Here is a 72,089-nt window from a genome sequence, read left to right as displayed (position 1 = left end):
TGGGACAGTGTGTGCTTAGACTTCATTGGTCCTATGTGTAGTCTCGTACACGGCAAAGGATTTGCAGTGGGTATGGTTCTAGGTTGTTGGTGGTTAAATATTAGTAAGAGATCACCACACGTACAACCATAGGATCACCACATGAGGTGTTTGCAGAAGATGGCTTTCCGGTCTTATTCATTACTGATAATGGGACTCAACATACCTCACCTGAAACGACAGACTTTTTGTAGCCATGTGGTGTGAGACATTCACATACTGCTTTGTAAAATCCCTGTGCCAAGGGAATGGTGGAGAAGGTGACCCATATGATAAAGGGAACTCTGCAAATCTCAGTGTCAAATTGTTTAGATGTGGACAGTATGATCTATGATTTGGTGTGGTTATACCGGACATTGAAAATTCTGCCACTGGTAAAGTTCCTTTCTGTGTAATGAGAAGGAGGAAACCGGTTCGAAGATTTTTCCTCTTTGAATGCGTGATTTGATTATGGGAAAGAGCCCAGGCATTAGTGGTTTCTGTCCGGGTAGCAGTGCTTGACCTGAAATGGGGTCCAGTGGGTTAGTATTCAACCAAGTCTGTCAAGTTAGCATTGGAAACCCGAGGATTGCGTCTGGTGATTGGGTAAAAATAAAATCTGGAAGAAGCATTAAGGGGTTCAACAGTTTCTTAAGACCCTTCAAAGTCAAAGAAGTACAAATGTGGCATGTTGTGTTGTTGAACTGTGAACGTTAAAACTTGAGAAGAGAAGCCAAGTATAAGGGTCAAGAGTGTCATAAAGAAGAGGAAGACACTGAAGGATGCAGTGGCTTCATGTTCATAAAGGATGAAGATGCTCAACAAGTGGACATTGGAGGTTTGTTATGTTATATGTTAGGACATTTTTAAAGCGCGCGATTACTAGAGGTGTCTTCGCACTGTCGGATGAGGTCAGAAAGTGAAGACTTAGATGTTAAATCGCCAAGTTTTTATCTCCTTTCTGAATGATGTCAGTGAGGAGATAGCTCTGAGGTGGTGTGAGAGGCAGTTCCAGAGTTTGGTAGTATTGAGGTCTATACTTCTGCCGCCCCAGTGCATCTTTTCGCAAATGTCGGCACCACTAGCAGGTTGGCCTTGGTGGACCTGAGATCTCTATTAGGCTGATATCTCTTAAAAGCCAACCTGAGGAGATCAGGGCCTGCATTGTGCGGGCCTTTGTCGGCCAGGCATAAGGCCATAAACGTAGCCCGGCTGGGCATGGGAAGCCAGTGCAGCTTGCGAAGACCCTGCTTAATGGAATGCTATTTAAGGAGATTAAGAACAAGTCTAGCAGCAGCATTTTGGACTAGTTGTAGTCGATTCATATATCTTTCTACAACAGTTAGATAAAGAGTATTACTATAGTCAAACCTAGGAAGTACAAGCAAGGTAATTAAAGTTTTTCTGTGCCTGTCTGGGGCATGATTGTTCTTTGGAGATTGGTGCTGATGAAGATGGAGGTGTGGCTGTGAAAGTGGAGAGTCTGATGCATGCAGTAGACGTTGGAGTGGAGTCGGAAGTATTCCTAGACCAAGAAGACAACCTTCCTATCTATCGAATTATATCCAGTGACTTATTGATGTGTTTATGAGTGATTTATTGTGTGTAGTTTCGTTTTAGCAGTGCACACGTTTTGAGTGTCAAACTTAGTATTTCCCTAAGAAGCTAATTTTGTGTTTTACACTGCTTTCTCCTTGCAATTTTACATATCACTTACATTGTTTTTTTCTTTTGCAATCCTATGTCTCTTTTATAATTGTTAATGGAAGGGGATGTGTTGTAATATAAATGTGGGTCTCAAGGGGCATTTGCCTTGTGGGTGTTCTGAGAGATCTAAGGGCAATTGGGACAGCATCTGCATGGCATTCACCGGCCAGCAGTTGCTTGCTGCTTGAGAGAGAGAGCGCCACATTGAGAGTTGGTCTCCCGTCATCGTTGCGGTATTTGGGAATGCCTGCCAGTACCACCACACATATTACGATGTGCCCGTCAGTATTATGTCAAACGACAATGTCTCAATGTGGGTTTCATTTTAAGGAACAAATATAGTAAGCAAAAATAGAGTTTGTTAAGGAGTAAATCAACGTAGGGAGAGACACAGGGAGACAAAAATATGTTGAATTTTTTTGTATTTGAAATACTTAAAGCATGTTGGACATATTAAACATCATATGTGCAAAACACATTGACAGAAAGCACTGCGTTACATAACTGGAAATGTAACCGATAGAATACTGTGCACAAGTGCTCGTGAGAATTGTGACAGCGCAAGTGACACGTGAAGTGGTATATACAGCGGTGGAATAGGGCGCAACAAGGAAAAAAGTGATACAATAAGTTTTGCAAAATTAGGGCATCCAAACAATCAATGGTGAAAGATTATGAAGAACAATGAATTGGATGTCCATAGCATGAGGGCGCCAAAAGTAACGCTGTTGGAGTCGACGGCGTTTCGGCCTGTAGAAATCTAGGCCATCATGAGGATTGGTTACATCCCTCCGTTGCACGATTCATTCGTCTCTCAATCGTAAGTACCTCCGCCTTGTGAACCCAGCCTTGTCCACTAGCCGTCTTATCCCCGACCCAGGACCACGGTCCTAATCCCTTCTTTCCTTTTTTCCCCCAGAGTACCCATTCACTGGGCTCCGAGCCGCCGTTCTCATAAAGTAAGTTCCTTCTCCTCCATCTTGGCTTCCGATCACTCCCCTTCCTCCCTCACTTCCCACCTTTGCCTTTCCAGCCTCCCGACTGAACACACGGAACTCGCCATACTTTTGATGTTGTGTCCATCTGGTTGTTACTCAACCACAGTGTTACACCGTAGTAAGTTCTACTCTCTATCTGCCGGCATCTCACGCTCCCGCTGCGCCTCCCCTGTCACCTGACTCCGTTATCACTCTCTGATGTCCTCTCGTCTCCCTTCCCACCCCCACACGCCACGCCGCCCTACCCGCTCATGGGGTCCACTCTTCCTTCGACACTTCTGTACCCAATCGAGCCACTAACCAGTCTTTCTCAAATTTCACCATTCTTTCCCTATCTCCCCGTTTGTGCTACTTCCTTTGCCCATGTCTCCCGTACCCTGCTTGATTTCACCCTTACGCAAGTTGTCATTACACCACACGACTCCCCAGCCATTTTCTTCTGCTTCTCTCCCGTTTTCGCCCCACTCTTGCCTGTCACTGCCTTCTCTCGCAGACTACCCACAATTAATCGGGGATCTTGCCACTGGTCGTTCTATTTCATTCACTGCCCTCCGTTTTTAACCACCGTTAGCGACCGCAGCTATAAGCGTCTCCCTATCTATCTGTTTTCTCTCTCGTTCCTCTATGGTACACAGCATCTTGAGATACGTTTCTCTCTTATCCTTAGCACTGCCTTAAATTGTATGTCACCAGTCCTGATGATGGCCTAGATTTCTACAGGCCGAAACGCCGTCGCCTCCAACAGCGTTACTTTTGGCGCCCTCATGCTATGGACATCCAATTCATTGTTCTTCATAATCTTTCACCATTGATTGTTTGGATACCCTAATTTTGCAAAACTTATTGTATCACTTCATTCCTTGTTGCGCCCTATACCACCGCTGTATATACCACTTCACGTGTCCCTTGCGCCGTCACAATTCTCACGAGCACTTGTGCACAGTATTCTATCGGTTACATTTCCAGTAATGTAACGCAGTGCTTTCTGTCCATGTGTTTTGCACATATGATGTTTAATATGTCCAACATGCTTTAAGTATTTCAAATACAAAAAATGTCAACATATTTTTGTCTCCCTGTGTCTCTCCCTACGTTGATTTACTCCTTAACAAACTCTATTTTGGCTTACTATATTTGTTTCTTAAAATGAAACCCACATTGAGACATTGTTGTTTGATATAATGCACTGCCCCAGTCTCACTGTGGTTTATGGGCTACCTCCTGTGGTCTGAAATTTTGCCTGTCAGTATGGCAGAAGCATTCCGGCCTTTAACATCGCCGACGGTGCTGCTGGCTGCAGCACCAGTCACAATGTTAACATGGCATGCACTGCATTTTCCTGCACTGGGTGGCAGGCTGGTGTCTGCCATGCAGTGCAGGGAAATGGTACCCCCAAGTGCAGCAGCACCTCCCCCCAGAACAAGCTGGGCCTTTTCTCCACAACATCCTAATTTGGTGGAAGGTGCCTGCTGGACACCACCACCATTTTAGGCACCCTGCACCATCTGCCAGGCAATCGGTACGATTGCTTTTGCTGGTGTATTGGCGGACGTATTTTGCGCTTGCCGCAGTACCCACCGCCATCCTAATTGGACGGTGGGTAAATTGTTTAGGGGCCGATTCCGATCCGGGTCGGAAGGGCACTGAACGCGACCCAGCTGGAAAAACTACGCGCCGTCCGCATGTTTTCTGCCCGACTTGTACAGCTGTACGAGCGAGCAAGTACAATGCGAGCTACATGAAATTCACCGACCGACTCGTTTCCGGGTCCAAACTGGTCCGTACGTCTCGGTCGTAAGGTAACCGTGGCGTGGAATGGATGCCATTCACGACTGAGTGGTTGCCTTTGGGGGTCCCGTCGGACCCCCTGTCACACGCAGCCCTACGACTCGGACACAGGGGGAGACCCATGGGTCTCCCCAACACAGGCATGTACGGTGCGGAGGGCACCGATGCGTACTCACTGTAGGGGGCGCACTTGTCCGTGATATACCCATTCAGTCAATGGGAGCCCATGTACGCGTCGTACGACCGGCTCCCATTGACTTCTATGGGAGTCCGTCCGACCGAACAGAGTCCAACAGCATACGGCCGCATCGTACTCGCTCGATCAGACTGCAGGACTCCGGCTCGGTCGGAAAACATTCCGTATCCGGCTTGGTCGGAGTGCTGTCCGACCCGGATCGGAATCGGCCCCTTAGTGATGGCGGAAGGACCGCCACCGCCGGGCCGGCAGTGGTGGGCCTTTCACCGTCCTAATTGACCCCAATGTTCTCTGCTTGAGGTTCACCCTGCGTGTGGAGACGATTACTATAGTAATTATTTCAAGTCTTGAAATTCTCAAGAAACAGGACATGCACACTCCCGCTATGCACAACCTAGACTAGTCAGCCTATAAAAGCACAAGTGAGGACATGCTGTAGAAAAAACGTCAACCAAACTGCTGCATTTCATAATCAGACATCCACAGTACATGTGGGGCCAGATGTACGACGCCCAAAATAGCGCCTCGCAAATTGCGAGTTTTTTCTGACTCACAATTTGCGAGGCGCTCTTTTAGATGTACAACAGTGTGTAACACACTGTTATCAATTCCCAATGGGGTTGCAAATGGAGTGGCCATGAATATTAATGACCCTCTCGCAATTTACGACCCCATTGGGAATGGCAGGCCCTCCTAGGTATGGTGGCCTGCTGGGCTCAACAGACCACTATGTCTGGGACTGCTTTTAAATAAAGCCGTTTTCTAAACAAATGCAACCCGTTTTGTTTAAAGGAAAATGGGATGCATCTAAAAAGAAAAAAATTAAACGTTTTTGTTTAATTTTTTAAGGGCAGATAGTGGCCCTTAAAAAATATTTTCCCATGCATTTGCAAAGGGGAAGGGGTCGCCTGGGGACCCCTTCCCTTTTGCGAGTGCATTACCACCCTCTTGAAGAGGGTGGTATTTTGCGAGTGTTTTACACCTGCAATTGTGGATGCAAAACATCCATACATGGGCTTGCGCACGCTATTCGGAAGGGAACGCCCCTTCCTAATAGCGAGTCACAAAACCTATTTAGCGAGTCGCAAATAAATTGTGACTCACTAAATAGGCTTTGTACATGGCCCATGCTGTTTATGCATGCGCAAACGGGTTCGCAAACCTGTTTGCACATGCAAAAACGGTCATACATCTGGCATGTGAACCCTTACCATAGTTCGGGAACGTAAGGTGTGAGATGGAAAAAGAGGGAACATGCCCCTGTAGTCACACAATATCTTCATACACACAGCAGTGATTTGTTTGCAAAATTCACCTGGACCCTCTATAGAGGAAAGGAATGCCAGAAGCAAAAGAAAGCGATATGTTATAGGAGACTTCCCCATAGAATTTACATTTAAACGTACATTTCCTGTCCGAGGAACTAGTCATATACTCATGTCACCAAGGGTCTGATGTCACCTCAGGAACATACTTGTGGTACTATCTCCTTCCAACTCCTCATGTTACCCTATAACGGGATCCCATGTAAGAAGATGAGCAGTGTGGCCCGAGGTTGTTTAGCGGCAACCAGCCTAGATGATCTCATCCACGCATGCCAGTAGGCAGTGCGGTCATGGGAAATGGAGTCCCTTGTTTCAAATGGGCTCCTGGGGTGAATGAAAGTGTTTCTTTGCAGCAATGAGGTTCCGGGAGTTGGAGTTTCCCACATGCTGTTCCCATGGCTGAAGAAGATTCACCTGGAAGAGGCATTTCTTGCACTCTGTTCAACAAAGAACAGAAGGCATCATCAGTCACTGTTTTATTTAGGCACTCTGTAATTCTGTATATATATGTGCTGAAATCCCTTATGCAAATCCTGTTTTAATAGTGGTATATGGCTTGTGTGAAATTGCTAGGACTAGAGGACCAGCCAAATAATGCTCTGCTTCTGAGAGTCTAAGAAAGTGCTTCACAGTTTACTAATACAATACAAACAAGCAGGGTGGCAGGGAGATTGCATTCCTTATCCTTGCAAGCTTATCTCTCCCTTTTGCAAAAAGTGGTTTGTGAGGCACTCACTCAGGTTTTTGTGTCTGGCAGTATATGAGCTGCTCACAGCAGTACGGGCTAAAAAAACACAATACACACCATTGCCAGTACTATAGAAGAAAACAAATTGATTAGCTCAGAGAAAAAAGCCAAGCAGGTTAGATCCGGGGCGAGATGGCGGCTGCGTGAACGCTGCTGAAAGCCACTCATCTTTGCTCCATGGCTTAAACGTGGTTTAATTATGTAAAAAAAACCTTGGTTATACAGATGATCAACCCCCTGATAGCAGACGGCAGGCGACGATTTCAAGGAAGGAGGTTATCAGGAGTAGCAGCCCGACGTACTTATCTGCTGGTTCGAGCGCTTCTCCGTTGGTACGGCGGGGGACTCCGGACCTGGTCTCTTCTAAGCAGAATGCCTCCTAAGCAGCCGAAGGTCCCGCGGGACCGCGCGGAGACTGGCGCGATGACTTGGAATACTGCTGGGAGTCTTAGGGGCCCGCCGGCTTCGCGGGAAACTCAGATCGTGAGGAAAGCTGGAGACGCTGCACCCTTGGAAGGAAGTAAGGAGGCGGAGGCAGGGAAAGCCAAAAACAAGGAGCAGCATCTAGGAGAAGAGGCGGAACCTGCCAGACAACACCGGGTGATTCCTGGGATGTTCTCTGAACAATTGAAACTGAAGGAGAAAACGAGTAACGTGGAGAAAGAGGAGTCTTCCACTTTGAATGGAGGGACTCTGACAGTGCTGACAGAGGAGAACACTGACCCCCCTGTGGACAATGTGGATGATGTGCGTACCAATTTAGCTGCTATGGAGGTTCATGATCCTGTGCAGGGGAGTGCAGGGGTACTAGTAGCTATAACAGTTGATGGTCATTATAGCATTGAGAAGGCTGTGGAGGACAGTTCAATAAAATACCCTAAGTCCAGTGCTATTCTGGGCAAGGTTGGGGGGACCCCAGAATGTGGAGAAAAATTGTTTTCCTTAAACGAAGATTCTGAGCTATCCAATCCCAGTGAAGGTGAGATCTTAGAAATGGGTTATTCAGGTACCAATTCAGATAGCTCCCTCTCTAACCCTAGCACTCAGAAACGCCTGCCTTCTCTCACCAAAAGAAGAAGGAGAACTCAAAGTGGGATAAAACGTGGAGCAGGACAATCAGGGTCAGATAACAGCCGCTCCAGCCAACTAAAATGGGACTACTTGACTACTCCGTTTTTAACAGAAGATGGTGGATATGACGATGCAGACCTTGCAGAAGGCCTTAAAAATCAGCCTGACCACCCTAAGAAGGAGGTAGCATCTTCCCCCTCGATGAGTTTGATTTATTTAACCCTCAAACAGATGCAGGGGGAAGCCAGACAAGAGCATAAACGGGCCCACCTTGCAATGAAGAAGCTTCAAGGCGCCATTAGGAAAGTGAATAAATCTTGTGCTGAGATCGCAGAGAGAACTATGGATCTTGAAGAACGGGTGGTTGTATTAGAAGCTGAAATGGAGAAATCAGCCCGAAAAGTTATGTCAAATGAATCATGGTTCATGGACGTGATGTGGAAGTTAGAAGATTTCAATAATCGCCAACGGCGTAACAATCTAAGACTTCTTGGTATTCCGGAAAATGCAGAAGGAGGGGACATTATGGGATTGTGCTGCGCTTGATGAAGGGTGGTATTCCCGAACTCTGGCAGTGGGACTGGGACACTGAGGTGCAGCGTGTACATTGCTTTCCACTTATGCTCAAGAAAATGCAGGGGCAGAATGTGGTGAATTAAAAACCCAGAGCTATACTGATATTTTTCGAAAATTTCCTCCTTCGGCAGTCAGTGTTTGACAAAGCGCGACCAGAATCAAGACGCACGGCTGAAGGCCACAACTTCTTTGTAAGGCCAGATGTCTGCCACATTACGGTAGAAAGAAGGTGGAGGCTCCGCCAGCTAATTTTACCATTTCAAAAGTTGGAATGCGAGGTTTATCTACTCAGCCCGGCACGACTAAAAATCATTTATAAGGGAACTAACAGAGTATTCTCTTCAGAGATACAGGCTCAAGACTTTCTGAGGGAAATCTCCAAGACTAGGGGCATGACCGGACTTGAGGGGTAATCAAGGGATGTTATTGAGATGAATCTGGTTAAACGTGTGTGTGTTTTCTAATTCCTATAATCACTTGGTGTTTTTTTTTTTTAGTTTTATTTGGGGTGGAGCAAGATGAGTGGTGATGGGGCGCAGCTTTATGCAGGAGACATCACAAGGGTCCAGGAACCTTTTTTGCCTAGGGAAAGAGGACGGGGGGATGAGGGAGGAGGGGGATGGAGGGGTGAAGGGGTGGTGTGGGGGGGTGCTGATCTGGCAGATTAAATTCGATGAGTTAGTATCAGTAGGCAGTAGGAATAGGAACAGAGTGGGCTTGCTGGGTACTATAAATGGTACTGGGTAAATTAAGGATTGCCACAGTTAATATATGTGGCCTTAATAATCCCTTGAAAAAATGTAGGATTAATGAAGACATGTAGTATCTAAAGGTGGACATAGTTTGTCTCCAAGAGACTCAAATCGAAGCCGGCAGACAAAAGATAGCTGAGTTGGCAGAATACCAATTGATCTCCGCCACAACCCAGGGAACACGCACAAGAGGGGTTGCTCTTTTGGCTCGCATTCAAAATCGGATCAATGTGGTAGATGGGTTATCACTCACTGTTGTTAGGACAATTATTCTTTCACACTATGCTCTGTCTATGGATCAGTGTTTGATGAGCCTACCTTATTTGACTGGTTAGATGTGGAGCAGGTTGGATGGCCGCTGCCTATAATTATGTGTGGGGATTTTAATGTAAATTTAAACAATGAGAATATGAAATTAGGTGAGCAGTTATATCAGGGTCGTAAGCCTAAAGTTTTTAGAGCATTGATTAATCTTTGTAATACACATGGACTTTTTGATGCATGGGCTACATTAGAACCCCAAGATGTGGGATATACATTTTTTTTGGCCCCTCACCAAACTCATGCTAGGTGGGATTATTTTTTTGTTTCCCAGGAGGTGTTAACTAGGTCAAGCATCATTAAATTCCCCCCAGTGATGTTGGATCACAATCCGCTAGTATTAGAGATCTCACTCCATACATCAAATCCCTCCATATCTCATTGGACCTTTAATAGAGCGCTTTTATATGAGGAAGATTATGTCCAACACATGACGGAGTGGATCCCAAGATTTATAGAGGAGAATAGAGGCAGCTCCCAGATAGGGATAATATGGGATACACTTAAAGTGGGGATAAAGGGGGATACACTGAGGTATGGCTGGGCATCGCAGGCAAAAGAAAAAAGGTACCTCCAAGAACTATATTGGGCATTGAGTGAAGCAGAAACACAATTAATACAGGCACTCACAAATAAGGGAGAGGTAGAGCAGGTACAAATTATGGTGGCTTTAGTCAAATGTAAAATTATGGATCTCTCGGCTAACAAGGCGGCGGGTAAAAACTGTGCATGGCGATCCAAAATATACGAATGCAATGAGATAGTTGGTCACCTCTTGGCGGTTCGGACAAGACAGCGAATAACACAGGGTGGGATATTGGATATAGATGATCCTGGGCTAGGGTTAGTCACTCAGTCTCTAGAAATACGTGCTGCTTTTCAACGGTTTTATCAGAAGCTTTATACAGATGATATTAGTAATGAAGAGGAAGCAATACAGAACTATTTAGCAGGAATTCCTTGTGATAGTTTGTCAACAGAAGAGAGGGAGGCGCTAGAAGTACCTATAACAGCAGACGAAATCCAGGACGCTATTAGGTCACTGGCAAATGGCAAGGCGGTGGGGACGGACGCCATTCCTGGTGAATTTTATAAAATCTTCACCTCCCCTATACAGGAGCTAATGAATGAGGTGTTTTTGGAAGCTCAGGCGGGGGGAGGATTCCCTGAGTCTTGGGGATCAGCTAATATTGTTATATTCCCTAAGAAAGGCAAACTGGCGAGAGAGATGGAGTCTTACCACCCTATCACTTTAATAAATAGCGACGTCAAAGTATATGCTAAAAGTCTGGCTAAACGACTGACGATGATCATTAAGAAATTGGTTTATCCAACTCAGCATGGATTTGTACCGGGACGGAGTACAATAGATCATATCCAGAGGGTTATTACTCTTTTTGATGAGGCAGGAATTACCAGGGACCCTATCGGGCTTATCTTGCTTGATGCGGAGCAGGCCTTTAATAGGGTTTCCTGGCCGTTTCTATGGGCATCTTTAAGGAGCAGAGGATTTGGGGCAGGTTTTATCACTGCTATTAAAATAATGTATAAAGACCCTGTGGCAAGAATATCAATAATGGGAGAGATGTTGGACCCTGTTTTGATCAGCAGGGGAACCCGTCACAGATGCCCATGCTCCCCCTAATTGTTTGCACTATATATAGATCCACTAGTCAGGAAGATCGAATACAATAACCGGATTTCAGGAGTGCAGAGCAATTGGGGAAGCACCAAGATACTGGCATACGCCGACGATATGGCAATTATTAACTCAAATCCCATGATTACACTGAGGGGGATTGAAAAAGAAGCCAATATTTTTGGGAAGCTTTCCGGCTACAGTCTTAATTCAAGCAAAACTCAAGTTCTGGTTGGCACAGGAATTCAGATGAATGACTCTCGTGTGGTACAGAGTGCAATGTATTTGGGCATCAGAGTTACGGCTGACGTTGCGAAGATTTCAGGAAATAATTTGAACCCCTTACTTTCCAAATTTAAAATGGAATTAAATCGATTAGAGAACCTTAAACTTATGATGGTGGTGAGCTGCAATACTATCAAAATGCTCTTTCTATCAAAGATTTTATAATTTTTTAGGGCTATTCATCGGAATGTTTGCCGCCCTTGGTTTGTCGCTATGAATCATCTATTTTCTAGGTTCATTTGGGCTAACTGCCGCCCTCAGAGAGCGCTTACATTTTTAACATTACCAAGAGAGAGAAGGGTGTGGGCAGTACCAAATCTTCAGCTTTATAAATGGGCCTCAGTTTTACATAAAGTGGAGATATTGCTTAATGAGAAGGAAGAGCCAATGGGGATAGGGTCGCCTGTATCTGTTTTTGAGTTGCTACTGGGAAATGAGGCTCGGGGGTGTCTTTTACGCCACGTAGAATTGAATTACTATAAAAGGGTTACGTTCAAAACCCTATTCTGTGCATTTAAGGTTTAGACTGCGGTCCGAAAAAAACGAGGCCTTGGGCGCATTAATGCCTATACCCCAATATTTAGGAACAGCTTTCTCCCAAATATTTTTAATGATGGGCATATGAGGTATTGGTATGATAAAGGAGTTAGGGTTGTCGGTGATGTCACAAATGGGACAGAGGTGTTTATATTCAAGACTATAAGAGACAGATTTGAGCTTGATAATCGGCTCAACCATACTAGGGGGGGGATATATACAATTTTGAAGGAGCTGGCACCGGATGATTTGAATAAACACTTAGAGCGATGGCAGGGACTCTTACAGGCAGGATCAGGAGCAATTGAAGACTCACTACACCTGGCCCAGACGTCATTTATTGCGGCTAATCTTCAGCTTCAGTGTTTTAAACATGTTTTAACCTCTATATCACACCAGCTAAGATTGCTAAATGGTGTAGGATGGTAGGATCAACATGTCCACGGTGCGGCTTTCAAGCGGCGGATAGCATTCATATGTTCGATGACTGCCCCGTGCTAGATACCATGAAGCAGGATGTGAGCAATATTCTAGGAACTATGCTGGGCAGGGAATTGTTTTATCATCTCAATTGATTGGACTGGGGGTTGGTCATCCTATATCTTCAAATCCAAACCAGTCCTTTCTTTTCATTGCCATGAGAGTCTTTAGACTCTGCTTAGCCACTCATTGGTTGGACCCAGCTCCTCCATCTGGCCAACAGTGGCTAGGAAGATTTCTTGCGGTACATAGGCTGGAGAGAGCAGTCTACTCTAGAAGAGGCTGCAGGGCAAAAGGCAAAGGGTTAGCAATTTGGGCTCCCCTTATGAATTGGCCCCATGTGAATAATGAATAGAAATGTTGAAGGGAAGCTACTGTAGGGGAAGAGGAGTAAAACTAACCATTATATAACATACCAAGGACATGGCCAAGATATATACTTTTCCTGCTTTGTAATCTATGCTAAATGTTTATGGATGCTCTCAGGGCTGGATCAGCAGATGGTAGGGTGGGGGGGAGGGGATGTGAGGGAATGGTCAAGACTATGGGGTCTACTATGATAGCGGGCGGTTCCCAACCGCCCGTATGGCTGTGGCGATCCGCCCGCCAAAAGTCACCGCCCGCATGACTTTTCCACCCTGCCACATTATAATGGCGGGGGGGACCCCTGTGGATGAGAATACCGTCCACCTGTTGTCCGCCAATAGGCAATCCGCCCTATTGCCTACCGGGCGGAAAAGCCCAGCAATATGGTGGCAGTGCCTTGCAGGAACCACCATCCATATTAGTATCAAGGCGGGAAATTGCCTTTCCATGGCAGAGATTCTGCCATTGAAAGGCATGCTGTTTTTTTTGGGGGGGGGGGGGCCTTGCGGGCCCCCAATGTGTTTGGGGGATGGGGGGCGCGGTTCCTGTCACGTTGTGCTTGCAAATGCACAACATACCTTTTTTGCATTGCGGCGCGTGCCGCAATGTAAAAAATGTGGGATGCGCCGACCAGTGTGGAGGGCGCATCCTAATACCAATCGCGGGACCGCCGCACATATGGCGGGCAGTCCCTTCTTCCGTTACGATGGTCGTAATAGACCCCTATATGTTTTTTTTTCTTGCTTTGTTGTACGAAAGAAAATTTGAATAAAGACCTATTTAAAAAGAAAAAAAGAAAATGGCTGAGCATCTAGGCCTTTCATTTACGAGCAAAGTGGTGTCCATGGTTCTGCCAGTACTAACAATGATCAATAAGACAACATAGCTCAAGCACCAGGACAGTTAGAGGGCTGGGAGGCTCTAACAGAACTTAAGAGGAATAAAGTCAAAACTCTTTTTTATGGAGCCATAATGACTAGGTAGTTGAGGGCCAGTAAAGCCCCAGCAGGCCTAATTGTTAACAGTGAACCCAAATTGTTAACAATGAACAGCTATGTCTAGATATGCCCAGACATGGGTCCTGTACACACTGTGCCACTGGAACCAAGCCATACCTGGCTGATGACCCCTAACTAGGGTGAAACCTGTCCTGTATTGATTGTGTTCCGGTTCAGGGAGTACCTGGACTAGCAGTTTGGGTTGGACTTTACCCACAGGGTAAAGACTGATTTGCATATGACTAGGTCAAACTAAGGTGGCGTGTTGTGCAAAATAATGATAGACTGGGATGCAGCCAAGTGATTACTAGTGGCTGATATTATTTCAAGCATTCCATCCATCACTATTTGTATACTTCAATATGTCACCCTAAGCGGGACGGGTATGCCCTGACGTGGCTCCTGTGCACACTACATCTCTGGAACCAAGCTAAACTTGCTGATGAGCCCTAACTAGGGTTGAAATTGGTCCTGGGTTGCTTTTGTTCTGGTTCAGATAGGACCTAGCGGTAGTTCAGGCTGGACGGTTCCCATTGGAGCAGGGTCAATGACTGGGTCCAAACTGATTTGGCATGGTGTGCAAAATAACGATGGACTGGGATGCAGCCCGAGTGATTAACAGTGGCTGAGATTAATTGAAGCATTCCATCCATCACTTTTCTGTATTCTTTAATGCGGCCCCATAAGTTGCACGGGTAAGCCCATATGTGTGATTTCATCCATTACTTTTCTGCATACTATATTAATCTGGGCCACGCAGAGTGTTTACATGACCACAGTGTTGCCTTCTTAGTTCACTAATAGTTCATGTTTAAAAATGATTACTATTTAATAAGTACTTCTCAATGCAGTGCTATATTGTAATGTTTTCAGGTCAAAGCTACACCATGTTAAAAACATACATTGTGTTTTTTTTAATTTTAATGAGACTTTATAAAAAATGTTTTAATGTTTGGTGTGTGATTTACATAGCCAACTTTTTCAGGGTTCATCTTCTGCATGGCCTATAAGTGGGACGTCATATGCTTGTGTACACTCTGACTTGGTGCTTCCTGTTAATTAGTGGCTACATCACCTCTAGAGCACATTAGGTTATCCTGTCTGTCTTTGGTCTACATCTGCAAAAAGAACAGATGATGGATGGAATGCTGAACAAATCAAACATTCACCCCCAGTCACAGTTCTGGGTTCCATACATCATTTTTTATTTGCCTGCCATGCCATTCCATATGCAAGTCAGTCTTGACCCTGCTCCCCATGGGATCAGTACAGCCCAAACTGCCAGGCCTGGTCCTCCCTGGACCAGAAACAAACATCCTGGGACCAGTTTTTGGGTATCATCTAGGCTAGTTTCAATCTGGTGGGGTAGCAAGCACAGGACCCACGTCTAGGTATTCCCTTCCCACTTAGAGTCACAAATGCAAAAAGAACAAATGATGGACGGAATGCTGAACAAATCAAACATTCACCCCCAGATACAGATCTGGGTTAAATCCATCTCTTTTTGTGTTTCACGCCATTCCAGTTTAGACCCAGAAATATGCAAATCAGTCTTGGCCCTGCTCCCCATGGGATCAATCCAGCCTGAACTGCCAGTCCATGTCCTCTCTGGACCAGAAACAAATATCCTGGGACCAGTTTTTGGGTATCACCCCTCATCAGCCAGACTATCTTGAATCTGGTGGCGTAGCAAGCACAGGACCAATGTCTGGGCATACACACCCCACTTAGAGCGACAAATGGAAAAAAGACAGATAATGGACGGAATGCTGAACAAATCAAGCATTCACCCCTAGTCACAGATCTGGGTTAAATTCATAATTTTTGCAATCACTCCATTCCAGTTTAGACCTAGCTATACGCAAATCAGTCTTGACTAGCTCCCCATGGGAACAGTCAACCCAAACTGCCAGGCCATGTCCTTTGTGGACCAGAAACAAGCATCCTGTGACCAGTTTCGGGGTATCACCCCTCATCAGACAGTGTAGCTTGAATCTGGTGGTGTAGCGAGCACGGGACCCATGTCTAGGAATACACTTCCCACTGAGGGTGAAATATGCAAAAAAGAACAGATGATGGATAGAATGCTGAATAAATCAAACATTCACCCCCAGTCACAGATCTGGGCCTAAATCCATCGTTTTTTTGCACACCACAACAGTCCAATTAAGACCTAGCAATATGCAAGTCAGTCTTGACTCTGATCCCCATGAGAAGAGTCCAGCCCGAACTGCCAGGTCAGGTCCTCCCTGGACCAGAAACAAGCATCCTGAGACTGGTTTCAGGGTATTAAACCTCAAGTGCCAAGCTAGCATGAATAGGGTGGCATAGCGGGCACAGGACCCACATGTGGGCACATCCTTCCGACTTATGGTGACTAATGTAAAACGAACAGATGATGGACGGAATGCAGAACAAATCAAACATTTACATCACAGATATATATTAAATCCATAATTTTTTTGCACACCACACCATTCCAGTTTAGACGCAGCCATATGTAAATCAGTTTTGACCCTGCACCCCATGGGAACAATCCATCCTGAACTGCCAGGCCAGATCCTCCCTGTTCCAGAAACAAGCATTCTGGGACCAGGTTTGGGATATCACCTGTTCTCAGACAGGCTAGCTTGAATCTGGTGGCATAGCAAGCATGGGACCCACGTGTGGTCATACCCTTCCCTCTTAGGGCGACAAATGCAAAAAGAACAGATGACGGATGGAATGCTGAACAAATCAAACATTCACCCCTCAGTCACAGATCTGGGTTAAATCCATTTTTTTTGCACACCACGCAATTCCAGTTTAGACTTAGCCATATTTAAAGAGTCTTGAAACTGCCCCCCATAGGGACAGTCCAGTATGAACTGCCAGGCCAGGTCCAACTTGGACCAGAAACAAGCATCCTGGGACCGGTTTTGGGGGTTTCATCCCTCATCAGCCAGGCTAGCTTGAATCTGGTAGCAGGACCCATGTCTGTGCATACCTTTGCAACTCAGGGCTACAAATGCAAAAAGAACAGATGATGGATGGAATACTGAACAAATCATACATTTACCCCCAGTTACAAATCTGGTTTAAATCCACTGTTTGTTTGCACACATCATTTGTGTGTCTTTTGCTTTTGATCTACATCCAGCAGGCCATTACCTTTTACAGAACTTTTGAAAGTAGAATTCATCTTAACAGTGACTTTGCTAGCACATTAATTACTGCCTGTTATGCCGACTAGCATGTAATGCAGCAACAAAGGACCTCCACTTCTGTCTTTTTTAGCACGTATCTGTATGGTGCATCAGCTGTGGTCAGGGCTTTCATTTCTGTTTCCACAGTTCGCCTCCAGGTATTCTTTGGCCTCCCTCTCTCTCGTTTTCCATCTGGGGGTCCAGTGGAGATCTGTTCTTGTGGTGGAATCTTGCTCTCTTCTCAAGGTATCGCCTATCCAGCTCCATCTTTTTCTCCTAATGATGGTGTCCATGCTCTCTTGCTTGCACCTAGTCAACAGTTTCTGGTTGGAGATGGTTTGTGGCCTGAAAAGGCATAAGGTTCTTCTCAGGTAACTGGCAGGGAAGGCTTACAATGTGGTAATGTCTGTTTTTATTACATTCCCCTGCATTCTGATCAACATAAGAGTTTAGACAAAACATAGCTCTGGTAAAGCCTCAGCTTGGTGTTGGTGCTGTATTGGGACGGCCCCCACACATTGTTCAGCATCCTGAAGGCATTTCTGGCCTTGTTCAGTCTGCTCTTAATGTCACTGCCGGCCCCTCCATCATGTCTGATAGTACTGCCCAGGTAGGTGAACTCTTCAGTCATGGCTAGGTCCTCCCCACCCACCATGATTGAGGAAGGGTTTGGGATGTTGACTGGCATGACATTTGATTTCTTCTTGTTGAGCTTCAAGTGTACTTGCTATGAATATATGTTGAGGCAAGATGTCTTTTCCCGCATATGTTGATGTGTGTGAGAGAGCAAGGCTAGGTCATCCGCATAGTCAAGGTCCTTCAGTGTAGAGAATAAGGTCCACCTGATACATCTGGCTTGGTCTTCAGTTGTGCGTTGCATCACCCAGTCCATGACTAGGTTGAAGAGCAATGTTGACATCATGCATCTCTGTCCCACATCTGTCTTGACTTTAAAGCTATACTCACTATCTCCTACTTAGCAGGTAAAATGATCATAGAAGCTCTGGATGAGAAAAACTATCCACTGTGGTATGCCATAGACTCTCAGAATCCTCCAGAGCATGTCATGATGGATAATGACAAAGGTTTTTTGAAAATCAATGAAGTTTATGTATATTAGTCTCTGCCACTCCATCAATTTCTTTTGGTATCTTTCAGCAATCCGATATTAAAGTGAAGGGTTTTAGTGAAACACTATTTCGAAAATTTGTGTGCTCTTTTTATACTCTTTTTTAATTGCTAAGGCACTGTGATATGTTAACTGTTTGAAGGTTTAATAATATTAGCTTGTTTCTTTGCTTTTATGATTTTTTTAACTTTATTTGGTGAATGCTAATTTTTGTTTGTTTGGTTGTTCTCTCTCTGTGTTTCATTTTAAGATGATAAATGCATGTATTTTATATTCTGCTGAATAAATATTTATGTTATAGATAGATAGATAGATAGATAGATAGATAATTGTTTTTATATTTAACTGTAGTGTTATTAATCTTTTTGATGGTTTATTGTTTCTGGTATTTATTTGAGTAGTGATTTATTAAAATATCTATCTCTACAATTTGTATACAAATTGCATTGTATTTTTTTTGTATTGGAATTAATTTGTGACAATTTTATATTTTTAGGGCCAGATGACGACCGTTTTTTGCAGTCACAAACAGGAAATCGGCCCTTTTGCGACCGCAAAAAAGGGTCCTGGCATGTAGAAACGCTATTTTGAGAGTCGGCGACTCGCAAAATAGCGTTTGCGACTCTCGCCATTAGGAAGGGGCATCCCTTCCTAATAGCGAGTCACAATGGAATGTACCATTGTTTTGCAATGCATTTGCGGCTGCAAAACACTTGCAGTTCGCCACCAACTCTAAGTAGGTGGTAAACCACTCGCAAACAGGAAGGAGTCCCCAGGGGACCCCTTCCCCTTTGTGAGTGTGTGCAAAAATATATTTTAAGAGCAGGCAATCGTCCCAGGGACCACTGCCTGCTCTTAAAATATGAAACAGAACCGTTTCATTTTTCTTTTTTCAATGCATTCCGTTTTCCTTTAAGGAAAACGGGCTGCATTAACATTTTTTTTAAAAACTGCTTTATCAAAAAAGCAGTCACAGACATGGTGGTCTGCTGACTCCAGCAGGCCACCATCCCTGTGAGTGCTGGTCATTCCTAATGGGGTTGCAAATAACACCTGACTCATGAATATTAATGAGGCAGGCAATTTGTGGCCCCATTAGGAATCACGAACAGTGTCTGAGACACTGTTGTAAATTGCATTTTACAAGTCGCACAGTGATGCAATTTGTGAGTCGCAAAATGTAAGGGTCGCACATCTGGCCCTTACAGAAGTTTATAGACTTAGTTTTATTTATTTTTTGTTAGAATAACCATATTTTCGTTTGGGGTATTTTAGTAATGTTTATTTTGTAATTCCATCCATGGTTCTCCATCAACATATCCTGAAAATGTCTGCAATACGATCCCTCAAGTCAATAATGTCATAATAAAGGTTTTCTAAAACTGAAACCTCCTTTAACCCAATCTTTTTCTGCTGCCTATGCCTCACAGGACACCACTGGCACGTTCTGTTGAGATTAGCCGATTAGACTATCGAAAAAGAATATATGAGGGCCTCAAGGTCATGTTGTGTATCAGAATATTGTTTGCAAAAATATTGTGTGACAAAAATGTTATGTTCTAAATAGTGATTACAAAAATACACTCCAATGGATGTAGATTTTCTATTTTTTTATTTTTTTTTTATTTCAAAAACCTTTATTAAGGACTAGAGAAGTGGAACACAGCGTAATGCCTACATCCCTTAAAGGGCTGGCAGCGCAAGCGACAATCATACATAACATTGGGGCAGAATGATTTACACAGCAAGCCGCCTACAACTGCCTCGGGCCAGCCGCGTCAAATGGGATGCAGTACACAGGTAGCTGCCAACTTGTGGTCCCTCCAATTTGCACTAGCAAATACATGAAATGAATGAATAACGACTAATGTGTGTAAAAAAAAATAAAAAAATAGCCCAAGGGCAATTACATCAGGTATCCTTAGCGACGTAGGAAGAAGTGCATGTCAGCTTATAGATCAGGGTGGCTCATTAGATATAATGTAAGAGGGGCCCAGAAATCCTTAGGCTGGGACGATTCAGGCAGCTCCTCCGCATACATTTCCAGCTGTTCCCTACAGTAGGACAGATCACGGATCCACTTTTGAACCGTGGGGAATCTCTTCGCGCCCCAGCACTGCGCCACAGCACGTTTAGCCAGTAATGTAGCCACCACAACCAGCCTCCTATTACAGGGTTTCAAAGACATCACATTACCCAATAAGCATAACTCAGGTATACACCTGACCCGTTCCAATACAATGTCAGTTAATACACTCACAACTTTAGACCAAAAGGCAGCAACTCCCGTACAGAGCCCAGAGAGGTGCAAAAAATCAGCATCTGTTTGCCGACCTCGCACACAACAAGCCATATCTCGCAATCCAAATTTTTGCAACAGCACAGGGGTATAATAAAGTTGGAGCAAAAATTTTAAATGTATAATGCGCAGGTTGCAGTTAGCTGTAAGCAGCCCAGTCAGATGCAACAATAATGCCAATGGTCCACAGACAGCGCATCACCCAGGACTGCTTTCCATTTCTCATATGAGGGATGCACCTCCGATTCCCGCTCGCGTAGGGATGCAGTGTAGAGTTTAGTAATCAATCCTTTACGATCCTCTCCGGCAAGCACTGCCTGCAGCGCTCGCAGTATCTGAGGCTCAGTAGGGAAATCCGGATATACATCCCTGATGGCTTGATGAACCCTTACATGTGAAGCACAGCATGGCACCACCTGACCGACCCGCCTGCACGTCCGGCAATGAACGGAAGTGGCCCTGTTTGTACAAGTCCCCCATTTGCGTGACCCCGACTAATTGCAATGTGGTCTGCACCAAACGCTCTTGCACTGCAGATATACCGGGATGTACCGCAATCAGCAGTTTGGTGGCATACAGATAGGAGTGCTTTGCCCGTCGCGCCAGTGTCTGCCAGGCCCATGCGGTGCACTATACCGGATTGATTTATGTCCGGGGACCCCCATTGCCGCCCTAGAGAGCCGTGGCCACCAGTGGTAGAGGGAGTATTGTGTCCGCCTCATTTGCAGTATAATGGAGAAAGCGTTGTGGGAAGAGCCAGTAATGCGCGAACTGGGCTTGGGCACACAAGTTATAGAGGCGCATATCTGGAGCCTCAAAGCCGCCCCGCTCAAAAGGTTGTGTTAAGGTGTCCCAGCTGCAGTGAGGTTTTTTGCCCCCCAAACGAACGACAAAAGGGCCATCTGTAATGTCTGGAATGCAGAGATATTCAAGCGGATAGGAATATTCACAAATAAATATAATATTTTGGCAATAGAACCATTTTAAGCACAGCTATGCGGTCCGCAAGCGAGAGCGGCAGGTGGGCCCACCTCTCCGCCCTCTCGGTAAGTTGTGTGATGGTGCGCCCGTAATTCATGGATATACTTGTGTTGGGTCCCTGTGCAATCAGATCCACAGGTACTTCACTGGGTCTTGGGTCCGTGACAAGGGAAAATCCATATCAAATGCACAGGTACCCGCTGTCAAGGGGAAAACTGTGGACTTGGCCCAGTTTATCCCTAAGCCAGAAAAACCTTCAAACTTGATGTTTTCTCACAACAATTCTGGGAGGTAGGTCGCGGGCTCACGAACATATAACAACATGTAATCCGCATAAAGCGAGACAATAAGTGGCCGTTGTCAGAAGCGCAGCGCCGCCGAGGCATGAAGGGGTAAGCCAGTCCAGCACAACATCATCTAAATACAAATTTGCACCGCGTCCCTATTGCTATAAAGGGCCGTATAGTAGTCGAGTATAGTCTCGCTAATGGCTGCGGTAATGAGCTTCCCCTGCCTCATCAAGCATCTCCGTAATATACTCCTGGCTCTGCAGCGCAGCCAACTTCTGAGCAAGGGAACGGCTGGGCTGACCTCCCTCACCATAGTAACTGGCCTTACTACGTCTGGACCTATGTACCATCTCCCGGTCAGCTGTTTCATTGTGCTCCATAACCAACTCACAAATTTTGGCCAACGTTTCACGTGATGGGTTAGTCTCATAAGCTCTTTCCAAGGCAGAGTTATCATTGGCCAGTGTGTGAATTCTATGTCTCGAGTCCCGTAGCGCTCCAGCTTGTGCCCCTATGCAAACCCCCCTAATAGTGACCTTGAATGCTTCCCACATAGTGCCTGCTCTATCAACGGAGCCGGCATTGTCCCCCAAAAAATTGCGAATGGCTTCCCCCACCGTGGCTCTGAAGACTAAGTCCGTCAGTGAAGACGGCTGCAGTCGCCACTGGAATGCCGGCCGTTCGCATGTTAGTACCCGAAGATCCAAGAGTACTGGAGAATGGTCCGACAGTGTCTGAGCCAAATGACGCACCCCAACCGCCCAGGTACATGCAACTTCCGTGGCCAGCCAGAAGTCCAGATGGGACCAGGTCCCATGCACAGACGAAACAAACGTGCTCTCCCGCGCCCCCCGGTGCTGCAGACACCAGACATCTCTCAGATCTCCTGCATCCTTCAAGCCAAGCAGTGTTTCCGTAGCCTGTTCAGGCCGCACCCCGTCACTACCACTCCGATCAACATTCACATCGAGACAGACATTAAAATCCTCCCCCCAGATGATCTCCGCATCAGGAAAACCTGAGATGCGGCGCCAGACATCAATGAAAAAGGCCGGATTGTCAACATTTGGGCCATACACATTCGCAAGCAGAACACTCGTCCCACCCAGCAATCCATGTACCAGCGCCACTCGGCCGAGATCATCTATCTCAGTACGTATGACCTGGAACGGTATCCCTTTCTTGATTAACACTCCGCGTGCATAACTAGAATAGGACGAGGCTACTCGTAACCCAGCCCATCTGACCCCCACATTCTTTTCAGCCATTTTTGTAAGGTGAGTCTCTTGAAGGAAAGCAATCTGCACGTTCATTCTATCCACGTAAGCAAAGACTGCTCTGATCTTTTTTGGGGGATTGAGGCTGCGGACATTCCAGGTTAAGAGGCGTACATTTCCAGTCATCTGATCAGTATATTGCGAAATGGCCAGGCGACTAGGCATAATAGAGACATGCGTGTGCTACTGCAATGAAAGGAAAAAAAGAATGCAAAATACACAAAACATACCGTGCCAGAGGGCATCCCTCCCTTTGCTACCCCACATCCCCCCTCCCACTTCAGCACCCCCAACTCGCCAAAGCCATTTCAACCCACCCCCTTCCTTCCCCACCCAACAAACAATAATATAAACTGTAGTTGGGCTATGCCCATGTGAGGGCATTAGAGTGCAACAATCCTCCCATCTAGCAGGAGGTGGCTGAGCAGGGTACAATAACTATGCCTGTATAAGACAACACCATGGAACTGACACAATCTGGAAGGATGTATAACACATTGGTTCGCCACAGGTCCACAGGTGCATGGGGTGAAGCAAGGCATGTATGTATAAATAACTTGCTCTATTGTAACATGAAAACCATAGGCAACTAGGGAATAATCCGCTCAATGGGAGAGTTCTGCAATGACTCCATGTGGGCCTAATGTTTCTCTGTGTCTGATGGCGTACGGGATTCCCGTCGTCTGCGCTTGAGGCGCTTGGCATGCTCTTGGGCTGCTTTAGGGTTATTAAAGATATGAGAATCACCGTCTGGGCCTGTCTTCAAGCGGGTAGGGTAGAGCATGGCGTACTGGACCCCTTTGGACTGAAGACATTTTTTAACATCTGCAAATTCCCTCCTCACCGCCTGGACAGCAACGGTAAAGTCCGGAAAAAAGGAGAGTTTATTGCCTTGGTGCTCACTGGGGCCTTTCTCTCGCGCCAGCCGTAAGATGGTATTGCGGTCTCTATAGTTCAGTACTCTCGCAATTATGGGACCGGACGTGCAGCCAGCGAATGATGCGCCCGCTCTGTAATGAACATGGGAGACAGCTGTTCTGCACCAAAGAGGTCCGTAATCAAACGTTCAATGAACTTCTCCATTTTGCCCACATTGGTGGACTCCGGTAGACCAGTGATACGGATGTTATTACGTCTGGAGCATGCCTCCAAATCCTCATTCTTAGCCTGGATGACAGACAGGACTTTTTCCATGTTAAGAGTTTTCCCAGCAACATCATTCAGACCGTCGTCCGCTGCAGAGGCCCGCTGCTCAGCTTCCCCCATTCGGGCATTCTGTTTCTTCAGTTGCGAGGACATGTGGTCCAGATGAAGATTGACGGCCCTCAATAGATTGGAGGCTGCATTGCATCGCCACTAGCGTGGCCTCAAGTTTTGAGGACCCCCCCCCCTCCGGTGTGTCAGCCTCAGAGTCCGAGGTGGCCCTCTGTGGTGTCTTAGTGGATTTCCGTGTCTCGAACTTGAGGCGAGGCTGAGTTTTGTCCATCCTGCCCATTAGTCCAGGCAAGGGCATCCGCAGGAAGAAGGGTATAGCAACAATGCCTCTCGCAGGTGTCAAATGGGGATCTGTGGGTACTATGTTAAACAGGGGGGTAATGCTACTTCAAGTAAAAGGGAGGGAGCTCACCCACACAAACACACCCAGCAGAGGCTCCTCAGCGATGCCAGGCAGCACAGGGCCAAATCCAGCGCAGAGCGCAGGCCACCAGGAGGGCTCTCCGTCCCGGGCACCGCAGCAGCAACCTCACAACCGGCAGGTCCCACAATGTCTATGCTCCCAGTGCCAGCTATTTCCCCACTATATGGTGGCACGAAGTGGGCTAAATATTGGTCAAACTCGAGGCCGGGCTCCACAGCTTAACCAAGTATGGCAGCTCAGGGCACCACAGCAAATCCAGAACTGGGGAGACAACACACTCCCATCAAGAGCACCCCTCCACCCCGGAGGGTGAGCGGCCAACAGGTTGTGCAAGGAAGGTCCGGCATAGCTGCAGCCAGCCCCCACAGCGAAGCGATCGTTAGTGTGCCAAATGGGGCCCAGTGGTAGGAGGCAATCGCAGGCACCCGCTCTCCAGCACAGAAGGCAGCGGCTCGTGGATCGTTATCGGCCGCGCCGAGGAAGTTACAAGGCCCCAGCAGAAAGCAGCCGCCACTGACCTGGGAGGATCACCACTGGGGGGGAGGCCCTCGGGCAGTCCGCCATTGGGGCGAGGAGCAGTATGGCCGTTCACGATGCAGGGAAGCCCGCCGTCGCATGCAGTGATGTCGCAGGCTCCCCGCGCTTCCCAGCACCGTACAGCGGCCCGCAGGACGCGGTCCGCGCTAGGCCCGCACCCACCACCACAGCCACGGACCTGCGCTAAACCGCACTGCACTCACTGCCTCTGGCGCCGGAGACACAGGGGCCCCTCTCCACAGCAGCTGCAACAGGTACCGGGGATCTCCTCTCCCCTTCCTCCACACACAGCTTCTCGGGGCCCTGATCCAGTCCCACGGCAGGCGCGACAATCCTGGAGGTTAACTGCCTCCTCTCCGCCGTCCGATCGCAGGCGGGAGACAAGTTACCATGGAACAGGAGGGCACAATAATCCGGCTAGCCAGCAGTCTTCAGGGCCCTCTGGATGCCGCCATTTTGTGGTCACGCGGCCGCCAGCCACAACAGCAAATATTGCACAGTTCTCAGGTTGTGGGCAGCATCGAGGGCACCAGTTAAATCCAGGGCACTTTACTTGCCAAGTACAACCCTCTGTGGCAATAGATTGCAGGATTATTAGGCCGATATTGGTCGGATCGTGACTCAGTCAGGCAGAGCCTCACTAGAGCCCGGCCATCTTGCCGAGCGCCCTCTAGCGCCCCCCAGTAGATTTTCTATTAATACCTCCCATGGGGTGATATATTTAGGAAATTTTGTTTGTCTCAGACGATATTTTGGTGAACATATTCTGGTACCGTACCATCTTCCAATACAGCAGCTAAAATGGATAGCCTGCCTCGTGCTGAAATTGGTAAAAAGCCACTTCTGAATGACCAAAAAGTTATTTATAGCTGTTCTATTCTGAATGAGGGGTTTGAACAAATTTCATTAACATATGTGTGTCATGCGCATAGATGAGCACCTTAAAACCAAAGCCAAAGGTCAATTCCACTAGTGGTTTTGCAAACAGGTTAAACAAAATTGGTGGCACAGCTTAGCTTTGTGATAGTCCTATATTCACAGGCACCTCCCTATTTCTGAATTTTGGTGACGCCACTATCTGAGTATGATCTGTCAAAAATTGCTAAGACCAACCCAAATCAAGGCCTGCCTACCCATCAGCTCTTATTTAGTTGATAAGAATGTCATGCTCTACCATATAGATTACAACCCATAGATTGAGTATCCCCAAAACCTGTTTGTATTCCCTAGTTTTTGTGAACCACATCTCATCCTGTGCTGTTTCTTGGTCTGAAACCTGCTTTAGACCAATCTTGAGCACCTAGAGTGTTTAGCATGGATGACAACCAGCCCGCCGGATGTGGCCCATAATTTCTGCAAAGATGAGCAGCTCTGTAGTGGTCTATAAAGTTTAAGACCACTGTGTCTGGATCATATTTTTTCAAAAGTGGTGGTATTGCACCCTTCTTGCAAGCTGCACCATCCTTCTTTTAGGGATGAGTTGACAAACAAGCTAAGTAGTTTAAGTGGTTGCTATACCAGAGGCCTAAGAGCATAGAATGGCCACTGGACATGGATCATTGGGGGGCACTGGCTTTAGCTACAAGTGAGCAACATGCACACCCATCATCTCCATTGGGTTTAGAGCATCTATCTTTTTGGACCACTACATGTTTGTAATGTCGGATCTTTTATATATTAGCATAGATCAATCTCTTCAAATTAATCTGTGACTTTATCTGTGGCAAAATTCAGCAATATTGTCTTGAAGGGATTAAGAAAGTTGGTTTTGGCCATACCACAGTTAGCCCTGAGAATGGAGTCCTTGCAGAAAAGAGTTCATGTGATGTAGACCTAATATTGAGGAGCCTCTCTGCGATGAAGGTTGGTTTTCAAAGTCTGTTTCCTTATCTGATTAGTACAGTGTCACCTGTGTCCTTTATCTAACCTGTTGTGATCCACCAGAATATTGTTTCAAAATAGATATGTAGTTTCAAGATTGGTACATAGATGTGGAGTTCAGAAAAGTAAAACTATACTTGCAGATAGCATTTGCCTTCTCTGTATTTCATTCCTCAATATTTTGCCCACAATATTAGATGGTTCAACACCATTCCTGAATCAACATTTTGACATTCAGAACTGATCAATAGTTAGGGGTGGCCAATAAATTCTGCTTCGCCAGCGGAGTTTGCAGCATTTTACCCAATCCTTGCTACGCTTGTAATGCAGAGCTCTGGCAAAACTCGCCAACCACCACATGGTGAGGTTTTTCTTGCCCGCGGCTTGCCAACGGAATTTTATCACGCAGGCTGTGGTGACCGTTCGCAGTGAGACTCAAGCAGCAGAAAAGAAACAGCACCCTCTTGTGCACCATTTGGTGCTGATCAAGCTGATTTTGTAGTGTGGAACAAACTCCTGATGCTAAAAATCTGCGTGAGCAGCACAACATGCTGATTCCACCCACTGGTAGAACTTTGTGGAATCTCGCAGAGTTTTCATGTAACTCCACAGAATTACACAGAGTGAAGATCCGTTAGTTCCTCCCACCCCTAGACATAGTGATACCTCCATTTCTTTTCTTCTTGTCAGGCACAGAGGCTCGAGGCCTTTAGCTCTGAGTGCACCATGCCTTTGGATAGTCAATTGTGGTGGAACATGTGGGATGATTAGCAGTAGGAACAAATATCTTCATGAGCTGCACCATTGAACTATAATTATTAAATGCGCTTTTAGGGAAATGACATTTACTATGCAGGCTGAGCCACACGTGCCGTTTCCTTGCAAGCTAAACCACGCTTGCCTTAACTATGCATATACCTTAACCACACAAATGCGTGGTTAAGGCAGTGCGCAGTCTAGCTGTCCGAATGGGGTGGAAGACTGAGAGGAAGCGTCGGGAGAGGAAACGTCCGAACAGGAAGCTCCAGACACGGACAGGTAAGTGGGGCTGGGGCCTGGTCAGTTTGAAAGGTTTAGGTGATGGTTTTAGGGCTGCGGGTGGTGGAGGTGGGCTCGGGGTAATTTTTGGAAGGGGGCAGGGTTTCTGAGCTAGAATTTTGGGGCCTGGTTTTAGGGCTCGGGGGAGGGGGTTGGGGTAATTTTAATGGCTGGGGCTGGGTTTGAGGGGGTTTAGGGGTGGGGGTAGGTTTTAATGGCTCAAAGTGAGGGGGTCGGGGTCGTTTTTTATAGGGGTAAGGGTTTTAGGCCTCAGGGTGGTGAAAGGGGTGGGGTAGTTTCACAGGCAGCGCAGTGTTAAGTTTGGGTAATTTTTTTAAAGGGGGCACAGTTTTAGGCCTCAGAGCCAGGAAAGGGTAGTTTTAAGGGCAGGATGGGTTTTTTAAAGGGGGCAGGGTATTAGGCCTCAGGGCGCGGTGGGGGAAGGGGTGGTTTTAATGATTGGATGTGGTAGGTTTTATGCCTCAGGGTAGGGTGGCGAGAGAGGGGGATAGAATCTTAGGGCTTAGGGAGGAAGGGAGGTTCGGGGTAGTGGATAACTTAACCACGCATATCCCTTAACAATAATGCCTTTACCATGAAATTGTGTGGTAAAGGCATGGGTGGTAAAGGAATGCATTTTTAAGACACATTTGTGTACATGGCTAAACCACGCGTGCCTCTGTTATACAACCGCTCTTTTAATCTCAAGATCTATGAGTGCTGACTTCCTATTAAGATTTCTACACATCTTAAAAGTCAATTTTTGGAAAAAGAGATCATACTGCCTCATTCTCTGAGCCTTGAATGTAAAGGTAAGGAGGTGATGGGCAGAAAATACCACAGACATTGTTTCCAGGTTTAGTAGCATATCCAGAGGACCAACAATGAGGTCTAGAGCATGTCTTTCCTTGTGTGTCAGGTCAGTAGCATATTACTCTAAGGTAAACATTTCCAGTTTAGCCAACAAAGTCTGATAGCCTCATCTATGGTATGAAAAAGGTAACGCAGGTTTATTAAATGCAAAAATCTTCTGCTGCATCTCAAAGTGTACTAGGCCCGTATTTCTTAACATCTAGGGGGCAGTTGTTCATAATAATTTTTAAGGATTTAGGGTGTGATATTGGCAGGTGCCAAATCAGTTTCCAAGCCAGCTTCCAGCACCAATAGGCTAATATTATCAACCCTCCTCTGTGTGTAAAATGAACAACATCAACCTACCTCTTTTATTCACTCTACTGTATGACAGGATTTTTAAAGTGGGGAACAGCCCTGATTTCTAGGCCTGAATTGGAACAATCACCTACCAGTGGCGTAACAATAGCCACCGCAGCCCCTACGTGGGGGGCCCGAGCTCCAAGGGGCCCCCTCCAGCACTGTGCACAGGCAGACCTAAGAGCTTGTGAATGAGCATGGAGTGAGGTCCCCCCTCCATGCACTGTACAGGGAGGCCCCCTAAAGTTTTGTCATGCCACTGTCACCTACCACGGTTAGGAAATATAAATTCTGCCTAGTTAATGCTCTACAATCTCTTCTCTCTTGCTTCCCAACAATGTTTAACCAGCTTGTCTTTTTCCCCAGCTCCACAAGGCTAATTACAGCATATACTGGGAAGCTTCTAGATTAGGAGAAAGATAGGAATGAATTAAAAGGTGGAGAGAAAGCACTCAGACAGAGAGAAGCAAAAGAGGATGTAGTGTAGTTCCTATATCCCTGATAGGCTCTGCGCATTGGAATAACATACACTATAGATTTGACATAGGACTAAGGTCGGTATGTCTCTATCGAGTATATTAAACTTAATTGCTTGTGTGTGCCAGCTAACTCAGAGGTCACAAGAAACTTCTCGAATATACAAGAAGGGATTAGTCTCTGAAAACCGCATAAACATGACAACTTTGTTTCCCTTAGAATCGGAACAGTCTCAGAATTGTGGAAACAATAGATAACAGTTTCACTCAGTCAATCGTGCATGCTTCGTTTCAACAGAGTTGCACAGAAATAGAGAGACGGGCGTTTCAATAAAAGGGTTTATTGAACAGTCTTATTTCTAATGCAAGAGATATGAATTGCTACAATCGTAGGACAGACTGCGAAGTACAATATGTACGAGGTTAGCAGTAAGATAAAATAATACTGCAATAGCATGGTTTGTAGCTGTGACACATATTAATCAAAATACATACATAAATAACATAAGCTAAAATGTGATACTCATCTGATGCTTCTAAATTGTTCTACCCCAGTGTACCTAACCTAAGTGCGGAACGAGGTTTGAAGTAGCTGCCATGTCTAAAGTATAGCTAGCTATATTTTAGTTTAGCCAAGAGTTGCCAAAAGTTTCTCTAAGTTCTAGTCAGCTCCATACCTTAGAATGAGAGAGGTTGGAATCTCTTTTCTGGACTCGATAGTCTAACAAGGGAAGTCAGAGAGCACTAGAGCTGGATTCTCTGTGAGGAGGATGGCAGCGTCAGGTCAGTGCATCAGGCTGGAACTCGATCTCCTTCCGAACTTGCCTTAGCGAACCGCGTTGTCTGGGTTGGATCGAATCCTCCGGGAACCGCAATTTGCCAGGGCAAGTGCTGGTATATTTATACCTTGAAGGTGTCTAGGAATGCCAGTATTGACGTAAAAGTCGGGCAGAGGAACGTCATGAATGAACCCCTAAGAAATACATGTTCATGCATACTTAATGAGTTCTTGTAGAAATCAATATTCAAGCTGAGGGAAATTCCTAAGGCTTAAGGGTCAGGTTTTCCAAGAATTCGTTGTGACGTGGATGGACGGATGTAGGTGGCCATGCCTGTATTTGGTTTGTACAGACAATGTCTTAATAAGGGCCGTATTTCTATGTCCATCTGGAGTGTTATTTCATATAACCTATGTGGAGAACTAACCATGGTGTCTACAGTCTCAACTCGTATGTCTTCATTCAAGTCCACTGTCTCCAGAAGTCCCTTCAGGTTTTGGCGAGCTATTGTAACTTCTGCTGCACTGTCCAGCATGGTCTGGGTCAATTCTCCGTTCCTGAGTTGGGTTCTCAGTATTCTCGGCATCTCTGATCTTTAGACCTGCTACCTTTTTCTTGGAGAATTGAGGTTTTGCTTTGTTTTTCTGAATGTGTTGATCGTCTTTGGACTTCACGCGTTCTTCCTTGTTTTCTGACTGTCCTCTTCTTTCGGATGTCTGTGACAATATCTGAAAGGTACGAGAGGGACGTGTATCATTATCTTGATATGTCAGGTTTTCTCAAATTATCCCTATTCCTGAGGTTGCACCTCCTTTCAGAGGGCTCCTTCTGTGGAGGAGACCTGCCTCGGGAATGAGAACGCTTCTCTTTGGAATTCTGTTTGCTATTTTCTCACTTCTTTTTAGAAGAGGTAGGAGTGTTTTTAGGAAAGACCTTATCAGGACTTTCAGACAGTTGTGATTTAACTGGTTTCCCTCCCAAACTGTCTCTGCCTAATTCTTCATAGGATTTGTCAATTATTCTGGCTAGTTCTTGTGGTTGTGCTATTACATCAAATTACCTTAATTTCTTGCGGATTGCCACTGATGCTGCTTCTCCTTTAATATTAGATAATATCATTGTTGAGACCTGGTCGAAATTTTTAAGTAACTTCATACCTAAATTTAGAGCAGGCTGTGCCCTGTATTCGTTTTGAATCTGTTTCCGGACTTCAGGTATTTCCGCCATAGACGGAAGACCATGTGTTTTTGTGTAGATTGCAGCAAAGATTGTGCCCCAAGTGGTGCAGTCTTCCAGATGTGGTGTGATCCCCATTGGTAAACAGATTGTTAGAATTCTGTGTTTCTCATAAGGGCTAGTATTAGGAAATACTGCTTCAATTTGAGTAATTTTTTGAGCTATCCAGAATGGAATTTGTTCACGTTTTGTGGGTATTTACTATTTTACCCATGACTGTGTGTAAAGTCTGTGGAGTAATTTTTAGTGTATTCCCCTGATGAGGGGCTGGATTTTGAATGGTTAATGGTGGTTGGACTGTGGAAGTCCGCATGACATATTGAACCTATTGTCTATATATTTTGATTAGCTCCTTTAGTTGAGCAAGTAAATCTACGTCTGACATTGTTTCAATGTCAGGATGAGGTGTGTAGCCGGCTAAAATCGCCTACGTTGCTCCTGGTCTGCCTAGTGGACCGAGCCTGGTAATATGATTGTAATGTTTTAGGGCGCCTTTAAACCAGAGCTCATGCTCCTGGTATGTGAGTGGAATTTCAATATACTCGAAATGAATATATTCCTCAGGTGGTTCATCTTTGTAGAAGTGAAACAAGTGTGTTACTGGATTTGATTCTGGAAATACTATCCATGAATAGAATACCACTCTCTGGTGAGATTCATGTGCCTCTATCATGAAAACTGCTCTACCACCTCTTGGTGTTAGGCCATGTTTTATAAGTTTTAGACTGGTGGCTCTCCTTAAATTTGGTGGGATGTGTATAACACCCGCTTCATTTTCATTGAAACCTGTAACGTCAGCCGCAGCTGTACCGTTTTCAACGGCAACATCACCATGGCCGGACATTGTTAAATGAAATTTGCAGAGCAAGTTTCAAGGGAACAAAGATAAGGTGCACAATATTTTGGAACACTGTATGCTTCAACGTTGAACAAAAACCAAACAGCTAATACATAGGACTTTCGTCCTACACAGCTTTGGTGGATATTATCCCTACCCACTTCAGAAGTCTTATGGAGTTTTATGAGTAGAGGGTCTCTGAGTAAAGCACGACTGAGTTACTTCAGTATCTAGCGTTAAATTAGTGCCTTACCAAACTGTTGGGCGCCATGTAGTGTAGTTCCTATATCTCTGATAGGCTCTGCGCATTGGAATAACATACACTATAGATTTGACATAGGACTAAGGTCAGTATGTCTCTATTGAGTATATTAAACTTAATTACTTGTGTGTGCCAGCTAACTCAGAGGTCACTAGAAACTTCTCGAATATACAAGAAGGGATTAGTCTCTGACAACCGCATAAACATGACAACTTTGTTTCCCTTAGAATCGGAACAGTCTCAGAATCGTGGAAACAATAGATAACAGTTTCACTCAGTCAATCGTGCATGCTTCGTTTCTACAGAAATAGAGAGACGGGCGTTTCAATAAAAGGGTTTATTGAACAGTCTTATTTCTCATGCAAGAGATATGAATTGCTACAATCGTAAGACAGACTGCGAAGTACAATATGTACGAGGTTAGCAGTAAGATAAAATAATACTGCAATAACATGGTTTGTAGCTATGACATATTAATCAAAATACATAAATAACATAAGCTAAAATGTGATACTCATCTGATGCTTCTAAATTGTTCTACCCCAGTGTACCTAACCTAAGTGCAGTACGAGATTTGAAGTAGGTGCCATGTCTAAAGTATAGCTAGCTATATTTTAGTATAGCCAAGAGTTGCCAAAAGTTTCTCTAAGCTCTAGTCTGCTCCATACCTTAGAATGAGAGAGGTTGGAATCTCTTTTCTGGACTCGATAGTCTAACCCCCTGCAAGGAAAGTCAGAGAGCACTGGAGCTAGATTCTCTGTGAGGAGGATGGCAGCGTCAGGTCAGTGCATCAGGCTGGAACTCGATCTCCTTCTGAACTTGCCGTGACAAACCGCGTAGTCTGGGTTGGATCGAATCCTCCGGGAACCACAATTTGTCAGGGCAAGTGCTGGTATATTTATACCTTGAAGGTGTTTAGGAATGCCAGTATTGACGTAAAATTCAGGCAGAGGAACGGTATGAATGAACCCCTAAGGAATAGATGTTCATGCATACTTAATGAGTTCGTGGAGAAATCAACATTCAAGCTGAGGGAAAATCCTAAGGCTTAAGGGTCTGGTTTTCCAATAATTCGTTGTAACGTGGATGGACGGATGTAGGTGGCCATGCCTGTATTTGGTTTGTACGGACAATGTCTAAATAAGGACCGGATTTCTATGTCCAAATAAGGGCAATGTGAATTGTACCTATATAAGGGCATACATCGGGAAACCTATATACGGAATCTAAATCTGCACACAACAAGGAGAGAAGGAGAGACAGAATTTATAGATGGATGGAAGGAGAGGAGGGTCGGAGATGAAAAGAGCGAGACTGGTTTCAGCACTTTCACTGGGCTTATTTAGTATTCCCAGTCCTGCGGGAGCCCTAGTGCCTACCAAAACAGTCTCCCGAACCTAAACGATATTTAAAAAGCATTACTTTTAAAATCAACATTGCTAACATGGAGGCGGGCATCTGATCAACTGCTTTGTTTTGATTCATAGTGTAATCCACACTTCAGTTCATTTCAAAATAAAATAACAAATGCCACTTAAACAGTTTTTTTTTATGAGGGAGGTCAGTGTAGGAGGAGTGATGGGAAGAAAAGAAAAGAAATACAAAATTGTTTGTTCCGACACAGAAGAGTAACTATAGCATTAGAGTAAATACATAGTTAAAGTACGGCGCACTACAGCAAATGCTTAGGCAGAATGGGCTTGGCTGTCTTTCTGTGTTATAAGTGTTTAATTTTTATGTAGGTGTGCTATTTAAGGAAGAAAACAAAGGAGATACAGTTAGAGAGTTAGGTAAAATAGATGTACCACAATACAAACACAGACCCTGCATCCTCTGTAGTATGGGGCTTCGATTCATCATAAATTCTATGAATTTCTGTGACGTGCGAGTTTCTGGTGGCCCTCTCTACATTCTGCATATTCTGCATAGAGGTGCCATCTTTTTATGTTATGACACATAGTACAAGCACCATTGCGTAAAGGCTCTGCCCCACAAGTACATCAAGTGCCATGAACATCATTTAGTGGCACCAAGTGTTATACTGTACCTTTAACTAGGTACACGAGAGCAGTATTTTAATAATTCTGTAGAATATGTTCTTTTATTATAATTTGTAAACAATCAAACAGTGCCACATTGAGACATTGCATAACCATGGAAGACAGTTAGCCCTGTACACATAGCATCTGAGCAAAAGGCAAAAGATAAAGCATATTGCCAACCTCACCTCCCCACCCTCCATTCGCTGTAAAGTTTGTGACTCTTGTAGGTTTAGAATTGTGGTGGTTTATGCTAGTTCGTGTCCAGGGCAGAAGTAGCCCCAGCCTCTGGCAAGCGTAATACGCGTACGTATTTAGGGCAGGTAAGTTCTCGGAATTCAGGTGCGAGTAGGGACAAGATAGGCTGTCATAATTCCCCAAATGCCGAGCCTTTCCCAGGTAGTGTTAGTGTTATTTTTTCCATCCCCAATACATGCCATAAGCGTTGGAGCCTACCTGTGTGAGCAGGAATCCGGGAGGTTCTCCAGTGAGTCAGGATGTTTTGAATGGCTGTTCCCAGAGCTATCCCAATCTGGTGTCCTCTTCCAGACTTTAGGGGATACATTAATGGGTTTGGCACCCACAAGAGCACGTAAACTGGGAATCTAGGCAACTGAGTGTCCAAGTTTGTGTCAATCTTGTCCAGTATCTATGACCAATACTGTTGCAGGTGTTTGCATTCCCATAGGCTATGTACCAATGTGCCCTGCTCTCCACAGCCCCGCCAGCATTCTGCGCTTCGTTTGGGATCAGCCTTATGTATTCGCTCTGGAGTGTAGTACCAGTAGGTTGCCACCTTTGTCAGGGTTTTGTTCAGCCCCATATTACTCGCTGTGTTTCTTACCCTGTGATACACACCCTCCCATTACTTACTGCTCAATTCCCTCCCTAAGTCCCTCTCCCAGCAGGCGCGGCTTGCGTTAGATGAGTGTTTATGTCATACGTTTAGCATCATGTAGAGGTCAGATATTAGCTTCTTGGTTATGAGCCACTTTTCGTATTGTGATAAGGCGTCTCTGTGCGTGGGGCCTATTGTGTGGTTGTAGTGCCCAGTGCTGGAGTTATAGATAGCGCTGCCTTTCTGACTCAGGTATCCCATAGTCAGATTTGACCTGTGAGAAAGAGAGCATGCCCTCTACATCAAATAGGTGTCCTAGGGAGCGGCACTCCGAGCAGCACCGTTGTGTAAAAGCAGTCTCACCTACCCGCGGTCTGAATTCTGGTTTATCGAAGAGTGGGGTAAAGGGGGAGGGAAAGATGGTTAGATTGCATTTGATGCTGGATTTGTCCCATGCCGCCAGTATTGTGTGTGTTATGTGGGACATATACAAATGTGGGGGTCTATGTGTTTTTTTAAGAAAGGGGACCTTTTGTAGAGACGTGCCTGCCACCCCCCGATCCTGGAACAACCAATACTTCTCAGAATTGGTACGGCTCCATTCCACAAGTGTCTCAGTTGTGTTGCATAATAATAAAGTTGGCGGTCAGGGATCCCCAGTTCTCTCTCACCGAGCAGCAGGAATCCAATAGTTTTTTTTATGCATGGTTTGCGGCCTTGCCACCTTAAAGTGCAAAACCTCCGCCTGTATCAGGTGGATCAGACCAGAAGGGGGTCACAAGGGAAGTGTTTGAAACAGGTACAGGATTTTGGGGAGGAGCGGCATTGTAATTGCGGCTATTCTCCCTAGCCATGAGATAGGATAGTGTTTCCACCTCTGCAAGTCTGATCGAATCTGGGTATGCAGTTTGCGATAATTAATCATAACAGTGGCCTGTTATATGGGTGCCAGTTGGATTCCCAGATATGGGACTGTTCTCCCCGACCACTGTATGGGGTGTTGGACCCGCAGACCATCCATAACTTGGGGCAGTAGAGAGAGATTAAGTGCTATAGATTTCTCTATGTTCACCTTAAATCCCAAAGACTTTCCAAAGGAGTCCAACTCCGCAAGGAAGGTTCCTAGTGCAGTAACTGGGTTGGCTAGTGTCACCAGTATATCATCATCCTAGAGGCTGATAGTATGGGTGTCTCCTCAGAACGGGACCCCAGTGATATGCGGGTTTGATCTCACTCTTTGAGCCTTGGACTCCATTGTTATATTCCATTTAAGTACCCCAATATAGATCCGGGTAACATCCCAACCTTTCACCTATATTAGTTCCTACTCTACATACATAACGGGCTGCTAGGACTGACCCTTTACCTAGTTACAGTACTGCTTACAGAATGTGGGGTTTTCCCTGAAAATAGCCTCACACATTATGCATGAGGATCCTTGGAAACTCAGCAGGACTACCATCTCCTGCACAAAAACTATGTACAAGGTTCATTTCCGACGTCATCCTATGTCCAACAGTGGCACAGCAAGGTAGAACCCCTGGGGATACCTGTGGTTATATAAACATCACATCTTGCTGAGATAGTCAGAGGAGATCATGGCTTCCATGCCAACACACTCACGCGAGACGCTGAGGTTCCTGCATGCAGATACTCCGGTTCACAGTGGTCTGAACATCCCTTGTGGGGTGTTCAACTCGAGACCAAGACGGGGTCCCACAGTCTCTCACTTCAGGTATTGGGGGTTGACTTTATCCTGGAGGGTTTCTTGGATTAATACCTACATACATACTAGGTACACTTAGGTACATCTAGTTAGGGTAGCATCGTAGGAGTACGCATTTTATTGTCATGTATTTTATATACTTCTCTGTATTCATTATTATAGCAGAATGGTAGAAATCTACCATCTTTTACTTTCATAGTGCTACTAGTCATTTATATCTGTTGCTGTCTAATAATTGTTACAGCACATCTATTTTAAACAAGAAAAACAACTGTTCAATAATTACTTATTGAAAACCGTTTATTCTGTTTATCTCTCTGAGACTAAGTGAGCACGAGTGACTGAGTGAAAAGCAGTACACTGTTTCCATGGTCCTGAGGGATCAGGGTTGTCATGTTCGCTGGTCTCTCCTTGTTGAAAGTAGTTTCTAGTGGCACTTTGAGCTAGCTGGTATACAAGCCAACATACCGGTGGGAGTGTCTGGAATCAGTCTGGACACCAAGCCCGCACGCAGTGTGTGTTGTCTAAATGTGCAGATCCTGTATAGGTCTCATAGGAACTACACAACACCATGTACAATGCAAAATGCAGGGGTGAGTGAGGACCTCTACTTATGGGAAAGGGAGTTGATGTGTGCCCATTGACTCTAACAGTTGCTCTGGGAAACCGGTAGCAGTTTAAAATGTGTGTCCTCATTTTCACTCCCAAGCCAAAAAGTGTCAGTACCTGTTTGAGGTAGGGCCAATAGACCCTGTCGAAAGCCCTTCGGCGTCTATAGTCAGGAGCATATACTCTCCTTGGGTCCTTAAGGCCTTCTCAATGAAATGCAAGACCCGTTTAGTGCTATCACTGGTTTGTCGCTGGGGGATGAAACCCACTCGGTCAGGGTCAATCAGCATGTATGTGCTGAGCCTGTGAGCCAGTATCCCTGTGCACAACTTTAAATCTATGGTTAAGAGAGAGAGATAGGACAGAACGAGCCGCGGCTGGTTTTGTCTTTCCCAGGTTTAGGGATGACTATAATTGAGGCTTCAAGCATTGAAGTCGGGATTACCCCTGGTCCTGAAAATGTGTTGAAAAGCCGAGTTAATAAAGGGGCTAGTACTGGGCAAAGCATTTTGTAGAAGGCCGCTGTGTAGCCATCTGGCCCAGGAGATTTGTCCAATTTGAGTTGTGAAATTGCTGCTATAACCTCCTCCACCCGAATATATTTCTCTAGATGTTCTGCTTGCTCTAAAGTTAGTGCAGTGGGTTGCGCCTTTGCTAGGTAAGTGTCACCGACAGTGCTATCTAACGTCTGGCCTGAGTAGAGATGAGCGTAGAATTCTAGAAAGGCCTCAACTATTGCAGCATCGTCTGATACCAACTTCCCTGTCCGGTCTCCTACCGCTTGAACACCTTGCATCTGACTGCTCTCGCGCAGCTTATGTGCCAGCCGGTGCCCGCATCTGTCCCCTCCGGTGTAGAAGGAGTGTCGCAGCCGTAAGACAGCATAGTCTGCCCTGCCTTGGTCAATGGTTGCGAGTTGTGTTCAGACTGCACCAAGTTGGCACCAAACACTAGGTGTCCCCGTCCTCTGATGCATCTGCTCTAGCTCCCGTATCTGCTGGGATAAGTCCTCTCTTTTCTTTCTACTGCAAGCATTAAAACGAATTTCATAGCGCGCGCTGCATCGCAATTTGCGATGCAGGTCGCGCAACGAAATTCATTTTATTTATTTAATTGTTTACTTACCTCCAATTATCCATATTCTGGTTTTTAGTACCCCCCACCCTGCCCCTCCCCAGCCCCGCCTTTCCGCCCCACGGAACACCCTCCACGGGCCGCAGCTGCGTGTGTCTGAGGTATCGATGTGCCTGAGGTACTCATCAATGGCTCCCTGGATTTGCGCAACCGTGTCTGGGTGCTGTAAAAGTCGCTGTGAGACACCAATACCGAGGAGGGCGGTGCACAGGGGGAAGTGACGATGGAGTGAACATCGTTTTCCTCAGAACCTGGAGCTTTCAGACTTCACGGTTGACGGCTGAACCCGCCCGTCATCCCGTGGCTCATATTTTCATCAAGCCACCATTGGCTTCTACCCTTTACTTTGAACCAGACTAGGCCGGGTTGGAATTATCACCAGCCTCATGACCCTATCATCCTTGTTCCACATTCAGCCCTGAAGAGTCACGGGTGTACCACCCGCTTCACGAAACACGTGTCGGATGGTTTTCTCTTTGATGTTTTCAAATACATTTCAACTTGGAAAGAACAAAAAAAAACCTGTGTCGACCTTATCTCCTTTCCATACTGTAATATCATGTTGCTTTGAAAAGAAAAAAACGCTTGTATATATTTATTCTAAAACGTGTGCCTAGGACTCTTGTTGTGACAATGTGGCCATGACTGGTGAATGGTCCTATTGAGACGTCACCAGTATTTCCACCTCCATAGTGAGGTCATGAATAGCTCTAAAGCCTATCAAATAGTCACGTTTTTGCGTATGTTTTGTGAGTGTTTGTAAAATAGGAGTATTCTCTCAGTTGGGGGTGTTGGTATCTCCAAAGGTCTGTCAGGCCAATCTCCCTCATCCTGGTTAACCCTCTGTTGTGCAGGCTCCTGTCTGTCCAAACCGTTGAGCCGATCTATAAAGGGCACTGTCAAGTACTAGATTGAAGTCCCACCCCCAGGAGTATTTTGTGTTCGTCCGTGGCCGTAGCCTCCATCAGTGCCTCATTTAAAACTTTCTGTTGTCTCTCATTTGGTCTGGAAATCGACCCAATTATCAGTGTTTGGCCCCAAATTATAAACTGGTAAGACAAGAGCCTCCCTCTAAATTCTGCCTCTTTCTGAACTACCCTACTTCAAAAGGTCTGGGACACTAGGATTGCCACCCCTGCAGCTTTGGTAGGGCCAGACGAGAATAGCTGCATGGGGAACATATTGAACTTTAGCCAATAGCAGTCGCGGGCGAGGAAATGTGTCTCCTGCAAGAGACATATGTCAGGCTTGGTGCTTTTTATATACAACAATATCGCCCTGCGTTTCATCAGATTGTTGAGACCCGTCACATTAAATGTGAGGATCTTGAGATCAGAGGGGTGCATCAGGGAGAGCGAAAGCAGGGCCTATAATGGTAGTCATAAACTTGAAACGGACCTGCGAAATCTGCTTGCTGGGTCCCTGCTGGCGCACGCAATCACCTGCAGCTCCCTCCGCGTCGCGGGACGCGCGCGGGAGAAGCCCGGGACAAGGGCGGGACCGTCTGTGGCCGTCCGGGGCCGGAGGACGCTGGGCTGGGCCACCCCTCTTGGTCTGGGAGTCTGTCGCCGTAAGGAGCAGTTCGGCGTTACAAGGTGACTATACATCGTGCCCAGAGACTCTGCCCTGTTGTCCATCTAACCTAAAGGTCGTGGGTCGTGTGTTGATATGGGCAAGAGAAAGCTAGTTGAGAACTCCGGGGGCACAGGGGGTTGTGGTTCCTTGCCCAAAGTACGGAAACTTAAGAAGTCTCGACGTGCTACTAAACAGCCCGACCCGATAGGGACTCTGTCGCGCATTGACGATTTGGTGGGGGAGTGTGAGGCAATATTGGAGTGTAACCAGCCTTTGGTGGCCGATAACCGGGTTGTTGTTCCCCCATCCCCCTCTATCGTCCCTGGGCATGTAATTCCTGCGCCAGCTTTTGTTGTCCCGGAAATGTTTCGACCTAAGCCCTCATTAGGTGCAAACAGAACGTCTGTTCCCGAGGTTCTGGTTGTTGAGGATAACTCCCCATTGTTTCATGCAGCTCATGCAGTTGCTCCTGGGGAATGTGTTCCTACTGTACTTTGCCATAATAGGTTTTCTCCATTGCTGCATGAGCAGGAAGATAGTTATGTGGCTACACCCGACCCCCTGTCAAGCTCCTCTAACACCCCTTTTGGTAACTCTGCCGAGTTACCTAGTAATATTGTACACGACCTTATTAAGATGGTTAAGTCGCTGAGAGACGAAATTAGCTCATTGAAATCAGTGGTAGAGTCTTTGACTAGTAAAGTTGGGCTTAGTCTTGCTGTTCCTTCTACTACCCCTGGCTCCGCATTAAGTTCTACTTTACCTGTTCTAATAGACCCAGTAGGTTCCCAGGGTGTTTGTCTGGGTCCCCCCAACTCCCGCCACCAAGACATTGACTTATATAGCAATGCTGTTAAGACTGGAACGAAGCAACCTTTAGGCCGTTCAATAGCTAATGGTAATAGTATGCTGCATGTGCAGTCAAGTTGCACCAAGAGGCTGGGGGTGGGTAATGACCCCGTTAAAACAGACCAGGGATTTTTGGCTGGCCGGGGTAACAATACTATCCAATCTACTGCCCAGTCCAAGGGCAATGCAATGGATCAATCCAATAAAATCTTTATGACCAACGTCCCCAAACTGACTTCATTTAGTGGCACTGAGTCTCCTGAGTCACTTACTAACAAAGCGATCCATTGGCTGAGACACGTCAGGGGTTGTCGCTCAGTCATCAGGGAAGATATTTCTAGAGCCATTAGACTTTCTACACCTAGGGCCTCCGTGGATTGTATTGAACTAACTCTTAGTAATACCTACCTTGCTGAAAATCTTCTACTCATGGAGTTTAGATCTAGCCCGCCGGAAGGCTCCTCCATTCAATTGCGTAGTTGCCTTCCGCACGATCTAGGCGGGCCCAAGAGGGGAATTTGTAGCACCAGGGGGGTGGCTGATTCTCCCTTGGATAATATAGACTGACTTCATGACGAGGGGATAGCTGGCCAGTGGACCAGAGGTGCCCGGGTCGGGACCAGTGACCAATTGCCTAGTATGGCAGGTCCTTGTATTGATCCTAATTCCCGTCCTGTGTGCCCTGTTATTTTTGCCCCTAATACTTTCCATCATACTCCTGTTATAGACCTAAATCAGGGGTCAGTCCAACCCCTTGGTGGTCTTTTATCAGATGAGCAGCCTACTACCCCTGTTCCAGTTGGCAATGCCTCGCTCCATGGCTCCCTATGTTCTTGGAATATTGCTGGGCTAAACTCGAAGCTGGCTATTGCCGATTGGGTCTCATTTATCAATACAATGGACATTTGTTTATTTCAGGAGACATGGCTTTTAGAGCCACGCTTTTGTGTGGGGTATCTAAATTTCCACATCCCGGCAATTAAGGGATCTCATGGGCGGCCATCAGGGGGCCTAACTATTTGGCTAAGAAATCACTTGTCCCTGCCCACTAAGCTTTTACATACGGGTAATAGTGATATCCAATTGTTGAGACTCGAATTGGGACCAATAGGTAAAATTGATATTTACAATGTGTATATAAGAAGTTGTAGGGGTGCTAAGTCCAAGGTCATTGACGATTTATTTAGCTTGCTGGATTTGTACTCAGCTGATACCTTTGTCATCATAGCAGGTGATTTTAATATAACGTTTGAACCTCTTCTTGAAAATAAATGGGATAAGCAGGAAATTGAAGAGTTAAGTTGGGGTATCCCATCCCTGGAGATATCCACCCTATCTAGATGGCCGGAAGTGGCCATTCAGCTTAATTCCCTTTGTATGGATAGAGGTTTGAGGGCTCTGAACGGCAGAATGCCTAGCGACCGCGAGGGTGCTTGTACTTTTGATAATGGAATATCTAGGAGCAGAATAGATTATATTTTGGCCGATATGAAATTATGGCACTCCCTTGTCGATATGAAGATTGTTCCTCTCCCGGAGAGTGACCATAACCCTCTCTGCTTATGGCATAGATGGTGGAAGGCTGATAGTGGCACTGACAGGGTTGGGGAGCCGAGCCCCCCTGAGGTGGTCCCTTCTAATGATATGCGCCGTTTGAAATGGTCTGGACTTATGGGAAACCCAGCTATTCTAGCTCAAATCCAGGAAGAGGTAGATGGTTCCATTCTTACTATGGAGTCAGTTCTAGCCTCCTATGGTAATCTATGGGACGTAACATCTGTGCATAATAGTTTATTTACGAATCTGAAGTCCCATTTTCTCACTAAAGCTAGATCAGGATCAAGAGGAGTTATCCATCAAGCATCATGGTACAACAAGGATTGTAGGGAAGCTAGACTTCTACTGGGGAACGCTTTGAAAGGCGGGGATGTTTCCCTAGTTCGCCATAGAAGAATTATTTATAAGAACTGTGTAGCTAGAGCCAAACGCATTTGGGATGGGAAAAAATGGGAGGACCTCCTTGAAGCAAGCCTCCAGAACAATTGTAAATTGTTTTGGAGTATTGTAAAGTGGGGTTCCGGTGGTCATCCAGAGGGCCCTCAAAATAATGTTTTCCAAGAAAAATGGGTCGAGTATTTTAAACCCCAATATGCTGCACCCATTGACCCCCTTGAAAGCCCGGGGTCTTACCAGTTGTTCAATGATGAGGATGATTTTACTAGTTCTGAGGTGAACACAGCATTGTTGGGGGTGGCATCCGGAAAAGCACCCGGCCCGGATGGTGTACCTGCGGATATCTTCCTGTATGATAAGCCTAGATGGGGGAGATACATCCAGCTGATTGCTAATGCGCTGGCTCACGGTGCCCCTATCCCTAATTCTTGGAAAGCCGCGGAAATAATCCCGGTGTACAAAAAGGGGGATCGCTCACTCCCGGAGAATTACCGGCCTATTAGTTTGATTGACGCCATCCAGAAGATCACGGGTAGGTTGATCCTTAACCGTGTCCATCTCTGGATGGCGTCAAACAATATCTTATCTTCTTTTCAGGCGGGTTTCCGTCAGTACACTAGTACTATCGACCAAGTATTCCGCTTTGTACTCCTCTATTGGAAGACGGTTGTTCTGGGCAAGGGGAGTTTGTATGCGGTGTTTGTGGATCTCAGGGCTGCCTTCGATCTGGTACCGCGTCCCAAACTTTGGTTGACATTAAAAGATTTAGGGATACATGGCGGCTTGTTGTCCTTGATCCAGAGGCTCCACGCGGACAACTCTGCCAGAATCAGATGGGGAGGGCAGGGTATAACCACTGAGGATTTCCCCGTTCAAAGAGGCGTCAGGCAAGGTTGTGCTATGGCCCCAACGCTATTTTCATTATTTATTAACAACATAGCAGAACGACTTTTGGAGGCCCATGTAGACGCACCCATTCTTGGCAACACTAAGGTCCCTATCCTAATGTTCGCTGACGACACGCTTTTAATTGCTAAAACACCCTGCGGCCTTCAGCGTTCATTGGATATATTCGAGACCTTTTGTGTTGATCGAGGCCTTGAGGTGAACATTAAAAAAACCAAGCTTATGGTATTCAGGCCTCACAAACTTTTTAAAAATAGTTTTGTTTTATCTAAAAATCCACTTGAACAAGTACAGGCTTTTAACTACTTAGGTGTTAACATCCAAAATAACTTTTCGTGGAAACTACAGCGTGATATGTCTACCTTAAAACTCAGGCAAATTGCTGGAGCTCTTGTTGGCGAATTTAAAAAGTCCCCCTCGAAGCCTATCCGACCAGTGCTCCAGGTGTATAGTGCAAAAGCGGTGAGCTCGGCCCTCTACGGAGCTGAGCTGTGGGGCTACGAGAACCTGTCTCCTTTAGTTACCTCGGAAAACAGGTTCTTGCGTAGCATTACCTCCCTCCCCCAGAGCACGCCCATTGTTCCTTTAAGATACGACCTTGGGAAAAATTCAATAGCCGATATAGCCAGGCTTCGTCCTATTTTATATTGGCGTCGCCTGTGGACTACTCCGGAGTTAGCCCATTATGCGGAGGGTTTTCTGGATATAATGTCTTTGGTGGGCTCCCGGAAGATTGTTTGGCTCAACGAGACTAGAAAATCCCTCGTGGCACTTGGGATGAGTGATCTCTGGGAGAACCCCCTGGCTGCTACCTTTCCATCTAAAGTCCACATGAAAGAAAAATATTGGGAGTTGGTAAATGCCAAGGTTTTCCATGAAACTAAATCCCTCTCATTAACTGATGAATTTCTGAGTATTAAACCAGTCCCAAGGTTAGAACACTTTTGGGATCTTATTACTAAAGTGCTCGATAGAAAATTATTTTTTCAGATGCGGGTGGGAGTGTTGCCCTTAAAGTGCTTTTCAGCCAGATGGAAGCCTATAAGTACCAATCTATGTTCTTATTGTGAATCTCAGGTAGAAACCCTTGCACATATGTTTTTTGCCTGCCCTGCTTATGCGGCCCCGAGGCGCATATGGTTGAGACCCGTTTGCAAATTACTGGGCACAAGACGGAGTGTAGAAGCTTTAAGACTCCTTCGCACCTGCACAGACCCAGTCATTGTTGTGGCCTTGGCCAAATTCCTGGGGTGGGCATGGGTAATTAGATTTAAGCGCTCTAGCTAGTAGCGTTAGATACCTTGGATGTTACCCTTAATGATTTCTGTGTATATTAATTGCTTTTTAAAAATATGTACATATTTTAATAGTAACATTTTTAGATTGTTTTATTGTGTATTTTGTACCTGTGCTGTTCTGTATCGCTTTTATGACTTTTGTCGAATAAAGCTGATTGGATTGGATTGGTAGTCATAAAGATAAACTTTCTCATTTGTTCATTGCCGCTGCTTCCAGAGGGCGCATGTGTCATGCTGTAAAACCTCACAGTGCAGTGATACGGTGAATGAGGAAAATAGTCTGTCAACCATGTGTGGCTGTCAGGAGATCGTTACGGGGTCCATAGTATGACCAAGTACTGGCTCCCCGCCCCGCCCGCCGCCCGCTCTTGTCTAGTGAGAAGGGTGTATATCCCAACTGCGTGCTCACGGAGCCTGTGACTTTGCCAGGGCGGCCGGGATGGACTGCAACGCGTCCTGTTTCCCTATTGTGATTTCCCCTTGGCCAGGTCTTTTCTGGTGTTGCCTGCGGCCTTGGCACCACCATCGTGGAAATTGTTCTCCTGAGCCGGGGCGATGGGTCTCGCCTTCATACACTTCAGGGAGTTCCACTCCCAGCAACCGGATTGCCTCGGAGAGCGATCACAGCTGGTGGAGTTTGCCGTCCAAGTGAAAGATGAGCTGGAACGGATGGCCCCAAGAGTATGGAATGGTTTGCTGGCGAAGGTGTGCAGTGATCGGTCAAAAGTTCCTTCGTTTTTGCAGTGTCAGCATGGCGAGATCCTGGTATAATGTCGAAGTTTGGTCCCTGAAAGTGATAGGGTGAATGGACCGGGCTTTACGAGGATTTCTTCTTTTGTTTGAAAGTCCTGTACACAGACTAATATGTCTGTGGTGGGGGCATTGTCAGAAGGAGGCGGGCCCACTCTGTGTGCTTTGTCTAGCCTGAGCTCAGTGTTTGGGGAGTTGCCAAGGATGTGATTAAACAGGTCTCTCGTAAGGCTGAAAATGTTGCTTCCTTCTGCATTAGTTTTCACCCCCCTGATCTGTACATTGTGTCTGGGGGAGCGGTTTTCAAGATCCTCTAAGTGCGCGTGGAGGTGTATATGCTGATCTTGGAGGCAGATGACCTCTTGTTGTAAGGTTGCCATTTTCGTGTCTCTGTTGTCTCCTCTGTCCTTCAACGGGGCCACTGGCTCTCAGATCGCATCTACATCTCTCCTGATGTCTTTGATTTCCAGGGTAAGATCGCGCTTGACCATTTGTAGATCTTCGCGGTCCACCTTGAACAGCGACTCCAGAAATGCGCGTGTCACGGATTCCTTTTATATACCCACCCTCTGTACTTGGGTTGCTTCTCCTGTGTCTTGGTTTTCCATTCTAGTGCCACCCTGGGTGCGTATAAGCTTATCTTTGCGTGTTCTGTCCTTCTTCACCAGGGTGGAGGTCATAGTCCCGGTTCATTGTGGACAGTTGTTACCATCCGAGGAGTAATTCAGTGCTGCCCTGGTGTGTTGTTAATCCCAGGTGGCCTAGGTGAAGTACCAAAAAGAAACTAAAGGACTATACCTACCAATAGTCTCAATACCATTACCCAATCATCTGTCAGTTGGCAGTGTAGACGGTTCAATTGTTTATTAAGCAAAATACTCTATAGAGGAGTCTCTCCGAACCTCACCCATCAGGTGCGCCGAGAAGACTACTGGCTCATATTCAAACATGAGGTTATATACTTTTCGATGCAACACATACAATCCATGTAAAAGGAAAAACACCAGTTGGCCCTCGAGCTCCAGGAAAGGACCGTATATGGCACACATCAAACCAGTACAAAGGCTTGGCTATCTATTATAGATGAGGTCAGAAGGGGTGACTCCCTTTCGTCTTGGTGCCTGGGAGGGTAGACACGGCGCCTCCAGGAATGCGCTTATCGCCCCCAAAACCAGATGCCACGTTGAGTCTTAGAACAGTCGAGTAAACAGCCTACCTTCAGCTGCTACCAGTAACTCAGATGAGCTAATGCCTGACAACTGCACGTGATCAACACGTGATCACGGCCCGTGCTCAAGCATAGAACGAGAAGATGGCGTCTGTATGGTTCTTGGCCTATTCTTGTATTAAATAGATATACAGGGAGGAAATAAACGAGTTTCCTCCAAGCAAAAGTATATATATTAAACAGGGAATGTACGTATAGAGAAATCATGCTAACATAATATAGGTCCGATACCCCATATATACGGGAAATCTACCTTTTTATCCCTCAGAACGGCCCTTTTAGCATGATGTAGCTAACTAAAACAATTCAATCTTCTAATATTCCCTCATCAATCTGAATTAGGTCCTTGAGCTCCTGCTGGACTAGCTGAGCTTTTACCGCTGCTGGGGATGGACCAGACACAGAGGAAGTAAGTTTTGTCGCACAATAAGAGCAACATGCAGGTCCACATTGTACACAAACACAACACGTGAATATGATACCTGCTATACATGCCAGCACCATCAAAATTTTCCATCCCCAAGTAGACAGCAAGCCCCAGAACCAACCAGAGAGAGACCACGTCCCAGTTTCTACATGTATCTCAGAAGCTAAACGATGTAGCTTCTAAATAGCCAAATGAACGGAGGGGGCGGAGTAAGGAATATAAACACAGCAAGAGCTGCCGATCACACGGCATGCTCCTCCTCGATCTGCCAGGATAACGTCCAAAACCGTACGATTTTGAAGCCAAACGAGTCTGGTCGCCTGAAGCTCTACTGTTATATTGGTCAATATTCCTGCAGTAGTGTTAACTACCCCTTCAACTACTCTAGACAAACGTCGTACTTCTTGACTAGTAATCATAGGCCCACGAAAGGGTAACTCTCCCTTCATAATGTCAGTAAAATACTGCAATGTAGTATCGGTCTGATCTATATCGATGGTAGCTATCATCCTTTTATTTCTCCTCATAGGCACGCTGCGTTTATCTAGTCAGTGATCTTTGTGATAATTAGAAGGGGCAATATAGACTGGAGGGTACAGGAAGGACAGGTAGCAATGTCCAGTCCAACCTCGTGGAAGCCAAGTATAGGCATTTTCTCCGCAGACAAAATATACATTAGGAGGGGTTCACAATGGAGTGCTGCTAAAGGTACGTAACCAATAAGTCTAATTACATCGGCTTTCTCCTACTGATATGTACCCCGCTCCCTGAACACAAAACATAGAGGTACTATTTAATACAGGCACTGGAATAGCCCTATCTTCAGTAACATTACGGTCCTGAAAATTTCGATAATATTGAGTGAAGTTGAATTCAACAAAGTCCGAAATTTAATTTCTCAACCAAGTGGTATTTTCATGCGTTATATACATATTCATACAGGTATTCGGATCTAAGGTTCCCTCTCCATTATTCCCATCGGGGATAAATCCTTGATGAACCTCACATATGCTAAAATCATTTCGTAATCTCTCACTGAAAACCTTTGAGCGTCCACAGTGTAATGCATATACATCATAGAAAGCAATTTGAACCAGGCCTCGCAACTTCCTAGATAAGGCAAAGGTAGGGATATAAATAAATCATGCTTGTGCATAACAGATGGTAAAAGACCACAAACCCAACAATTTATAGTATTGGTGGGACTGTGTACTTGATGAAGCATTTCAATAAATGCATTCTTCACATAAGTCTGATGATGCCTTTCCTTATGAGGGGCTAGAGTATGCAACACATGTTCCGGAGGTGGGGTAGTTGTTCCTAAAATAGTATGCATAGGGTGGTGAAATTCTAAATATATGAATACTCCCAGTGATATAATTAGGATTATTGCTATAGTAGCTACAAATGCAATCTTAACACGTTTGCTCCAACTAGAAAAAACAGGCATATATGTAGGAAAATAGCATGGTAGTAAATGGTACTCGCTGTTTAACTTACAAGAAACGACGGATCATAATAACGTGCGGATGTAACTTATCATGGCTCCAATCGTGCAAAGTGACTACTTTTGAAAATAAGAAGATCGTCTCTTTGCAACTACTGTTGTGAGAAACATAGCGTATGGATACAAACATTAGCGTTCTGTTTGGATTTCGAGATTTTATAACGATCAAAAACATGGTAATTTGTAAGGGTGGGCGTAGTTCGCGAAGTAGCACTTCGCGAAGCTACGCAAAGTGAAGTTCGCACTACGCGAGCTATGCGTAGCACTTCGCGAACTGCGTAGTAACATGTTCGCACTGTGCAAGATGTTGTTTTCAATGATTGCACAGTGCGGACAAGCAACCGGCACTGTGCAATCATTGAAAATGGCATCTTGCACAGTGCGAGCTGTAGTTTTCTGCTGCTCGAGTAGATTTTTACTCGAGCGGCAGCTTTCTCAACGCAAACTGGTAGTTTCTCATCGCGAGCGGTCGCGAGCATACGCGACCCCTTTCAATGAGAAACCTGACCTCCTCGCGTTGGGAATCTCGCCGGGAGGTTTATTTTCCATGCTCGCGATCGCCAACTTGATGTTGCTGATCGCGAACAAGGAAAAAGTCTCGCCGGGATGTCATTTTGCTTGCTCGCAGTCGCCAACTTGACGTTGAGGACCGCGAGCAAGCAAAAAATGACCGCAGCACTACGCAACACTACGCTACGCGTGTTCGCACTGTGCTACGTGCAGTTCGCGTAGTGCGAAGTAGCGCGAACTTCGCAAACTACGCGAGCGTAGCGTAGTGCTTCGCCCAGGCTTAGTAATTTGAACATATTGACTGACTATATATGAGCAATACAGGACGATAACAGAACCTTGAGGAAGGCCTTTTCAGGGCGAAACGCGCGTCGGCTGTTGTCTTTTGGAAAAAGAAAAATAATAAATTGAAATGATCTACAGCTACATTTGCCATCCAGTGATTTTGAATTATCGATATTTGTTTTAATACATTAGAGGATAAAAGTGACATGTATATGTTGTGCTCTGGTGTCATTGTTTGAGTGGTACAAAAGGACGTTCCTCTTCAGGAACAAAACGAGCAAAGGGATACATGCTAACTAAAAGTACAACAATAAACTAGGGAAATGCAGTCCAACCTGCCAGAGGGTACTTCTTTCCTGTGTCCGTTAGAGCCTCACAGGCAGACTCCTATTGTTCATCACAGATAATACCAAAACAAACTTCTCATGTTGGAGTTATGTTCTCACACAGCCCTTGAAGAAAACACAACCTGGGCCCCTTTTAAATGAAATTCAGTCTTTCTTTCTGAACAGAGCAAACAAATGTTCGAGGCTCTTAACGCGTTCAGTCCAGTGTCTCGCTCAGTACACCAGAAGCGTATCTAACAGACATTCATAGCACAGGTCTACACCCTTTCACTGAAGTCTCTCCCTATCTCCTACCATGTTCACCTGGTGTACCGTGTTGTTTTCCTGGCCGCAGGTTGTATCGAGTATGGCCAGGCACTTCTTGATCAGAAAACAAAACAGAGGATGACGAATCCAGCGAAACAGGGGTACTGCGAGCCTCTAGATTAGCAACAGAATCTGGGGCAATCAATTGAGCTGTCGACAAAACCCCTTCCGAGACCGGTGCACCTTCTCCTTGCCCTTCTCCAATTACCTGGGCGTCAGAAAAAGGGATGAATCAAGGAACTTGCTCACTTTCCTGAGTCAGAACCCCATCCTGGATTCGCTGATCATATGGAAGCGGGAGGGGTAGTTTTTTCAGTTGTGACACGTGTTCACTTTTACCGCCGTCCGTGTGGCCAACAAGACTTGAAACGGTTCTGACCAATGAGGATCCAAACTGGATTTCCGCTGGTAGTTACGGACCAGAACCCACTGTCCTGGTTCCAAGCGATGTGCTGGACCCTCCGGCAGGGGCTGCAAAACTGCTGAAACCTGTTGATGAATGGAACGAAGATCTTTAGTCAAATCATACAAATAGTCTGTCAGCATAGAATACTCTATATCACGAAATGTCCTGGGTCTCGGGATGCCCCAAACATTAGCAGGGCGCCCAAAAATGAGCTCATTTGGAGACAAACCAGAATGAGAATGTGGGGTAACTCGTATTGACATTAATGCCAGCGGCAGGGCATCTGGCCACCTCAGTCCAGTACTTTCTAGAATTTTGGCTAATTTGAGCTTTAGTATCCCATTATACTTCTTGACCAACCCAGCAGACTAGGGTTGTCGAGCCGCATGGAACTTCTGTTTAATCTGTAGTCCATTACATATATGTGTGATGAGTTCTGCATTAAAATGACTTCCGTTATCACTCCAGATCACATGAGGCAATCCGTAGCGAGGGAAATACTCCTTTACCAACGCTTTTGCCGTTGCCAAAGCAGTGTTTTCTTTTGTCAGGTAGGCCTCTACCCATTTACTGAAAGCACATACCACAACCAGGACATACTTCAAATTATTAACGCACTCCGGCTGGATATAATCCATTTGAAGCACCTCAAAAGGCAAAGAGGGTGGCGCAAAATTTCCACTCAGAACAGGCTCCCTGCCCCCTGGATTATGTCGCAAGCAAACCACGCAATATTGTACCAAATGAGCAGCGGTCCTAGAAATATTGGGATTGGACCATACAGGATCTAATAATGCACAGATACCTTTCACCCCAATATGAGCTGAACCATGTGCCATTGTCACCACCGCATTCACTAATGCATTAGGCAACAACCACCGCTGCTTTTCAGTCAGATCAGTCCAACAACCATCTGCATCTAATCTCCCAATTCGCTCTTTCCAGTGAGCCAATTCAATAGCGGTAGCTTCTTTCTGTATTTCTCGGACACTCTCCATGGTATTATCAAACATCTCTGTTTCAGCCACCCACCTAGCATTGCAGTTTCCTTAGCTACTTGATCAGCAAAGGCATTACCCTGCCCCACTGCATCAACCACTGCCTTATGCGCACTACATTTGACTACAGCCACCATTTCTGGTAACGTCAATGCTGTCAGTAATCGCAAAATCAAGGGGCCATGCTGTATTCGCTGACCATGAGAAGTAAGAAAACCTCTTTCTGCCCAAAGTCGACCAAAGCTATGAGCCACGCCAAAGGCGTACTGGCTGTTGGTATAAATATTTACTCTCAGTCCTTCACTTAACTCACAGGGCCGAAACAATGCCACTAATACTGCTGCCTGGGCTGACTGATAGGGTACTCGAGAAGCCTCAACTATAGTGTGAAGAGTAGTTATCGCATATGCAGCAGTTGTCGTGCCATCTGGTAACTTGAAACAAGAGCCATCGATGTAAATGTATGTGTCTTGTAAAGCGCACTGCTGCCCTGAGGCGTTGTGGCGCTGTAGACCGCTGGGGAACCCGCCATGGCTATCCCTGTGAGATGGTCCCTCCTGGTTATCTCCAAGGTGAAACCAGGCATCTCCGGCGAATGTGGGGGGCTGTTGTGGAGATGAGGCAAGCTAATTCCCAGAGTTGCCGAGTGTGATCCCTGGTTAGAGTAGGCACCGAGGTGAGAATTATCGAGTCCGCTGGCCCTGGTCCACGACCCTGCCGCGTCGGGAATTGAACCCTGGCCCCGGGCCGTCCTCTGCTTCCAGGTCTGCTGACTCTAACCAGTGAGCCACACCACTCCACAACTCCCCTTGAGGGTCAGATAGAGGAGTGTCAGTCAGGTCTACCCGTCCCCTCGTTTCTTCCTCAGTCTGAAATATACAACCATGAACATCATTGTTCTCTTCATTCGAAGGGAGGGGTAGTAACGTAGCAGGGTTCAGAGTGGCACACCGTTTAATCGTAATGTGTGGGGCAAACAAAGTCAATTAGCATCCGGTAAGACACGCACTCGTAAGGGGCTGGGTCTTTGTTTTGTTCAATAATGTATCCACAGCGTGCAACCCATCACTGTGAGGTCAGTGTTCAGAACGAGCCCTTCCGACTGTCGAATAGCCACCGCAACCGCAGCAGTAGCTCTTAAACATCTAGGGAGTGCTCTGGCGACGTTATCCAACACCGCCGAGAAATAGGCACAAGGTCTCTGCTTACCACCAAATCCTTGTGTGAACACAGAAAGCGAGCAACCGTCCACCTCGTGTACGTAAAGCACAAAAGGTTTTCGGCAGTCAGGAGTACCAAGAACAGGTGCAGAACAAAGCGCAGATTTCAAAGAGTCAAAAGCATTTTGACAAGCATCAGTCCAGGGTAAAGGTTCATGCACTTCTTTAGTGGTTAAGTACAGAAGAGGTTTAGTAAGAAGGGAAAAATTAGGGATCCATTGGCGACAGTAAGAAGTTATGCTGAGAAATGCACGAACATCACGCTGAGTATGAGGTACAGACATATTAAAAATGGTAGTCACACGCACAGGGGTTAGTCTCCTCCCCTCCTTCGACAGTAGATGACCAAGATAGGTCACCTCCTGTCGACAATATTGAAATTTAGAGAGGGATACTTTATTACCATTAGCAGCCAAATGGGACAATAACTGTACAGTGGCCTTCTTACAACCTTCCTTGGTATCAGAGGCCACCAACAAATCATCGACGTATTGCAAAAGCACATTACCAGGAGGTAAGACCAAATCATCCAACAATGTTTTCAAAGCTTGACTATAAATACTAGGACTCTCTGTGTACCCCTGGGGAGCACGGCAGAACCTAAAACTGCAACCAGATAATGAGAAGCCGAAAATATGGCGGCTATCAGGATGAATCGGAATGCTAAAGAAAGCGTTTTTCAAATCAATCACAGAGAAATATTTAGCAGTAGGAGAAATCATAGTGAGAATAGAAGTGATGTCTGAAACCACAGGGTATTGGGGCACCACTATTTTATTAATTTCACACAGATCAATCAGAAAACAATAGGTATCAGCATAATCTGGATCACTTCCAACAGGGGCTCTCTTCAAGATAGGCAAAACATGGCTGTTGCACACATTAGCAGCTGTCTCTTCCACCACACCCTTCTTTACCAATTCTTGTATGATGGACAGCAAAGCCTTCTCGCCAGCCGGAGAAATTTTGTACTGAGGTATACGAGGGAGTCGAGCATTTTGCTTCAAAGTGATAGAAATGGGCGGAATCTTTAATAATCCGACGTCTGTATCACCAGTGGCCCACAATGTCGCTGGGATAGCAGCAAACTCAGGAGGGAAGGGTTCATTTTTAGCGAAACACTGCAAAGTATGCTTCCCAAGGGAATTAATGGTCAAGTAAACACCATCCAAACAAATCCAAGCCCAACAGATTCTCGCCACAATTGGAAGTCAAAAGAAACGGGGAGTCTATCGTAACAGGACTAATTGTGAAAGGAATAGGTTTGGAGATGGGGCTCACCACCGGAATTCCCGAGAATCCTACCGAAACATTATCATGCCCGGACAGAGCAGCCCCTGGGACCAGGGAATGAGAAATAGAACTATTCATTGCACCTGTATCAACTAAGAACTTTTCAGATGTCCCCATCAAGCGCGCCTTTACATAAGGTCCTTGCTGATCAACGGGTACTGACACCTGGCCCTCACTCTGTCCATGGCTATACTATGTATAAACATACCCTTCGGTCGCATTCATTGCACACTCCTCGTTATAATACTGCCTACCTCTTGGATTATCAAAATTATATTTTCTTGTCCAACTTGCGTCGCCTCTTCTCGTCGCATATCACTGCGATCCACACTACCCCGACCTCTTCCTCTACCTCTTATAGCCCCATTCTGGGCCAACAACAACGGACACTGAAATCGCCAATGCCCCTCCTCCTTACAATAGGCACACTGGTTTATTCCCAAAACCACAGCCGTGCCCTCGGCCTCGTCCAGCTCCCGCCCCCCTCGGGACAAACCCTCTACCGCCTCTCTCTCTGCCTCATCCTTGAGCAACTTGTTGCAACAACACCCGTGTTTTAAGATCCTTCGCTTTCTTTTCCGTCTTATCCTTACTCTCATTTTCCCTATGTACATAATATTGGGCCATACTCAATATTACCGAGGGCGTGGAAGTGGTCCAGGTACTTTCAGCGGCTTGTAGCCGTGCAGAGACTTCTGGTAACAAATTGGTCACAAAACGATTAACAAATAATCGTATACCTCCTTCCAACGATAAATCCTGTCCACTAAAATCAATGAATACGCCCTCAAACCTAATGAAACAATCACTAACACTCTCATCTTTCTTCTGTTTACATGCAGTCAATTTGTCCCAATCCACCTTATGGGATGGAATTAAGGAATGCATGTAAGTGATAATACGGCCAGGTAATGCCAATAATTCAGCGTTCGGCTTATTTCCTGGCTTACGATCCTTTTCCCAATCTTTTATCTGATTTCATGTTCCGCCTAATTCTTGAGCATGGTCCTGATCATGCACCTGACACCACACGTCAACGGGAACTAATAATGCAAAAAAGAACTCTATGTCAGCTAAGGTCATAACGGCCGAAGAGGCCGCTTCTGTGAGTTCTTTATAATAAGCCGTGGGATTCTTACGGGGTTCGGGTGATTGTGATTTTAGCGAGAGGACTTCACTCCTCTTCCAGGGAGTGTAAACCCATTGCTCCTGCACTCGAGCCTCTACATGGGGTCTAGTCACCACGCCCCGGTCATCCTTCAATTCCGGTATTTCAGGATGAAGGATAGGATGAACTTCTCGCATAGGGTTTTGAGTGTCCCACAAGGGACTCTTTTGATACATCCGTTCTCGATAATTGAATAAAACCTCCACATTTCTATATACTTCATCTGGGCTAAGCTCAGACTTATGAGCCCTGTCGCGGATATCATACATTACTTGGGGAGCCATCCCTCCGGGGAAACACTGTTCCCAGAGAGTAATAATACGTGCAGCCATGTGTTTCAAGGAATGTTGCTGCATAACACGCTCATAGTCTGAGATGACTGATTCTCAATCATCTGTTTTTCAGTCTGTCCGACAGCCGAACGAGTAAACAACTTCCGTGTGTCTGCATCCCCTGGAGCACGAAATGGAGACGAAACAGCTGGAGATTGGATTGTGCTCACAGAAAGGGAAGCCCACACAGGGGTGGGGGAGACAAAACAACTGTAGACATAACGGAAGGCGGCGGTGTAACAGGCCATAAAGTAGCTGTCTCAGACACTGAGGGAGACAAAACAGAGGACGTTCCCAGAGAGGCAAGGGAAGAGGAAACAACAGGGGCAGAAACTGAAGGGGCCTGTACTAGAGTCGGAGGAACCACGGGGTATATATGCTGCAGAGCATAAGGTGAAGGTGGGCGAGTATCCAATAAATCCTCTATCTCATCCTCCGCTTCAGTCCTAGCTACATAGGTCTTATCCACTTGCAATCTAAATCGGTTGTCTGCACAATCAATCACTTGCTCAGTTTGCGCCTTATCATAAGCTATAGCTTTCTGCGTAATCGTCCGATTTCCTTTCATTCTACATACTTTCTCCTCCCGCATATGTCTACGCTTTGCTTCCTTCTGCCACAGGTTTAGGGAGTCAAACATTGACTGTCGACTACGTTTAGAAAATAATCGATCCTGCAGAAAATGTATCTTTGTTTCATCAAAAGACCCGGTTAAGGGCCATTGTAATTCCACATTATCTTTAGTATATTTATGCCATAGTGTATTAAACAAGAGAGGTGTAATACCATGCTTCACATACATATCATAACTTGGGCTGCCCTCTGGCGGGGCAGGTTGACTTTCAGCTAAGCGCATATCATTGGGGCGGCAACAACATCCAAAACAACTACATTTGCTAAAACACGGCATGAATATTGTCGTCACACGTTCCTCATTCGATCATACAAATAAACTTCCAAACATGGCCATGTTCACACATTCACAAAACATACAACCTCACGCTTATTCACACATACACAAAACAATAATATATATATATATAGATTTATACAAAAATATTCAAAAATAACATCTCTTCAAACAAAGAACAGAGCCCGTTGACTCCTGTTCGTGGAGAATCAATCAAATTAAAATTCCAAGACCGACAGATACCAGAATCAAGCAGTCCAAAGACTACCAAGAGACTGTCAGACAGGTATAAACACAGACCGACCTACAGACCATTCCAAAGCCTTCCTGGTTCCCACTTGGGACTATTCTGACTAAGCCAGTTTTATTAGCACCGCTTCAGATATGTTCCCAAGGCTGCCCAGGTACAGCTACAGGCTTTTCCGAGAGCAGTCCGGGCGGTCGCGCACCACACGTGCCACACCGGGCGTCCGATCGGCGTCTCTATTATTCACAAAAGGTCCGTGGAGCATCTATAGGTGCAGCCACCATAATGTTGCCCCATCAGACCCTCAAGATTCTCCGTGGTACACTGACCACCAAATACTTCCACAGTTAACTGCTTCAAAAGCACTGCTCAACAGTGCACGCCAAAAACATCAAAACAATTCCACTCACCTGGTGCACACAGGTACAATTGCGTGTTCTCCACTGCCAACTCCTGAAGACAAACACGGTCAGCTCCTGGGTTACGCCCGTAGGACTCCGGAGAAGGGTCACTAGCAGCTGGGGATACTCTGATCGTGGGAGCGGAGTAAGTTCATACCAAAGATGGCTAAATTTTAAAGGATACTTTTTCCGTCCACCCGCTCAACCAGAATTACCCATTGTCCTAACCACTCGTTTATGGGGAGGATGACCCAGTCACGGAGTCCCGGCGGAGTCGCCAACTGAAGTACCAAAAATAAACTAAAGGACTATACCTACTAATAGTCCCAATACCATTACCCAATCATCTGTCAGTTGGCAGTGTAGAAGGTTCAATCGTTTAGTAAGCAAAATACTCTATAGAGGTGTCTCTCCGAACCTCACCCATCAGGTGCGCCGAGAAGACTACTGGCTCGTATTCAAACATGAGGTTATATACTTTTAGATGCAACACATACAATCCATGTAAAAGGAAAAACACCAGTTGGCCCTCGAGCTCCAGGAAAGGACCATATATGGCACACATCAAATCAGTACAAAGGTTTGACTATCTATTACAGATTTGGTCAGAAGGGGTGACTCCCTTTCGTCTTGGTGCCTGGGAAGGTAGACACGGCGCCTCCAGGAATGCGCTTATCGCCCCCAAAACCAGATGCGACCTTGAGTCTTAGAACAGTCGAGTAAACAGCCTACCTTCAGCTGCTACCAGTAACTCAGATGAGCTAATGCCTGTCAACTGCACGTGATCAACACATGATCACGGCCCGTGCTCAAGCATAGAACGAGAAGATGGCGTCTGTATGGCTCTTGGCCTATTCTTGTATTAAATAGATAGACAGGGAGGAAATAAACGAGTTTCCTCCAAGCAAAAGTATATATATTAATCAGGGAATGTACGTATAGATGCATCATGGTAACATAGTATAGGTCCGATACTCCATATATATGGGAAATGTACCTTTTTATCCCTCATAGGTGCCACTTGATCAAAGGCCCCATCCTGTTATGACCTGGTGCCCTGTGGGCTCCCTCCCCAGGCGAGCTTGACCGTTCTGGTGTTGTGGGGCTGACCGCTTCCAGGGCAAGAGGGCCCAGTCTTGTGCTTCTGATCGAGCCTCCGCTCCTATTTCTGCAGGCACCTGGTGCTTCAGTTGTGCCCCTTGTTGCCGGTGGCCACTCAGTATCTCCCTCCTGAGAACCAGTGCACAACTGCCAGTGATCTCCTAGCTGAGCCCGTCTGCTGAGGAGGTGCAGGGGGAAGTCAGCAATGTCTCCTTTGAAGAGGCACAGCGTTGGGGTCCCAGAGGCTCTGCCAGGCACACTCTGGGCTCTCAAGAAGATTCAGGAGGTTCTTTCCCCCGCTGTACTGTTATTTCGCCAGGGCTCCCTCCTGCTAGTGGCTCCCAAGGACAATGCCCCTGTTTAAGAGTTTTTGTGGGGTCTCAGGTCTGTTCGCAGCTCTGTGATATGGGGCACTTAGACGCAAAGTTGTCCCTGGGCTTACTCTTGGTGCGCGCGCTGGAGCGTTCCTCCGCCGAGGCATTGGCCGTTCAGTAGGCCTCGCCCTTGGCTGTGTATACACTTTTGGAAAAGCGTTGTTGGGCCGGCGGCAGGCAGGAGCGAAGGAGCCCAGTGCCCTATCTCGCCGCCATCATGGCCACGCCCCCAAGAATGTGTTCTTTTGAGAAGCATGAGCTGCACTTTTTTGTCTGCGCACAGATGACTGTTTAAGTTTAAATGAATAAGATGATTATATTTGTATGATTGGCTGGCAGTTGCAGCAGTTACTGTTACTTGCTCCGGTTGAACGGCACGCTGATGTGTACTCCTGTGGAAGGGACAGGTGGAAAAAATAAATGTGGCAGCTTAATGTGCTGATCAATCTTGGCTTGTATTTATTCAGGGACGAACAAAATGAGGTTTATATAAGTAATTAATCCTGGTCCTTCTTTCCTTCGCACCACCTTCACTCTCCTTCTTTGTCTTCCAGGGTATCTTCTATCAGGTGGATGTCCCCAGGTGTCTCAGTAAAAAGAGAATTTGGCGGTAAGTATATCTATTTGGGTATACTGTAGTTTAGTGCAGTATCGTTCACCACACCCAAGAGTGCTGGGAAAACAAAGGTTCCGAACCTTAGGGTGTGCCAGGGTGCGGACACAATTGTTAGGTTTCCTCCCTCTCTCTCTCTCTGATACCAGGTGTTCTCACACACAAGTGATGTTCTCCACTAGTAGTAAACACTATCCTCTCAAAGGAAGGAGGGCAGGTTTATGATGGCAAGAGGACAGGACTCCCACAACCCCCCTTTTCCTTTCTCCGGCTTATTTTCCTGCTCCCTTTTATTCAGGGAACAGGTCCATTTCTACACAGCACCCAAGGAAAAAAATATACCAAATCAAAATAACTGAATGCCCCTAATCAGTCTCCTGTTCCTTGAGGGAGACTATGGACAGGTCCGTAATAGTCCTCCCATTCCCAGCGACACTGCTTTGTGACCCCTCCCCTTGTCACTTCAATGTTAGAACCGACTCTGCTGTGGAAAGGAGGCGTGGTTGTTTGATATCCTTTCGGCCTGGGTGTGTCTTGGGCTGTGTTTCTCTTCTTCTTTCCCTCAGTTGCTTTAGCGAAACGCATTTACTGCTGGCATTTGAAAGGGGAGTGTCCTTCTGGGTTATTTCGGAAGATTTGTTTACTGGTTTACCCCTGAGGCATGGAGTGGAACCGCATTGCCTGACTTCTTGATTCTGTCATTACACAATGACAGGCACACCCCATGGATTTTAAAACAACGGTGACAGGCACACCTTCTAATTACAATTCAGCCTGTAAAACAGTGACAGTTACACCTTTATTCTTCTAGCCGGTATAATTTGTTGGTGACAGGCACACCTTGGTTTACTTGTAGGAACTATTTATATATTCTCTGTGGTTGTTTATAAGGTTGTTCATTTAATTTATTTTTAAGCATGGCATCTGTTTCATCAAATTCCTTGGCTCATTTGAGTTTGTTTCTAGAGCGTTGAGGAAACCCACCTGTCAAATTGGTAATTTGGGTCAGATCTTTTGAAAACTATTTATTTGCTGCTGGAGCTGATGAGTATATTCCCAAACAGAAAGAAGATATTTTATTATGCCATCTAGGGCAAGAAGGCCAGCAAGTTTTTGACAATTACATAGAGTACCAGCTCATACAGATGAGGAAAGTAAATGGTATATGCTTCTGGAAGCAAAAGCATGCTTACAAAAGAGGTTTTGTGAAGAGCCAAGCATCATTTTAGAAAGGTTCAAACAAGCTATGGAGGAGTCAATGGAGGAATATCTTTCCGCCTTAAGGTTTGTAGGGACTAATTGCAATTTTGGAGTGTCGATAGATACTTAAATGAGACCAATTTGTTTATGGTTGTTTTTCTGGGAAGATTCAAGGTTTTTTAAATACTTTGCTTAGTTGCGAATTTCTTGGCTCTAACCTCTTCGCAAGAAATAGCAATGGAAACAAAATAAACACAGTTCTCTATGAGCAATGCTTTGTTTCCATGTTTGTCCACATTTCGGACTGCACAAACATCAGCAGCTTAGCTTCTAACTCACAGCAGTGTCCAAAGAGAAAGCAGAGGAAGAAATGTTCTATCCATCTTCAGAAGGAAAGCATGAGGAAGGAGGAGACCTGCTTGGGTGTGTGTCCCATCCCACGGGGTTTGTTCTATGGAAAAGGGGAACAATCTGTTGCTCATTGAGACGTTGGGATAGCTCATAATGGCGCGCTAAACACAGTGCAAGGAATAGTTGTTTTACAGTTTATACATTGTGGTTTCTTAAAATTGCAAGATTAACTCTAGTGACTTGATGCGGCCATCTGTGTCTTCTAAGAGTGCCAATTAGTTTACTTATGTGTACTACCTGTGCTCTGTACACCTGCCCCTTGGCAACTCGGCAGAGCAACTCATTAAGCAAAACTAATTGTAAAGAGCACAACACTATACTAGAGTTTACCATCTATATATTTAGGATAAGAGGGACACGTGTTGAAGTTATTAATACCACTAGAACTGTATTTTTGAGGTTTTGAGAAGTTATTTCTTGTGGCAAATCTGGTCAAACTAGACCTAAAGAAGAGAATGTGGTTTACACTTGAACCAGTGAGAGGTAGAACAAGAATGTGTGTGTTTAGTGTGATAACTATGAAATAGCGGTGGTTGTTCATGGTATGGTGCTTGTCAATGCAGCTCAGCTATCTAAAATTTCAGGAGATGGCAGGGAGTGTGTAATATAGTGAGAGGCCTCCTCCAGCTCAGGAAGATTTGATCTGCTGACTATAACTTCTTTCTTGATTTACAGCTAAAGGACAAGGGCTAAAATATTGATTGGGGCCAAACACCATTGTATGTTGACACAGTAAGGGCCTAGCTGAATTACAAAATATCTGCATGTGCATGTGCTGATATATTGATATTGAATTATATTGCAAAGAGGGATGTCTGCATTAATGCTGCCCTGTGTAAGAATTTCCACATGAGGGTTTTTAACCACAGGAGTAAGTGATTTTCTGTGTAGAATAATGAATGCATATTCTAACATTTTGCAACAAATAGAAAAAAATGCTTTATATATAGGTCTATGGATTGTCTCTGGTGAGTTCTTTTATTCATTGTTAATCATGGCGTTTACAGTGTTTACCACAAAAAAGGTTGGGCACTGTTCCAAAGATAGGGTCCAGAGATTGACCCATATGTCTTATACAGAAGACAAAAAAGAAAAGATGGGAGTCCCAGGTTAAACAGACCCACCACAAGGGGGAAAGCACATGTCTTGCCTCTTGATGCCCTCACACACCCCGAGGGGTGTCATGCTTCATCATCGGGCTATGCTCCTCGTCAGGCCGGCGCTGCAATTCCCAACGGGCCCCCCGAAGGGTCACTTTCTCGGAGATCTTTTGAGGCATGCCGGATGGTGTATGAGGGTGTGTGGGGTGTGGGTTTTAAATGAGGGTCGCTAGAATGTGTGTGAAGTGGATTAAAAATGGCTGGGGGTTATATTGATGTAGTAACCCTCCTGCCAAAAATAAAAAACTCTAATTTAGAGTATGGTCCCCAAGGACACATTGTACCTCGGTGTCATTAAAAACGGTCAACATGTTTCGCGCCTCTGTCGCCATTCAAGTCGTTGGCGCTTCATCAGGACCAAAGAAGTGCAAAAGGTAGTGAAATGCACATGAGTGTGTGCGTGAATATAAAATTGAAAGATAAATACCCAGTGTTTATTCACGTTTTCTTTTTGGGACTTGTTAATGAACCTGTGCTTACATGCACAATTTTGTCATTTCCTCAAACTTTTTTAGTGAAGGTTACTGTTAAAAATGTGGGTCTCTAGTTTGCAGAGGTATGCATCCTGCACAAGTAGGGACCACATTCTTAATCAGGTAAGTCAGATGCACACCTCAAATGAACCTGTGATTATCCTCTGGTAGCTTGGCACAGAGCAGTCAGGATTAAGTTTAGAGTCAATGTGTAAAGTATTTGTGCAACACTTAAACACTTAAAACAGTAAAACATCACCCAAAAATAATCCACACCAGTTCAGAAAAATAGAGCTTAATTTAATGACAAAACAAGACCAAAGCAGCGAACATCCAATAAGTACAACCGGAGTTATGATTTTCTTTTTAAACATCTTGAAATATAGTGCTTTGAAACATAAAGTGCCAACCGGGGATATCTGGTTGCATTAGACAGGGTCAAATTCAAAGGTTCAAGCCGACCATAATGGAGCATGGGTCGTATGCAGGCCAAGACAAGTCCAGCTGATTCTAAGAGGCAGCTATCTTCAGGTCTCTGTGGCATCTTTAACATTAGTTGTGTTGTCCTGGACATCCTTGATGAGACTTTCCAGCAAACATCTATCTGTTGACTTTCTTTGGATTGTGTTGTTTGTGGTTTAAATGTATGCTATATTTACTTTCCTAGCTTGTCTGACTCATATTAGTTAAATGTGTTGCATGCTATTTGGAAATGGCACGTGCTACAAAGTTGCGATGTGAAACATCCAGAGAGCGGCAAGACCTCGTCAGGCGCTTGATTGTGAAATAACATTTCAATTGCATGTGAAAAAATAGCTCATACTTTATCCTTTTTTTTGTTATAGGGTTTCACTGGTTTGGTTACGACCTATATACTCTCCACCACCTTCACATTGCAATTTCTTTGTTGCTACAAAAGTGTGTATTGGTAGGTTAGATTTCGAAGGCAGAGAGATGTACATTTTTTTGACTAACAAAATATACAGATACAAAATTAGTTAATAAATATATGCTTATCAGTCTAACGAAATATATCACTACATATGGTAATGATTACTGAGTTAATTGTATCTCTGACATAAATTGTATTTGAATTGTCACTTACATATGTCTTCACTCACCTCTTCAGTTTGTGTTGAATACAGTTCAAAACTGTGTTTCCAACCTCTATGCAAATGAGAGTGAACGAAAATTAAATGGATATTTATTTTGAAGAATCGGAAAAGTACAGTGTTCCCCAAAGGCAGTTCACTTAAGTTCAGTGAAAAACAGAGGAACGATTCTTCCAGTGCCTTGATTTATCTGGTCTGTCGAAGGTTAAAACGCCTTTTCCTGCATATGAGACAGCATAAAGTGATGCCTTTGAACGAGAATAGACAGGTAACAGCAAAAGAGTTACTAGGACTAACAACAAACTGATTTTGCCTTCATTCAAGATCAGCAGAAAATTCTAGTTTCAAGCTCAGTGGAAGTGTGCATATTTTGACACATTGTGGAGAATGCAGTTTTCTTGAAAAAAAAAACAGCTTTCCGCATGAACGCAGACAAATCTGTCTTAACGAATTAAATAGCTTTTTCAAAGGACTTTACTTAGAGTTCACATAATACTTGAAAATCATTTCTAAATGCAAATTAGATGACAAATGTATCCCCATATCCTGGACCTGGGCGGGCATGCAATGCCAACGTGGATGTTATGTGGCAGCAGTGGTGATGCTGCAAAGAAATGCCAGTGCACAAATGAAGGGAAGTCTTCAAATGTAATGTCAGGTGGGTGAGCATGCTACTGACAGAAGTGGTATATCAATTGGAGGACAAACAACTATTGTCCCAAGAAAAGTATGTATATCCCAGTGACGATCGCCACTGGATAGTTATGATTAGGACCCCATTTCCACAGCAAATTGATTTTTTTGTTTACAATAACTTTAGTTTGGTGTGACACCTCAACTAAGAGAAAGGGGGGGGGGGGGGGGGGGTGGGAAGACACATTTTGCAAAATGCATTTTTCATTAGAAAAATTGAACAGCGATACCACAAAAACAGCCTAAAAGCGTGGTGTCATGATTTGGTGTAAATCTGTTCAGAGCTTTTGAGAAATTAAGGTTAATCAATTGTATATTTCATGGCGCAGAGGATCTGATCTCACAATATGATCTAATTAGCTACCACCACATCAACACAGATATGGAAGCATCCATTTTAGGACTAGGTAGGGTAGGGATTCAATTATTAGGAATGCAATTATTGTTACTTGAAGACCATTGAATATGAGTTTTTATGATTGTACTTTTCGATCGCTAAACTGAACAACAAAAATCCTTTAACTGTGGGTTTGCTAATTAAAATGATGCTTCAACTGAAAGGAATTAAACAAGTGGACATCATCAGAACAAAAATAAGAAAAAAAGAACAGGAAGTCGATCAAGGGAAAATAAAAAAACAATATGTACCATTAGTGTCACACATCAAGTTGATGTGAATATGTGTTCAACTAGAAGAAAGGGGTGGGTGTAACGTTCTTAATATAAAGGCAGGTAGGGTCCAATCTGGTTCTATCAGGTGAGGCTGCAGATTCACCCATTATGGGCAGTCCAATAATTCACTGCTTGAGAGTGCATACTCCAGTGAAGAATTATGGCTCTAAAAAGTAGGAATAGCAAAAAATTTAGGACATGAAAAATTGCGTAATGCATTATCACGTTTTATTCATAGGGGTCAGCTGCTTACCATGATGATATAATAGTAGATGATAAACTTAGTAAACAAGTCTGCTGCAGGTAATATGTGCATTACTTTGAAAACAAATCTGCAGATTCACAGCAAAGTCATAAATCGTCAAGAATGAAGTTCCTGTTATAGAATTCAGTTATGCAGACATTTCAGTTCCCAAAATCTCCTTATGAAAAGCAAAAATGTTTTATTGCGATGGTCTGTCGACTGTGGCGACCAGACCCATTTGAATTTATGGAGCCCTACAATTGTGGTTTTTGTGAGTATTGTGGTCTCAGCGGGTTGCAGCCACAATCCAATGATCACTGAAAGAAAGTAGGAACAGATTCACAAAATGGAAACTGTTCTCAGGCTTCCACCTTGTCAATGGGAGCTTCTAGCATTGAGTGGAGCACACAGTGCTAGAGGGGACAGCTGTCTGCTTCCCGCTTTGACATTCCCTAATGCCAATTTCTATTTTTGAAAACAACCCTTGTCGCTTTGATAGGGCGCTTTTCAGAAACATTATTGATATTAAGAGGATGAAAAGGCAGAAATCGATGTTGCTGCTTCTTGCAGACATCCACCTCTGTATTTGCAGCCATCCACATGGGGTTAAAAATTGTATCCTCCCTGATAACTTGTAACCTGCTACAAAAAGCATTTTATGCTGCAACTAGTTAGTCGTAGTGCAAACTGAAGTTCAGGTTGTAAACGAGTTTGTATCCAAAAAACATGGACTGGATTGCGAGCAGCCGCGGTCGGTAGTAGGAGTAACTGCAGGGCGGTGACGTGGGGAGGGGGAGGGGCAGGGTGGGGGGTAGTAAACTATGGATTACGGAGGTTTACAGGTAAGTTAACATATAAATTAATAAAACAAATTTGTTCACTGCATCGCATTTGGGGATGCAGTGCACGCAACGAAATTCGTTTTATTAATTTATACGTTAACTTACCTGTAAACCATAGTTTACTACCCCCCACCCTGCCCCTCCCCCTCCCACATCACCGCCCTACAGTTACTCCTACTACCGACCGCGGCTGATTGCGAGCTGAACTTAGCCCATCTGTACCTAATATACAAATGCAAACAAATTAGACGAAAATCAGAGAATGAAACCCCCTCCAAAAAAACTTCCAAATAATTGTTTGCCAAATTGATTTTCCATGAACATAATGATTTAATCAGACTTAGGGCCAGATGTATCAAGAATTGCTTTTGCGATTCTTAAATAACTAATTTTACCGATTCGCTATTTAAGAATCGTAAAATGCAATGTATGTAGGATTTGAAAAAAAAATTGGGAATTCGCAATTTTCCTTAGTAGCAAATCGCAAATTGCGATTCACTATTAAGGAATACCTAGAGGCCATAGGAATTAATAGGATTGCATTTGCAATTTGCGAGTACCACCCTGTTGCACCCATGAAATATGCATGTGTGCACATGTGGCACACATACATACCCTAAGGGCATGTATGTGCGCCACATACTACTTAGAAAAATGCTAAAAAGTGAACTTTTAAAGGATTTTGAAAATTACCACCAACTAGAAGTTGGTGGTAATTTGAGATTCCTTAAAGCCAGGTTGCAATTTTTTCTTGCTTCCTGCATTGCATTTAAAGAATTGCAAATTGCGATTACCTATTTTGTGAATTCCATTTGGGATACATCCCAAAAGGCTTTTTCCAGTTCGCAAATAGGCCGAATCGGCAAATCGCCAGTTTGCGAACGGGAAAACGCTTGATACATCTGGCCCTCAATAATTTAATCTACAAACACCTTTTTTTTTTTATTTCAAGTGCTTTTTATTATTGTTAAACATAAAGAAACAATAGAAGGTAGATAAAACAATATACCACTGACTAGGGCATCACAAAATGAAATAGTCACTTAGGCTAGACAACGTTAACAATAAGGATACAAGAGGTGTCCAACATTGTGTAGGTGACCAACATTGGGTAAACAAAAGGTAGGAAAAGGATGAGAAAAACAGTGAGAATGTAGATTGAAAAAACAAGAAAATCAATTGTGTCTGTGGTGGACAACGGCTTGTCTTGTGGGTGGTCGGTATATGGATTCAGAGGCAACAGGCCACAGAAGGGACGCACCCAGTTCTGCAATTGGCCAGGCATCCAAACTCGTGGAGAAGTAATCTGGGGCACAAGTGGCTAGTCGGGGTTGGGGGAGCGGAGGGAAAACGTGCAGGCGGCTGCAACCTTGTCAGTAGGGAAGGTGGGGGTAGCACTGGTTTATACCTGTATATTTATATCTGTAAATTAAGGTGAATTATTTTAAGTTAAGAATCACAAACAAGATACTTAAGCACCTTTACTTTAGGTATCTAGACATTGAATGTACCACATACACATTCCCTAGTTACATGTATTGAGTATGCTGGGTTGTAAACATGACAACATTGAGGTTTTATGCCAGAGACATTTCCATCATCTATCTTCTCAGTGCATTTTAATATACATCCATGCTTCAAGTACAATGTTCTCAAATCAATATAAAGGAATAGTAATATGTATATCTGACCCTTAATGGCACTTATGTAGATTTCCCTTCATCTTTCAATGTCTATTATGGAGGATTCATTTACATCATGTGGCTGTAGATGAAATATATATAAGAAATATACAGTAGTTTTGGTTGCAGGCAGATGATTAGAGAACGGCATACATATTGCATACAAACTAAAGTGTGAGTAGTAAGGTACGAAAACGCAACATACGGTAACATAATTATGATTAGAAGTAGACTAAGAGCCTATTTTAGAGTCTGGCGGAGGGGACACTCCATCAACAAATGTGACTAATATCCTTATTACAAGGGCCTTACATCTAAAGCAACTTGTAATTAGGCAGATGGCATATCTGTCACATTTGTGACAAAGTACTGGTCCCCAAACACTAGTTCAGGCCTATGTTTTCCATCTTGCTGCTGTGTCACTGAAACCACAAATGTTGTTAGGGTATGTTCCTTTCTATATGACTATTTGAACAAATTAATTCCTTAGTATCTGAGTGTTGCATAAAGGCATAAGGCTAACCTTCATTTTTTGAGTTCAGTTATCATCATGGTAATTTACTTGTGTTTTTCTAAGGCTGGGCGGAAAACTCAGATCCACTGGAAGAGTTTGTAAAGTTTTACCACTTCATGCTACGCTATTAACAGGGTTCAGCAAAAACTCGGCAACCACCGTGTAGCGGAGATTACCGGCACCTGACTCCAGTCCCTACTCTCCCGAGTTGTTTTCTAATCCTAATGTGGCTACAGTACAATCATACTCTTGATACACTCTAGTGGTAGACAATGGCATCCCAAAGCAGAAACCTTTAGCCAATCAGGACGCGGCAGCGAGCAGCAAGTTCCACTGTCTTCTGTCTTCTGGAAACGCCAGCAGCACGCTTCCCTCCTTTTTTTCTTCAGAGGCGGCAAGTGTTGGAGTTGACCAGTGCACGGCCTCACATTACTCCACTCAAAGCAATCCATGCGAAGCAACCAGCCTGGCAGAAACCCCTATTTCACTCAGCCATGTTGCTCTGCTGTGAAAGCTCGTTGTGTTGTTTAATTGATTAGTAGAGGGCCTAGCCTTACTGATTACGGGCTGAACCCGGTGCAGCTCTATCGATCTATCATTCAGGAAAGCCACGGGAAAGGAAAAGGTCTTCTACTGCCGACAATCCACGGATGCTTCCTAGGGCACAAATGCAATACTTTCATGTCCCATAACTCCATTACAGTCTAATGCCTTCCAGTTCCTTGCTTGTATTTTTTTTCACTATAGTAGAGTAGACATGCTTCTGTTAAATTAAATATGAAATGTGTGTCCTCCTGACTCTGCCTGTGCTGTCAGTTTCTCACTGTCTCCTAGAAGGTGCAGGACGTCTCTCTAAGTCTCTACCCTGTCGCCTATGTTTAGCATTAGTCTAGACCATGTGTCCTGCTGTCTCATGGTCTACCCTCGATGCAGGAGGAGGTCCATAGGGTATAATAGTCTCTGGCAGTCTGTCTCTCTTACATCCATAGAACCGGCGCAGTCCAGGGGCTACTACCAGCAGCGATAAAACCAAGGGGGAGATTTACTAAACTTTTGCGCCATGTTTGTGCCACAAAACTGATGCAAAATGACGCAAAATCTTTTTTTGTAATTTAACGTAAAAGTAATGCGAAGCAGCGCATTGCGCTGCTTCGCATTACCTTGCACCATGGGGGCATACCAAGGGTGGTGCATGGGTATTCCCAGTTGTTGCTGCATGAAGGGGGCAGTCACATGTTTGTTAAATCAATACTGAGGCATGGCATTGGCGTGTGGTAGAGCCTGGGACAAGGGCACCACACAGCTATTTGAGGTGTCTAGCCTATGAACCGCTCATGAGATATGGATTTGCCCTCTGATGGGCTGTTGTTTGCAAGAGTGCTTGATGCAGGAGACTGTGTTTTGATTGCTTTTCAAGTCAACTCCGCCCAAACATTTTTCACAGCCTAAGATATACAACGATGATCCTTGATCAAAGGGACCATGCATATCTGATACAGTTCAGACTTTTCCATTATTTACGGTTTTTGTGAGTAACAGAAGACATTTTTGATATTAATGCAAACTGAGCAGTTGGTCCCAGAAAATCCATGTCAACTAAGTTGCACACTAAAATGTTAATCTTCATTTGTATGACAATAAAAGGAGATTAATATAAAATTATATATATGGTAGAGGCACTATTCCAAATCTCTAGCTGCTCCCAACAGGAAATTACACTTAAAAATATTTCAAGGCAATCCCATGTTACCCTATGGCAGAGATAGTCTTTGCAATAATGAAAAACGAAATTAGCAGTGTTTCACTATTAGGACATGTGAAACACACCAGTACATATCCTACCTTTTTCATACACTGCACCCTGTCCATGGGGCTGCATTGGGCCGGCCTTAGGGGTGACATACATGTAGTAAAAGGGAATATTTGGGCCTGGCAAGTGAGTGCACTTGCCAAGTCGAAATGGCAGTAACAACTGCACACACAGACAGTGCAATAGCAGGTCTTAGACATGTTTGCAGTACTCATGTGTGGAACAATCAGTGCTGCAGTCCCACTTGGAGCATTTAACTTACAGGTCCTGGGCAAACCTGGTGCACTTTACTATGGACGTACCACTAAATGAAATATGGCCATCATGGATAAACCAATCACCAATACTACTTAGAAGGAGCACATATGCATGTTAGCTCTGGTTAGCAGTGGTAAAGTGTCCAGAGTCCTAAAGCGAACAAAAGCAGGTCAGAAAAAAATAAGAGGAAGAAGGCAAAACGTTTGGGGATAACCCTGCAAAAAGGGCCAGGTCCAACAATTACTATAAAATTAGATATGAACACTAGCATTTGAAAATGCTATGCATCTTGGTAGAGGTACTATAAACAAACAAGTCTAATACAGTTATAGATTCCAGCTTCAATAGCTCATCTATTTTGCAGTGCACTGCTTCTGTATGGCATATGACAGTGCTCATAAAATCATTCCCTGTTTACCTTTGCTCTCCTAATACATAAAGCAATCTCAGAAGAAGGAAGAGTTCCTGAAGGATATTTTGGACATGAATGATGCAGAAGGTTGTTATTATGAATCAAAGATAACACTTTTTTGCTTGTCACTTATCCACTTATATACAGTTTTGAGCTGTTTCCATATTGCCCCACATATATACACTATCTCCGGTCACTTGGATTTTTCTCCAGAAGAAACAATTCCACTACAGTATTGCAGTGGACTGCTCCTTTCCTTTCATTCATTTTCCTATAAAGGGGGCCAAACGCATATGGCCTAAACAGTTGAAGAATTTTAGTGATTATTGAATTCCTTCCACAGTCTGCATGTATCAATCATGTACCATCAAAATATCCATAATGCAAATTCA

The sequence above is a fragment of the Triturus cristatus genome, chromosome 2_1 (assembly GCF_964204655.1).
Source record: "Triturus cristatus chromosome 2_1, aTriCri1.1, whole genome shotgun sequence".
NCBI classification, from domain to species: domain Eukaryota; kingdom Metazoa; phylum Chordata; class Amphibia; order Caudata; family Salamandridae; genus Triturus; species Triturus cristatus.
Note: the sequence above shows the minus strand (reverse complement) of the source record.